The sequence below is a fragment of the Pyrus communis genome, chromosome 9 (genome assembly GCF_041283825.1).
Source record: "Pyrus communis isolate YQ-2024b chromosome 9, ASM4128382v1, whole genome shotgun sequence".
Taxonomy (NCBI): domain Eukaryota; kingdom Viridiplantae; phylum Streptophyta; class Magnoliopsida; order Rosales; family Rosaceae; genus Pyrus; species Pyrus communis.
In genome coordinates this window covers 13,062,562-13,123,546 of record NC_142573.1, presented here as the reverse complement: position 1 = coordinate 13,123,546, position 60,985 = coordinate 13,062,562, and the positions used below count along the sequence as shown (strand labels likewise).

Sequence of the window (60,985 nt, the reverse complement as noted above, 5' to 3'; positions counted from 1 at the left end):
AGATCAAGAAGTCAGCAACGTGCCCAATACCACATCAAGATTAATTTACTTCCCAGCTGAGCTTGGCCAACGAGTTGGCACACCCCGCATTTGAGAGAATGTCGTAGTTAGCTTATTAATTACTAGGCCTGCGCGCCACATAGGCTAAGTAGTTTTTAGGGTCAACAAGATGTTAGGCATACTTGCTTGAATTTGGTTCATAAATTGGTTGAATTTGTGCATAGTATATACATATTTTGTGCATGTTCATTTGATATTGCTGGAAATAATTGATTGAATTGGTTTCATGAATTGGTACATATTTTGTGCATGTGTAGATGTTGGGCATACTTGCTAGAATTTGGTTCATGAATTGGGTGGATTTGAGCATATAATGTGCATATACTATGCATATCATGTGTGCATTGTGGAGCCAAAAATAATCACAAGGCGACATGTGGATTTTTGGTAAAAAGGACAAAGTCACCCATGAGACACACAGGTTGTCCTACTCGCAAGTAGTGGACAATTAGCCAAGAGTGTCCAAAATAGGTAACAATTTCCAAATTATCTCATCCATCCTCATCTTAGGTAATTACTTCATAACCTACAAATTATTCCATATAGATGGAGATTAATTGGCTAATTAATGGATTAATTCATAATTAATCCGTTAATCACCAATTAAATCACCCATTTCACACAAAAAACCTCTAAAGGCCGGCCACCTCCATCCCCTATATATATGACCCTATTTTCTCTAAAAAGCTAGTTCCACACTCTTGCAAAACTCCCAAAAACTCTCAAACACTTTTCTCTCTAAATTCTAACTTTGGCATCGAAGGTTCATCGGCCAAAACCCCCCCTCATTCATCGTGGGTGCGTGAGGCTCTTGACCTTGACCTAAGGTGTTATTTGTTTTGTAGGTGCAATTTTGTCCAAGATCAAGGATGAAGAAATTTGCATCCACAAATTGGTGCTTTCATGGAGAGTTGAAATTCACACTCGTAGAAGACTCTCGCATAAAAAGGTTTTTTTCTCTATTTTCTAGTCCACTTGTATTTTTCGTAGGTTCTTATTATTAGAATCTTTTATTTACAAAGATTCTTTGATAAAACGAAAAAGAGAAATACAATGGCTAGAAATTTAGAAAACTCCATGAGTGAAAATTTCAATATTCAAGAAATGGGACCGCAATGATCCACGAGACTAAATGTGATCCTAGAGAGAGTAGCACCACCACCACAAGATTCCACCATGGGAACCACCACGGTGGCCACCCCCGGCGAGGTCTATGGCACCACAACCACGGCCCGAGCTGTGCCATCCAAAGCTCATGGCACCAAGGCCATGACCTAAGCCATGTCACTCCAAGCCCAACGCGTTGCCAAGCCAAGCCCTAGCCTCGTACCCACGTGTGCCACACGCTGAGCAGCCCATTTCCGTGGCCCAACCTGCTCCTGCTGAGCAGTCTACTTTCATGGCCCAGCATGCTCCCATGGTCTAGCCTGCTCCCACCGAGTAGCTTGCTCATGTGGCCCAGCCTGCTCCCATGGCCTTCCAAGCGGCTCAAATCGGTCCAAGACTAGTTTAACCGTCCCGGCTCCAAATTTCCGGACCGATGATCAAACCGGGAGCATTTTCACCATATTTTTATGCGGATTTGACATTTCCCAACTCAAATCTCACGCCCAGAGTCTACCACAATTCCACTGCTCAAGGAAAAACATTCCTTCCAAGCTCTTCCAATCTAAATGGCGAACAACACTTGTCTCGACAAGTCATAGAGTTAACGAACGCCTTAGCATAGCAGACGACCTTGGTGAACCAGCTCTTGCAGTGCACCAAGATGCAACGTGTTCCCAACAAGGTGTCCCAAAGAAGGACAATGGCAAACGAAGAACCTCTCCAGCAGCGTCCCAACAAGCAGCCACTCGACCAGCCACGAACCGAGTGTTTGGGCAGAGTACACTCCTGATTGGGCCTCCGAGATAGCGTATACTCTCGTCTTAAAGCGTGGAGGAGCATGCATTCTAGACTAGGCCCACAGACGAGCATACACTCACAATTAGGGCTACACTCCGATAATCAACATGAGTAGCCTTCCAAGCGAAGTGTTCATTCGCAGCTAAGCTTGTAAAAAGCATCCTCCACATCACATCAGAGTAGGCAGCACGACGGACGGAGAGAAGCAGTTACTTAATCCAGCTCAAGTTCAACTAGCAGCCTGCAAAATCCCTCGCCTGCTAGGAATCCACCACATGCACCGTTACCGCAGCATAGACGAGCCGAGCATGTAGAAGAGCAGCTTAAACCAGCAGGTCAAGACCGGGGGTAGCCGAGAGCTCCGATACACCAACAAAGGTAAATTCAGGAAGAAGTAGAAAGGCTTCTAAATAAACGATCGCGTGATTTCCAACGCAACGAAGTAGCCGACGAAGCTCTACAACGAGACATGACCAACATAAGCAGGTCACCCTTCACGGACGAGATCAAGCAGGCAGAGCCTCCACGCGAATTCAGCATGCCACATTTCATATCTTTCAAAAGGGATGAAGACCCAGACAGACACTTAACGCACTATTGAAGTGCAATGATCCTCTATCGAAACAACAACGATCTCATGTGCAAGATATTCGCCACCACTCTACATAGCGAGGCGCAAGCTTGGTTCTACACCCTGCCGCCACAATCTATCTGAAGTTTCGACAAACTTTCTTTGGTTTTTACCAAAGAATATTCATCATATCGCTCGATCAAAAAAAAGTCTAACCATTTGTTCAATGTCAAGAAGAACCCAAAAGAGTCGCTTCGTGACTATGTGAAGAGGTTCAAAGCAGAGAAGGCAAGGATAGTCGGATGCAACGACTCGATAGCTAAAGCAGTCTTCCAAAAAGGACTTCCAGCACACCACCCCCTATTCAGAAAATTGATCATGAAATAAGATCTAACTCTAGCAGACTCTTTCGCTCTGGCAGAGAAGCATGCACTTTGGGACGAGGCACACCAATGCATATTCAAGAACTTGAAGAAATACCTAACATCACCTCCCTACTATCCAAACCGGAAGCATAGTAGGACTGATTCACATGTTTGACGGTATCTAAAGTAGCAATAAGCTCTACCATCATACAAGAAGAGTTGGGGGCCCGACTACCTGTATTCCACAATTCAAAAGCTCTCATCAATGCTATCAGAAATTCAAAAGCTAACTTTGGCGATAGTTGTTGTAACCCAAAAGCTTAAGTTTTACCTTTAAACGCACGCAGTCATCCTCATGACGCATTATTCCGCCCAATCCAAATGCATGATGATAAAAGGCGTAGACCCTGACGGATGCAAAGTTTTCTGATTAACGCAACAACTCGGCCCAAAAGACACGCCAAGGGCAAACGAACACTGGAATGACACACTCGGAAGCAAGTTTTGTCCTCGTCGCCCCAAATGATTCTACATAGGAGCAACATGTACCAGCAGTTAAGCACTACCTCCTGCTACGCGTCACACGGCCTTAGCCAACCTTTGCTCCATAATTTAACTCTAGAATGGTCCAATACCGGCAGTTGAGCATCTCCTGCTACATGTAACATGGCCCCAGCTCCGCGTCTCCCTACCATGCACCAAGATGCTAAGAAGTTAGTACAAAAGTGCGACCGCTGTCAGCGCTACAAGCCGATACCAGCACTGCCTGCCAGCGAGCCACACCCATATACGAGTCCTTGTCCGTTCATGTAGTGGGCAATCGACCTAGTAGGACTTATGCTGCCTGCTTCTGGGGGCAGAAGCATGATGATCGTGTCAACCGACTACTTCACCAAATGGATAGAAGTAGAGCCCAAGACGACCACGACTCAAACGGACATAGAGCACATCATATGGAGGAACATCATTTGCCAATTTGCCATCCCACAATCCATCGTCACTGATAACGGCCCACAATTTATGGGCAAATGTATGGCGAAGTTTTTCCAAAAGTATGGCATCAAGCAGCACATGTCGATGCCGAGATATCCTCAAGGCAATAGGCGGGTTGAAGCATTTAACAAGATGATCCTCGACTGCCTCAAGAAATCCTTCACCAACAAGAAGGGAAAATGGCCAGACGAACTCCCCAGATGTTTATGGGCATAGCGCATCACCAAAAGGGTAAGACTCCTTTCTTTTTGGCATTTGGCTCAGAATCAATCATGCATCCTAATGCCATTAAGTCAAGTATCACCGTTCTACTACCAAGCATTAAGCTGAACAGTCAGGAGATGGCCACAAGCTTAGATCTGGCAAAAGAGAAACGCGAGCAGACCATCACCCGCATCGCAACCTAACAGCAACATCTCCTCTCCAGCTACAACAAAAGGGCCAAGATCCAGCAGTTCCAGCCCGAAGATCTAGTCCTAAGAAAAGCCTTCATCATTGCCCACAGAGAAAGCTCCAAAAAGATGGATCTCATATAGGAAGGTCCGTACAAGATCAGCAGAGTAGGCGGCAAGAGTAATTACACCATCTCCACCATGAAACGACAAAAAGATCGAAAAGCAGTGGAGCGCCTACAATCTGAGGAAGTACCATATGTGACCTCCTACTACATCAAAGCTCGAAGACTCAAGCAGCTCGATGGGGACCACCTCATAAGCCGATGACTATCCAGTTGTTATGCAGTTCCTACCTTACAGCTAAGTTCTCGTTCGTTTCACTCGTTTTTCAATGAGGAATTTAGAAGTAATCACAACTTGGCTCAGCTACATGCTTAAAACAACTAGTCATTCCTACACTTCAAAAGAAGATCGCGCCTTTCTTATGGACTTATCGCAGGAATTGGGCCCCCCCCCCGAGGGACCAACCATGCTCTCCAGTGCGAGAGGGTAAACCAATTCTCCAACACCCACATGGGTCAGCTCTTTAAGACGGAAGGATAAACTCTACACTCCGAATATCCAGACGTGGATGAGCCTGGTTGCCTTAGTATAACTAGATGTACGATGGCTTGCACCGGGATTCCTAAAAGTAGCCACAATGGTCTTTTTCAAGGCTTAGCTAACTGAAGGATTTTGGGTCTCTTGGCCGTGGGGAACCGGGACCTAGAAACGAAGGGGGCACATTACGCAGTACATCTGATGGACGACTGCCCTAGAACCCTAAAGTTGCTACCGAGTGCACTAAGGTAGCCTACGGTTTCCAGACGACTGCCTATAGCTTGCCCTTCGAGCAATAAAGCCATGCTAAACTTATACAACCGCACATTCTTGTGAAAGGTTAAACAAGCTAGCATACATATACGAAGCTTTATCCACTGCCAACATGCTACGTAGTCGATAAGCTTTACCTCTGCCAATCGCGGAACAATTTACACCGAGTCCTAAAGTGTTGTGATACTTGCTATGCAACATACGGAATTAGAGAAAGCCAAGGTTAACAGCCTAGTGGTTACGCGGATTTGTCTGCTTCTATAAGTAAGGCATCCAGCTGCTAACCCTATAGCTAACAACTTTGCAAAGTTCTATACCAACATCTACGGCGGCATAGACTACGCGGGCCTGTCTGTTTATAGAAAAGTAGCACGCCTGCCACTGGTCTATATAGTCTAAAGGTTAGGGTATGAACAAAAGAAGCGAAGATGAAGAAAGTGAAGGAAGAATGTTTATAAACAACTTGAAAAGGCCAAAGGAGTTCAAGAAAAACAAAAAAAAACAAAAAAAAAAAAAAAAAAAAAAAAGCTACAAGGAAAAACAAAGAAAATCTTAAAGGCAACCTAAAAGACTACATTCCAGCAGCTTGGACATCCCACGACTACTCAATCAGCAGCAGCGACGCTTTTAACAGCGGCATCATCCAGCGCTTCACCCCCGACTGCCCTAGCCTGGGCACCAACTTCTTCAACTACTTCACCAATAAAAGCCTCAAAAGTAAAAGCAAGCAAGTCTTCCGGAGAAATAGAGAAGGTCTCGAAACCTCGAGCCCATCCTTCTCACCTTTCAGTTGCTTATTCTCCTCGAGTAGACTAACATGGACACGCTGCAGCTCATCCACTTCCTTCTTCAAACTTTCATTGATCTTCAGTACACCTTGAAGTTCCAACACTTGGGGTTCAAGCTTGTCGACGATTCTCTTGAAGTGGATCACTTGATTCTAAGCAGCAATCAACTCTTCATCCTTTGCATAAACAACGAAATGAAGCTCAGAAACTGCAAACTCAAGATCTTGAATCTGAGGTATGTAACATCCAATCTCCTTCTCTGCACTTTCATACTTGACATGGATCGCGTCAAGCTTAGTCTTCAAGACAACGATCTCTTGGCGAGCAGTCTCAAGCTGTAGAGAAGTGGGGGTAGAAATATTAGACTCCTTCAAAGCAACGAGCTCAGAGTCCAACCTCTTGATCTCCTCGGACAAGGAATAAGCTTCAGCTGTCATAGTCTTCACCACCTCCTTGGCAGCCTTGCTATATATGCATCATATGAAGCATAGCAGTCCTTCTATATTGGGTTGTATGCTTCACAAAGGAACTTGGGCAAACAAACATTTCTAACGCCATCAACAAACTTGGCACAAGCGTCCATGTCTTCAAGCAGATCTGGTTTCAAGAGCACACATATCTTAGCAGCCTCCCTAAAAGCAGGCTTAGTGGATTTCTCACAGCTGCCCATGCGAGCAGTCTCCTCCTTCCCAGCAGGCGAATCAGTCTCAGCAGCAGAGGGAGTGGGCCTTAACGCCACTTTAGCAGCAGAGTCCACCTTATCGTTCTTCATAATAGCAAGCATTTCCGAATAAGAACCAGACTTAGCTCCCAACGGACGTCTTGGCATAGACCTCAGCACTAGGGGCATGACAAGACCTCTACATTGAGCAATACTATTAACAATCGAATTAGCCATTCTTGACATAACAGGCGCCACAGGCTCATATCTAGCAGCCTCATTTTTCTTCCCATTAGAATAAGTCATGTCAATCAGAGGCCTCTCGACAGCAGGTGGACCCTTACAAGCAGCGGAGGAAGTTTTCAGTTTTTTCTTAACCAACATCTCTTGAGCAGACGAGGAAGATCTCTTCTTTCCACCTTCATTCACAGTAGGCTCCACGATAGCGATTAAACGAGCCAAAGTATCCGCCTTGATCCTTTTTACCTTCTCGAGAGAGAGCAACCCAAATTTCTCCCAGTGAAGAAAACTAAGCAGCCAACAATATTCATGGTACTCAGCAGGGGAACTCAACCCATACTGGCTTTTACCTTATTTTTTTTCTCTCAGACCATCAAGCAGGAGGCCTGCATGCCCAACATTTCAGCAACCTACGAGGCCCTCGACCTCTTCATCTCTCTCAATCGCCAGCCTGGCCCGTGTCAGGTCCAATAGCCCAAAGGACATGAGCCATACGACTCGCCTAACACTGCGCCCCAGTGCCATAATCCGCGACCACAACCGCACAATATGCCATTTGCTCTAGCCAAGCCGAGCAGCCTAAAGCAGTGGTCCCTGCCACAACACCTTGTCGACCCATGCCAAGCCAACTCCTGGCCCCTACCAGCCGACGTACCGCACCACCCCGACAGCTACCTCACGACAGCACTATCCAAGAAAAAGACAAGAAGAAATTAAGTTTTTATTACATTGGTGCAACGCGGAGAAGACGAAGAAAGCAACGAAAAACGGTCATTTGCACGGGCAAGATGTAGAAGATTGCTAGAGGAGGGGGAACAAATATCCTCTAAGCTCTCTCTCTCTCTTTTGTAGGGTAGAATAAATCACTCTCCAAAGTTGATTTAATAACCCACTTAAGGTGGACTTAAATAGGCTTTGAGAGAAATTTATTTCCCTATCTAGAAGGATCTAATTTCATATTAAAGAGGGAATCTACATCAAAACAAGAAGCAATCCTAAGTTTCCTAGAGCAAGAAGATCTCTACACCTGCTGCCCTTTCCTACAAACAGCCTAGCAGGTGTGGGGGCATTTGTGGAGCCAAAAATAATCACAAGGCGACATGTGGATTTTTGGTGAAAATGACAAAGTCACCCCTGAGACACACCGGTTGTCCTACGCGCAAGTAGTGGACAATCAACCAAAAGTGTCCAAAATAGGTAACAAATTCCAAATTATCTCATCCATCCTCATCTTAGGTAATTACTTCATAACCTACAAATTATTCCATATAGATAGAGATTAATTGGCTAATTAATGGATTAATTCGTAATTAATCCATTAATCACCAATTAAATCACCCATTTTCACACAAAAAACCTCTAAAGCCCGGCCACCTCCATTCCCTATATATATGACCTTATGTTCTCTAAAAAGCTAGTTCCACACTCTTGCAAAACTCCCAAAAACTGTTAAACACTTTTCTCTCTAAATTCTAACTTTGGCATCGGAGGTTCTTCGGCCAAAGCGCCCCCCCCCCCCCCCCCCCCCCCCCAATTCATCATGGGTGCATGAGGCACTTGGCCTTGACCTAAGGTGTTATTTGTTTTGTAGGTGCAATTTTGTCCAAGATCAAGGAGAAAGAAATTTGCATCCACACGCATGTTTATGTTATTAATTTGATGTGCATATAAAACCTTATGTTTGTCATTGTTGAATCAGGTCGAAAGTCAATCTTTTCCTTCATCAAAACTCGTGTGTCTACTAGATGAGGTGTTTCCTGCCACCATTTCTTGTCTATCATACACCTCGGGGTGTATGTGTAATATAAGAGGCCGATTTTCAAAAGATCAACTCAAGAAATTCAAGGATTCATGTTTTGGTCATTTGGTTGACATGGACCGCATTGATTAGTTTGGCTAGCTCAACCACTACGCTATTCTTAGGGCTATTAAGGATAGAGTGATCGACGATTCCATATCCTTCCTGTTTGAAAAAAATGTCGCTAATAAAACTTTTAAAATACCAATAATATTTTTTGTTTTTTATTTTATTTACACAAAACTTCATAATAGCGGTTATATACAAGTTCCATATGTATTCTTCTTTTTAAAATGACACATTTAGAAAATGAAAGGATGAACCCAATATCAAATCAATGCTTTTGATTCTTTGTTAATAATTGTAACTTCAGATTAGAGTGTGGGTCCTTTTTAAGTTTTATCCAATTAAGTTCCGTGTAAAGCTTATTAACACTAACGTACAATACTCATAAGATGACGTGTTAGGAATAGGATGTGACAAAATGGAGGAATGTTACAAACCCACGAAACCGAATCCTCTCCGATCTTCTTTGTAAAGATTTCAGAAATTCGTAAATTATGTTCATTTATCGTACATTATACAAGTACAAATTATTATAAATTTTTTATTTAAAATTAAATACAAACAATATCTAACAAAAATTAACTACATAATTTAAGATGTATAAACACGATTTACGAATTTCTCAATCCTTACAAAAAAAATCAAGAGAGAATCCGGTTGGCAAACCCACATTCCATTTTTCTATCATTAAAAACTACAATAATAGAATATCACTTGTCCACCCTGTAGGGTTATAATAGTCAAATCAAAATCAAATAAATGAAGAATGAAAAATTAAATTAATTCAAAAGTCCTTTTCATGATTTGTTTTTAAAATAATAATGTACTCAGTAACCAGTGAGATGATAAATTTATTATTTACAAAATTTGAATTAATAACTAAATTTTTTGTCTTTCTAGCATTTCAATAAACCGCAAGTTATATTTAAATAAAACAAGATAATACGAATATTTTCCCTTCCTTCTGCATTCACAGGCAAACTCTCTCTCTCTCTCTCTCTCTCTCTCTCTCTCTCTCTCTCTCTCTCTCCCTCTCTCTCTCTGCAAACGCCGATGGCTGAGAGACCCAGATTGCAAATCCGTGACCTTCTATTTCGTATAGATTATTCCGCCTACAGCTTTACGGTACTATTCTCACTCTCTAACTTTTATCCTTCTTTGTTTGTTTGTTTCCCGAGAAAATAATTAGAAAGAAAATTTCACTCAAACGCCAATCTGTGCTGCTTCTGTGAATAATTCAGACGAGTTCGAGCTCGCTGAAGATCGGCGAGACGCTCTGTGCGTTTTGCAGACCACTGATTGGTCTGGTCGAGGCTTTCATCTTCAGCTTAGCTGGTTGCTTCGATTGCCACTGTCAACCTCACCGCCTTTCCTTCACCCACGATGACGTCGTTCGACTCGCCGCCACCTCTCCATGTTTGTACATAGCTTTTCTTCAGTATATAAATTTTCAGAAATGACAATATGTTTTTAAATAAATAAATAATTAATTGCATAATGTTTCTCGCTCTCTCTCTCGTTCTCTTTCTCTCTCTCTCTCTCTCTCTCAGTTAGTGTGAATGAAGTGGAAGCATTGCGCGAACTGTTTAACAAGTTAAGTAGCTCCATTCTCGACGATGGATTACTTCACAAGGTTCATCAACTTATGCACGTCTTCTACAATTTTTTGTTTTTTAATTTTAATTTCTTTGACATGGGTCGTGGAAATTATATCTTTTTCCTTGATTTTTTTTTCATTTATTAGTAGCTGAAATTTTATCTGTTGTTCATGTCCAGGAGGAGCTGAGGTTGGCGCTTTTCAAAACTCTAGCTGGTGAAAATCTTTTTCTTGATAGGGTAAGCTCGCTTATGATACTCTAATTTAATCTAATCCTAACTGCGGGAAGGGAGATTGGATGTCGGATGCATAGGGAGAGCACATCCGCTCTAATTTCTCTTCCAGGTACATATATTAATTAGTTGCTGCCTTTTTTTTTTTCAAGCAAAAAGGAAAGTGTGAAGATTTCATAATCTTTATTCTTTAGTGACATTCTTTAGCTTAATAGCCGCTTTTTCATCCTTCCATGTCAATGCAACATTTTTTTCGACTATGTCATGTGACTCCAAGCGATTTACGTTATCAATCTTGTCTGAACACTGAACCAACATATATATATTGATCTGTTTCCTTTTAATCTGTGATGAAATGGGATGTAGGTGTTTGATGTTTTTGACGAAAAGAAAGATGGAGTGATTGAATTTGAGGAGTTTGTCCACGCACTAAGTGTGTTTCATCCGTATGCTTCTCTTGAGGCCAAGATTGATTGTAAGTACTCAACAACCCAATGTCAGCTGCTTAACAATAAGTTTGGAGGTGTTTCGTGTTAAACGACATTGTCTTCTTCTTTCTCTTTGGTTGCTTGCAGTCGCATTTAGGTTGTATGATTTGAGGCAAACCGGATACATCGGGCGGGAAGAAGTAAGTATCTTGATGTGTTTGAGACTGTGAACAAGTTCTGTCGTTTCGGTTCATCATAGTTTTGTAAACAATTAATTCGTCTGTTGTATTACTTCTACGGTTCTACCTTAACAGCTGCAGTTGCTTTCAGGTCAGGCAAATGGTAGTTGCTACTTTGTTGGAATCCGGCATTCAGATGCCGGATGAAACTCTGGAAGCTATCGTCGATAAGGCAAGAATTGTGGATGTTTTAAACTTGTGTTCTTTACCTTTATTCTGAAGTTTTACACTCTCAAAGCTATGTTTTCTAGCTCAGACGTTTGAGGATGCCGACGTTGACAAGGATGAAAAAATTGGCAAAGACGAATGGAAAGCTTATGCTACTCGGTACCCAACACTCCTAAAGAACATGACCCTTCCATATTTAAAGTACCTTTCCCTTACTGTCATTCCTTCGCGTTCAATTCTTTTTATATTCTTCCCCAATCCATTTCTTCTCCTAAACGTGTTCTAATTATGTTATTGACACGCCAGGGACATCACGACTGTTTTTCCGAGTTTTATTTTCAACACTGGAGTCGAAGACTGAAAATGTTGGTAATGCTCTGCTATGTAGAGTAATCAACGATATCATTCCTATATCTTGGCTTAGTTTAGGAAATAAATTTGTAATTGATTTGTATAGATTTATTTTCCTGTTGTATATCTAGAATGTAGGATAATTTATTTCTCTTTCAAGAGTTCTTCTTTGTATAAATGTCTTGGTATCAATAGAAGAAAATCACTTCCGCAAAATATATTTTTACTCTATTTTACATGGTATCAAGAGCTAGGTCAAAATCCTAGTTCTTGCTGCTGCCCCTTTTTTTGCTATTTTTCAATAGTTTTTTCCGTCGACAGTCATGGCCACTAATGACCGCGGCTGATTCCAAGGCTGATGTTTCAAACCTATTGTTTATCCATCATTCAGATCACCCATCTATGATATTGGTTTCAAAGCCCCTTAATAGGGACAATTACTCTACCTGGTCACGTGCGATGAGGATCTCCCTAAGTGCCAAAAACAAGCTCGGCTTTGTTGATGGTATTGTCACACAGCCTACCGAGAAGATCAAACCGGACGACCATGCTACATGACAGAGAAGCAACAATATGATTGTTGCGTGGATTATCAACTCTATTGATTCAGAAATTTCTGATAGTATCCTCTACATGACTGATGCTCATGCAATTTGGGAGGAATTGCGAGAGCATTATTCACAAAGCAATGCTCCTCATATTTTCCAGTTACAACAGGACATCGCTTCTCTTACTCAAGATCAACTTTCAGTTGCTGCGTACTACACAATGTTGAAGAAATTGTGGGATGAACTAGCGTCTTACAGTGACTCCACTTCCTGCACATGTGGAGCGCATAATGAAAGGAACAAGTTGATGCAGTTTCTTATGGGCCTCAATGAGTCCTATGGTGACATTCGAAGACAAGTCTTATTGATGAATCCTTTACCCACTGTTTGTCAAGCCTATGCTTCAATTTCCCAGGAAGAGAAACAAAGATCTCTTACTGCTTCACGTAGGGTCACTGAGACAACAGCTATGGCTGTTCGACAATCGCAAGCCCCTGCACTGTACTCATTGTGATCATGACTATCACACAATTGATACTTGTTACCAGCTTCATGGATATCCATCGGGGCATCATCTTCACAAAGTCAAGCCTCAAAAAGGAAGCAAGCCTTCTAAAAAGGAAGGCAACTCTTCTTCTTCAGTGAATCAAGTTTCCGAATGTGCCACTTTGGAAGAGATGAAGTCGGTGATGTCCGGGTTATCTAACAACCAATTCCAGCAAATCCTTCACATAATGAATAATAAAGGAGGTGATGCATCCGTTCCTCCAAAAGCTAATGTCGCTGCCATGAAGGCAGGTTTGTCAACATCCCATTTGCCCTTACATCGATGGAAAATCAATAGTGGTGCAACGGATCATATAACCTCCTCATTAGATTTACTCACTAATGGTGTCAAAAATACCCATTTGTCACCAGTTTTATTACCAAGTGGAAAACAAGCTCACATAGTCTCCACTAGGAGTGTCCCTTTGAGTTCTACTTTTTTGTTGCGAGATGTGGTATGTGTGCCCACTTTCAAAGTAGATTTGATGTTTGTGAGTCAAATTACAAGTGGATTACATGTTCCGTAACCTTTTTTCCTTTGTGGTGTATTATGCAGAACTTGATGACGAAGACGGTGATTGGTTTGGGTAAGCAACGCGGAGGGCTCTATTATTTGGTGGCATTGACTCCCACAACATCTGGTAGTCCACGCCGAGTCTGCAACCTTGTTCTCTCCCCTACAAAGTTGTGGCATCAGCGTCTGGGTCACTTATGATCCTCTAGACTAGATTTCATGTCGAAACACCTGTTGCATTTTCCTTTCAAGTCAAATAATGCTTGTGATGTTTGTCCTTTAGTCAAGCAAAGTTGTTTACCTTTTGGTGTCAGTTCCATAACAACTACAAAACTATTTGATTTGATCATTTGCAATATTTGGGGTCCTTATAAAATTGCTTCTACTTCTGGAGCAAAATATTTCTTAACCGTAGTGGATGATTATTCCTGTTTCACATGGATTTTTCTTATGCAATTGTTTGGGCCCAAAATAATTTGTTGGGCCGAGCAGCAGGTTGTGCTCTGCCCAAGGTTGTGTCAAATGCTATGGGCCGAGTGATAAATCCCGGGTCAGTTGGCAGGGTCGGTCGAGTCCTATCCTAAGAAGTAGTCCAGATAAACAGAAAGGGTCGAGGAAGTCCTGGTGCGACCAGGATTCCCGGCCGGCAAAGAATAAAGCCTCGGAAGAGGGGAAAGTTCAAAGTCCTAGTGGGAGTAGGTTTGTTCGAAGTAGAGTTGGAACGGGACAAGGACTCCCAATCCAGATAAGGATGCAATTCGGTCTCAAGGAATGGGGTGCTATAAATACAAGAAATCATGCAACAAAAAATGACCTTCAATTCAGTATACAATTGCCCTGCGCAAAACCTCTCAAATACCTTGAGATTTTTCATTTTCTTTTTCTGCCGACACACCTTCAGTTTGGATAAACAGCACTGTGGAGGCACCCGGCGAACACCTTCAGTTTGGATAAACAACACTGTTACCGCAGAATCAGCCGACCGAGAAGCATCTTCAGTTTGGATAAACAACACTGCGTCGAGGCCGAACGGTTACCTATCTAAGTCTCGGCCGAGAAGGGTTTTCGAACCCTTGTTGGTAGAGGTCACCTTGCTAGCCTTCTCAGCGTAGCCAGGTGTTACGAATTGCGTTACTCGGCGTACTGGACGCCGAGTGATTTTATGATTAGATACTCACAAGTGGGTTTCAGAGTTCGGCATTCCGACGGCCGAACTACATTCACCATCAAGATATACATCACATTTGAGTACCTGTGTCCATATAGTTTAGTCTCGATTCGACGTGCATATACTCTTACGAATATAATCACAGTTACCGAATCAGGCTCCGACGATTTGTGAACTTCGCAAAATTAGTAGCCTTGTCTTCAGGCTCTAGAACCCAGAGACCGAGAGTGTTCCTTCCTCGGTCGCAGTCGCAGGATAAAGAAGTCAACAACGCGCTCAACGCGACATCAAGGAATTTTACTCCTCGGCCGAGCTCAGCCGACGAGTTGGCACGCCCCGCATTCAACTGAAGGACGTAGTTAGCTTATTAGTTACTCGGCCTGCGCACCACGTAGGTTTTTTAATTTTTAGAGTCAACAGCAACACAAATCAGAAACACAACATATCCTCAAAGATTTTTTCTCTTTTGTTCACACTCAGTTTAATACATCCATTCGCCAAATAAAAGTAGACAATGGTGGAGAATTTTTTTTACTTCGTGGTTTCTTTCAAGACCATGGAGTAATTTATCAACACTCTTGTGTCTATACGCCTCAACAAAATGGGGTAGTCAAGTGCAAGCATCGTCACATACTTGAAATTGCTCATGCCTTGCATTTCCAAGCTAATATTCCCCTTCATTTTTTGGGTGAACGTGTGCTAACAGTTGTCCATCTCATTAATCGTCTCCCTACCCTAATCATTTCCCATCAAACGTCTTTTGAACGGCTTTACTCTAAACAACCTTCTTTTTCCCATCTTAAAGTATTTGGTTGTCTTGCTTATGCAACTGATACCCATATATCTCACAAATTTGCCCCCAAGCTCACAGATGTGTCTTCCTAGGGTACCCCGCTAGTCAAAAAGCGTACAAGCTTTACAATCTTACCATTCATAAATTGTTTACTAGCCGAGATTGTTTTTCATTAACATATTTTCCCTTACCATTCTTCTTCATCTTCTACCTCATCCATCACTGCACCAACACCTACATCATCCCCGGTCATCTTCCCTTCCTTACCTGCACCTCCATCATCACTACTTCCAAACCCTACTTTACCGTGCCCTTCTTCACCTCCACCTCCTTCTCCACCAACTGAGTCTAGTGATTCTCCTGCTGCCATTCTTTAGCTCGAGTCTTCTCCAGATTCTCCTGTCTCTACTGAGCCTTCTCCACTTCTTATTGCAACACCTTTAGAGTCCCTTTCTGCACCCTCTGTGCCTCTTGCATCTCCTGCACCGGTGCTTCGTCACTCTAGCCATCACTCATCTCTGCCTCTAAAGTTGCGAGAGTGCGATTGCCCTACTCTTAAGCTTACCCATCTAGCTTCTCCGTCGTCTTCGTCGTCTAGTCACACCACAGGTACATGTTATCCACTTGCTAATTACCTTACTTATCATCGTTTCCCACCCACACAACAATCTTTTCTTGCAACTATTACTCAATAGGTTGAACCCCAAACTTATGTCGAAGTTGTTGCTTCTCCTCATTGGTAGGCTATCATGGCTTCCAAATTACAGGCCAACAATACTTGGACTCTCACCACTCTTCCCATTGGCAAATCTCCCATTGGTTGTCGTTGGGTCTACAAAATCAAGCATTGTTCTGATGGCTCCATTGAATGTTATAAAGCTCATTTGGTTGCCAAGGGTTATACACAGCTTGAAGGTATTAACTTTCATGATACTTTCTCTCCCACCGCTAAAATGATCATTGTTCGCTGCCTCTTAGCTCTTGCTGCTTCCCGTCACTGGTCCCTCCATTAACTTGACGTTAATAATGCGTTTCTTCATGGTGATCTTCATGAAGAAATATATATATGCTTCCTCCTCCAGGTCTTCGGCGACAGGGGGAGAATTTAGTTTGTTGCCTTAACATATCTTTATATGGATTGAAGCAAGCATCTCGTCAATGGTTTGCAAAGTTTTTTGAAGCGATTCAAGGCTGGTTTGGTATTGATGTGCTTTGAAAAAAAGTTGTTTCTGCTGTGCTGTGAGAATAAGCAACTATGAAATAAAGCAGTAGAGTGTTTGGTAAATATTTTTGTAAAAGTGCTTTTTGAAAGAAAAAAAGTAGTATGATAGTGTTTGGTAAACTTTTATGTAAAACAGTTGTGATTGTGTAAAATGACCAAAAAGGGTATAATACTAGATGTGCTATTAATTTAATCTTCTTAACTAATAAAGGTGAATTACTAAATATACTTTATTTTTAAAAGAATAATATTTATAAACTTTATCTTAAATATTAATTAGTATGACAAACTATTTCAATTGAAATATTTTAGACTGAATAGCTAGGATTCATTATTACAATATTGTTAATGTACTTGAAGGTAGTCTAATTAAATGCATTCATTAAACTTGCCGCTATTCTATTTCTTAATGCCTCTATCTCATGTGATCCTTCAACATTATCTTTTTCTTCTTTGATTTCTTATCTTTGTCCTTATCAACCTCCTCAACATCTCCTTCCTCTTCCTTCTTGGTTTCCTCTTCTTCATCGTCGTTGATTTCCTTCTCGGTAGTCTTCTCAGTCCAGAGATAGATTGGATAGCTGATGAACTCAGAGTGCTTCTTCACAAGGTCCTTGATCCTCCTCTCTTCCAAATACTCCAACTGATCACAACCCAACAAAAAATTAGTACCCAATTTTTCTCTTTAATCATATAAAGGAAATACTTAATCAATTAGCTTGGTTCTTTACCTGATCCTCCTTAAGGAAGAGGGTGATCTTGGTGCCTCTACCAAGTTGTTTGCCGTTAACATCCCTTGTGACAGTGAAGGAACCACCAGCCTGTGACTCCCAAATGTATTGCTCATCGTCGTTGTGCTTGGTGGTCACAATAACCTTCTCGGCAGCAAGATAGGCAGAGTAGAAACCAACACCAAACTGCCCAATCATGCTCACATCAGCTCCGGCTTGCAATGCTTCAATGAACTCTTTGGTTCCGAACCTTGCAATTGTACCCAAGTTGTTCACCAAATCTACAGAAACCAATTGCAATTAGCTTCACAGCTTATGAACATAATCATAGACGATTAGTACTTAATTAACATAACACCAAGCATAACTAACCATTCCATTTTCAATGTTTTGATTTCTGAAATTTTAAGCGATTACAAATACAATAGTTTTAACCAGGGGAGTCAGCTTCAATACAAGATGCAATTTTTACTACCCAAAATCTCTACGTGAATCCATTTTGTAGGATTTTCTCGGAAGCCAAGTAGATCAATAAGTGAACTAAAAGAAGTGAAATTTACTAAAATATTTACCTGCTTTGGTCATGCCAATTCCACTGTCGATGATGGAGAGGGTTTTGTTAACCTTGTCAGGCACAATCCTGATGAAAAGCTCCGGCTAAGCATCGAGCTTGCTTTTCTAAGGCTCTCAAGTCATATTTTATCCAAAGCCTACATAGATCAAACCAAATTCCATCATTTCCAAAATCCTACAAATTCCTGGTCATGCACTATCGCAGAAACAGATTTCAATAGAAACAAGATCATTGAACACAAATTGGTATACATTTATTTGATTACTTAATGCTAAGTTAATGTTTAGGTGGGAAGAATCAAGCAGAAACGTGGCTTTAAGGATCCATGGCCATATAATATCATAATATACACAGACGAGTCTGGAAAAAACAAAGGCAACGCAAGTTTAGCCTATGAAGATCCCTCTGCTGCACATTTAGCTGGTGGATTTTACAATGGTAACTCTTTTGCTTTTATTCTTCAATAAGATGATGTTTAAGCAGTCCTATTCTAACTGGGTATTGTGCTTACAGATTAAAGTCGTCCTATTCTAACTGGGTATTGTACTAGTGAAAGCCTTCACATTAGAAGTCTAGAATTAGAAAAGTTGAAGCATCTCTATATCAAGTTTCAATCAATGACCTAATCATTTCTTCTTCCCTTTTTTTTTTTTAATTAGAGGTTAGTTTATTAATCCATTATAAGAATGTAACCCTTAACACACCACCTTACAGCACAACCTGATGACAACCATGCACTACATGCATCCATGTTCATGAAGGCATTCATCTTGTAGTTGAATATTCGTTCAAGATTTGTTATTTAAGAACCCATCATTCATGTTAATTAATCTAAAAATCCACTTTGACTAATTGCCAATATCCAATACATGACATATATAATATGACAGATAATAAGAAAATCAAACCAAAAATAACCATCCAAAACACCATTGAAGAAAAATACAAAGCAAGAACTCACCAGTAAGCAGGATGTGATTCAAAATCTTTCAATTTCCAAACTTTCCCAGTAAGTGGCTCCGGAATCTGAATCCAATTCCCAAACAATCAAGAAAATGCATATAATATTCTTTGAAATGCAGCAATGCAAGAAAATGCAATCAGAAGTGTCCTTAAATTATAGTAAATTATAGAACCAATATATTAATGAAACCCATAGATATATGAACCCCAGATTCGAACAGATCTAAAAAAAATTGAAACAGGAAAAACTTAAAAGAGAGACTCTGGAATAGAGCTTCATGCTTAACAAACAAAGCAACAAAACCCATAAATTAAATGTCTAAAACAAGCTCTTTAAACCCAGAAAAAGCTATTAACCCAAAAAAAATAACCCAGAAAAGTTAACACATTTTCCATAAAAAAGCAAAGAACCCAGAAATTTATAAAAAAACAATAGAACCCAGAAAAGATAACGAGAGAGATCGACCTGGAGGACGACAGAGATCGCTGGGAGGAAGGAAGTTTCAAGTTGGAGATTGGGTCTTGGGGTGACGAGTTGGGAGTTAGGAGTTGGGAAGTGAATGAGTGGACGAGAGGGAGTGAAGTGAACGGGAAGGAGTGAAGTGAGATGCCAGAGCAAGGAAGAAAAGTGAGAAGTGAGACGCGAGAGGGTAGGATGGTCATTTGAAAATTTTCATTAAATGGTATTGTTCACCCATGTTTTCATAATAAAAAGCTGTTTTTTGAAAGCAACAAATAGTTGCTTCCATTTTTCAGCTGTTTCTGCCAGCAACTTTAAAAATAAGTGCTTTTTTTTCTGGGTTACCAAACACAATTCAAACAGCAACTTTTTTTCATCCCAACTTTTAAAAAAATTTAAGCTATCATAAACGCAACATCAATCTACTGGTTATGTCCAATCAAAGGCTGATTATTCTTTGTTCACACAACAGCAAGGCAAGTCTTTTACAGCACTCTTAATTTATGTTGATGATATTTTGATCACTGGCAATGGCCCTAATGCAATTGAGGCTCTCAAAACATTCCTTAATAGTCGTTTCAAGATCAAGGACCTTGGTGACTTGAAATACTCTCTGGGCATTGAAGTGTCATGTTCGAAGAATGGGGTTTTCATTTCCCAACATAAGTATGCTTTAGAGATTTTGAAGGATGGTGGTCTTTTAGGAGCTCACCCGGTTGAGTTTCCCATGGAACAAAACCTTAAGCTTTCAGACAATGGTGAGTTGCTTAAAGATTCGGTACAGTATAGGAGGTTGGTGGGCCGATTGATCTATTTAATGATTACTAGGCCTGACATAACATATTCAATGCATGTGTTAAGTAGATTTATGCATGAACCTCACCGTCCACACATGGAAGCAGCTTTCTGAGTTTTGAAATATATAAAGAATACTCCTGGACAAGGTTTGTTTTTCTCTTCTAAAAATGACTTGACCTTGACTGCATATTGTGATTCAGATTGGGCAGGATGCCCTACGACATGGAGATCAACTACAGGGTATTGTGTTTTTTTGGGCTCTTCATTGATCTGTTGGAGATCAAAGAGACAAAAGACCATATCTTTGTCATCAGCTGAGGCCCAATATAGAGCCATAACCGGAACCTGTTGTGAACTATCGTGGCTTCGATATCTTCTAAGGGACTTGGGTTTGTTGCATCCAAAACCGGCCTTATTGCATTGTGACAACAAAGCAGCCCTTCATATTGCTGCTAATCCAATTTTCCATAAACGTACTAGACATATAGGGATGGATTGCCACTTTATTCGAGATAAGATACAAGATGGTTCCGTTGTCACATGATTTGTTCCCTCTTCACACCAACTTGCAGATGTGTTCATGAAAGCATTGGAGAATGACACTTTCTCGACTATTATACACAAGTTGAGAGTTCTTGACATCCACTCTCCAACATGAGGAGGAGTGTAGAGAAGTCAACGATATCATTCCTGATATCTTGGTTTCGTTTAGGAAATAAAGTTGTAATTGATTTGTATAGATTTATTTTCCTATTGTATACCTAGAATGTAGGATAGTTTACTTCTCTGTTAAGAGTTCTTCTTTGTATAAATGTCTTGGTATCAATAAAAGAAAATCACTTCAGCAAAATATATTTTTACTCTATTTTACATGCTACATTAAGGAGGAAAATCAGAATCAGAAAATGTACTGCGTTTTAGGATTGCTTTGACCAACAAAACGGAGCTGTGTTGATATGATTTTTACTCCTTAAAGGTTCCCCTACTTCAACTGGCACAAGCATTTCTGGGATTGACCTTATAAAATCCAACCGCAACCTTATCCACAACTTTGTTCGCCAGTGGCAACATCCTATGAGAAGATCATATCATCACTGGTTCCAACATGAGAAGATCATATGCGCATAATCTCTTTTATACTTGTAGACATGGAAATTTTGGTGAAATAAATGTCACCAACAACTTAAATTTTGACTCACTAAGACCATCTTCAATCCAAGGGAAATCTCAAATTCTAATTGAAATGTCATTTAATCAAATTTAAAGGTAGGAATAAACTCCAACCAGTATGTCAATCCTATGTGGATTGACATATGAACTTTCATGAGAAAATGTGATGTCAATTTTTTTTTGGGTAAATTACATTTTCCCCCCTCAAGTTTGTGTGCAATTACAACTTCTTACATCGTTTTTAAAACATTTCAACCTCATACATTTGTATTTCTTTCATTTCAATTTCAAACATCTGTTAAAAAATCTATGAAGTTAACTGTTAAGTGATGAATCAACAAATATGAGGTCATCATTTATGCTGACGTGGCTGCAAACTTATGCCATATGGCTAAACAATTAATTAAAATAATTAAAATAATAAAATAATAAATTTTTTTTTTAAATTCCCAAATCTTCTTCTTCTTCTTCCCCCCCCCCCCCCCCCCCCCGAGCCACCCCTTCTCTTACCACCACCCCCTTCCCTACCCAAGCCGCCCTTCTCCCATCACCACCACCCCCATCCCTCATCACTTCCGCACCAACAAGCTTCTTCCTCCAACACCACCACCATCAATTTTGCCCCACCTTCCTCTTCTGCAAAGCCCAAAGCAACCTAGAAAACCCCAAGTCATGCCCTCCACCCCACCTCATTCAAGCCTGACCCAGCCATTCACCATGACATTGCGCTTATGGACGACGACGTTTTGGAGATCGAGGATGAGCTCGACTTGAGCTCCGGGCATCTCTAAAGATGACTAGGGCCTGATGGTTTTTCTGAGACCCATCATTCAATTGAATTACTTGGATTTGGGATCTAGGGTTTCAAACATAAATGTGGAATTCGGACAAAATTAGATGCAAAAATGAGGAATTTGGGATTTTTAAGTTAGAGAATAAGGTGCGAAAGTGATGGGAGATGGGGGTGATGATAGGAGAAGGGCGGTTCGAGTAAGGCAGTTGGTGGTGGTAGGAGAAGGGGTAGCTCGGGGGGAAGAAGAAGATGAAGATTTGGGATTATTTTACTTTTAAATTTATTATTTTAATATTTTAATATCCAAATTAAATTTTAATTTTTTTTTATTAATTGTTTAGCTACATGGCACAACTTTGCAACCACGTCTGCATAAATGATGACCTCATATTTGTTATGTCATCACTTAATGGTTAACTAAACAGATTTTTTAACGGAAGTATGAAATTGAAATGAAATAAATATTAAATGTATGAAGCTGAAATGTTCTAAGAGGGGGAAATGTAATTTACCCTTTCTGTTTTTTTTGAAACAAAGACGATATCATTAAACTGTGAAAGCTTACACTGGCTCTTAGATGAGAAGGTCTCGAATAACAGTTGGAGGCTCCTCAATCCTGATAGTTTTGAACGCTAGACAATGCTACCCTTGCCAAATGGTGGGCAATTCCATTATTATTCATAGAAACAAAATTAAATTTTGAGGCATTAAATATAGCTGCACTATGAAGTACGCCCCCCCCCCCTAACAAAGTCGTGGAAGCAAAATCCACACTAGTGTTGATGATGGATATGGCTTGGGAGGAGTCACTCTCAATTCGTACCTTTTGGAACCCCAAATGTGATACCAATTCTGCCCCATGAAGGATGGCGTGCATCTCTGATGAAATGGCGACGAGATTGCACGCAAAAACCATGCCCTCGTTGCCACAAAATTCTCCTGTGCATCCTACAAGACAGCACCTACCCCACCTACGTTGCCCTGCAAATTTGTCGCCCCATCCACACTAAGCCATACCCAACCCTCTTCCAACACCCCCTTCTTCTATCCTATGGCTGCCCTTATGCGGATTGGGCAGCCTCGTTGTTGTGCAACAAACCCGAGAGCCGCAGCAGCCTGAAATTCCTGCCACCATGCCATGGCGCGTTGCGCCACCACCTCTCTCGACCCATGCTTTCCGCTCCAAATCCGTTCATTCATTTCCTGCCAAAGATGCCACTTCACCATACAAGCAAAATCGAAAGCAGGATTTCTGCGTTCTAGTAAAGTTAAAAACTACTCTTTGACGGTATGGCGGGGTATTGAATCAACCAAGAAAATGAATGGGACCGCAAACCATGTGGCTCTAGCGAAATGACACTCTTTTAGAACATGTACCTCTGCCTCAGGACCCCCATTACAGAAGACACAAGTCATATTTGTCGATACTCTTTTCCTAGATAAATTTGACTTTGTTGGGAGAATGTTCTGGCAAGTTCTCCGCACCAAGTTCCTCACTTTCAGCAAGACTTTAGCCCTCCATATAACTTTCCATAATGGAGAGAAAGGGCTACCACTAGTGTCTAAAGAAGAAGCACTCACCGATGGGGTGTAACGTAATCCCATGCGACCCAATAGGCATTCTTCACGATGAATATTACACGATCACTATAATGGCAAATTATTTTATTGTGTGCGTCACATTAATGCACCAATTATAGATCTCGAAAATGATTTTTTTAAATGATTTTTTTTTTAAATGGATTCTACAAATATCATTTACAAAAAACAAAAAACAAAAAAAAAACGTATAGGTTAAAGGAAGAAAAAATATGACATTGTCATGTCAACCATCAAATTAACATTTGACATTTATCTTTGGAAAATTGACAACAATGGACCATTTTCTTAATTTTGGGACCAAAATAGGATTTTTAGGATATGCATAGAACATGCACATGACATACATAAGAATGTGACAGAAATAGGATTTTCTTAAAACTTGAAATGACGAAATTGCCTCCCATATAAATGGTTATTTCGTCTAACCCACTCAACATTTACTCATGGTCTGAAAATTTCTCTCGCTTGACCCCCAGCTCAAAGAACCCTAAGCCCCAAACAGCGAGACCTAAATCCTCTCCAATTTTCCGACCGACACCCAGTTTCTAATCTTTTATATAAGTTTCGCGGCCAAGGCGAGTTTGGTATCCATCGATTCAAACAATTGTAATGGCAAAATAAAAAAAAAAGGTATGTTTTGAATTGAATTTTCATTATTTGAACTTAGGTTTTCCCAATTTGGGAACTCAGGGTTTTGGGTGCAATTGACTCTTTTGTACAGTTAATTTGGGGAAAATTAACGGATTAGGCTTTAGGGTTATGTAATTACATGAAAGTTATCTATTTTTTGTCCATGTGAGTCGCAACCTAAGCCAGTGCCTAGGTCGGTTTGGGTAGGCTAGGCGGGTGCCTCGTCAGATCTAGGCGACCTTTCTTAATTTTCAAACGCCTAGGCATTAATCAGGGCGGTGGCCAGCTGCCCCACCTAGGAGACGCTAGGCGGGGATTTCTAGAACAGTGGTGCATACTATGTACGTATTTTGTGCATGTGCTTTGATATTGTTGGAAATTAATTGATTAAGTTGTACTTTGGTTATACAGTGTAAATGGTGGGCACACTTGCTTGAATTTGATTCATGACTTGGTTGAATTTGTGCATAGTATATACATATATTGTGCATGTACTTTTGATATTGCTGGAAATAATTGATTGAATTTGGTTCATAAATTGGTACATATTATGTGCATATGTACATGTTGGGTATACTTGCTTGAATTTGGTTCAAGAATTGGTTGAATTTGAGCACATAATGTGCATATACTATGCATATCTTGAGTGCATGTTATATGTTATTAATTTGATGTGCATATAGAACCTTATGTTTGTCATTGTTGGATTCAAAGGCTCTGTTAAAAATCTTCCAGGTTGAAAGTCAAATCTTCTCCACCTTCAGAACTCGTGTGTCCACCGGATGAGGTGTTTCCTACCACCATTTCCTGTGTATCATACACATTGGGGTGTGTGTAATATAAGAAGCCAATTTTCAAAACAGCTCAAGAAAATCAAGGATTCTTGTTTCGGTCATTTGGTTGACGTGGACCGCATCAATTGGTTTGGCCAATCACTACGCTATCCTTAAGGCTATTAAGGATAGAGTGATTGACGATTCCATATTCCTTCTATTTGGGAAAGATGTCGCTAATAAAAAATTTAAAGTGTCAATAATAATTTTTTGTTTTTATTTTATTTTCTCGAAACGTCATAATAACAGTATATATATGTTCCATATAAATTCTCCAATGTCAAATTTTGATTCTTCGTTAATAATTGTAACTTCATATTAGTGTGTGGGTCTTTTAAGTTTTATCCAACGAAGTTCCATGTAAAGCAATTTTTTTTTTTTTCCGGAGAAAAGTTCCCTGTAAAGCTTATTAACACTAACTTACAATAATCATAAGATGATGTGTTAGCATGCGACAAAATGGAGAAATGCTACAAACCCACATTCCATTTTTCTATCATTAAAAAACTACAATAATTAGCATATCACGTGTCTACTCTGCAGGGTTATAATAGTTAATCAAAATCAAATAAATGAAAGCTGAAAAATTAAATTAATTCAAATAATAATATTATAATGTAGTGATATGTTTTTTTTATTTATAAGTAAGAAGTTTTATATTCAATTCTTGTTAAAAATAGATTTGAATTGTATTATTACTAATCTTTGTGAGACTAGGTTCATCAATTTATGCACATCTTTTACAATTTTTAATTTTTAATTATTAATTTCTTTGACATGGGTCATGGAAATTATATCTTTTTCTTTGATTTTTTTTTCATTTGTTAGTAGCTGAAAATTTATTTGTTGTTCATGTCCAGGAGGAGCTGAGGTTGGCGCTTTTCAAAACTCCGGCTGGTGAAAATCTTTTTCTGGATAGAGTAAGCTTACTTGTGATATTCTATTTTAAACTAATTCTAACTGCGGGAAGGGAGATTGGATGTCGGATGCAGAGAACACATCCGCTCTAATTTCTTCTAATTTCTTTGCCGGGTACATATATTAGTCGCTGCTTCTGTTTTTCGAGGAGGAAAGAAAGTGTGAAGCCTTCATGATCTCTATTCTGTAGTGATATTCTTTAGCGTATAATAGCAGATTTTTCATCCTTCATGTCAATGCAACATTTTTCCAACCATGTAATGTGACGAAATGGGATGTACGTGTTTGATGCCAATGCAATATTGTTTGAACTCTGAACCAATATATTGATCTGTTTCCCTTTAAACTGTGATGAAATGGGATGTAGGTGTTTGATGTTTTTGACGAAAAGCAAAACGGGGTGATTGAATTTGAGGGGTTTGTCCACGCGCTAAGTGTATTTCATCCGTATGCTCCTCTTGAGGCCAAGATTGATTGTAAGTAGTCAACCAACTTCAGCTGCTTAACATTATGTTTGGAGGCCCTTCGTGTTAAATGTTTTCTTTGGTCTTTGGTTGCTTGCAGTCGCGTTTCGGTGGTTTGATTTGACACAAACAGGATATATCGAGCGGGAAGAAGTAAGTATCTTGATGTGTTTGAGACTGAACAAGTTCTGTCGTTTTGATTTATCATAATTCTGTCGACGATTAATTTGTCTGTTGTATTACTTCTACGGCTCTACCTAACAGCTGCAGTTGCTTTCAGGTCAGGCAAATGGTAGTTGCTACTTTGTCGGAATCCGGCATTCAGATGCCGGATGAAACTCTGGAAGCTGTCGTCGATAAGGCAAGAATTTTGGATGTTTAAAACTTATGTTTCTTTACCTTTACTCTGAAGTTTCACACTCTCAAAGTTATGTTTTCTTGCTCAGACATTTGAGGATGCCGACGCTGACAGATGTTTCAAACTTCTGTTTCTTTCCTCCTCGAAAACAATTGAAAAAGAAGAGATGCGATCCATCATTTTTCCAGTTTTATTCTATACAAATCCTAAAACTTCAGAACTGTGAACGAGAATGCGACCGGACGAGAGACGCCCCGATTCAATCTCCGATTCGACGAGTGAAAGTGAGACGGAGGGCAAAATCCGTGTTTACACGCTCCAACAAGAGACATGATTCCTCCATCTGACCATGTCGAAAAATCAGTTGTATGACACTTTTCTTTGTCAAAACATCGAGTTGCCTAGCAAGTGTATCTGGACTCGAGTAAAGGAGATGGGAAGCAGGCACTCAATAGCAGAAATGACAGCCTGCACGATGCATCCTTACACCTTCGAGTCTTCGACAACATTAATAATCACCAATTTCAACAACTGGGGTAAGAGATTTGCGTCCATCATTCATCAATCTTTAAGTCAAACCAACCTCTAGTATGAATCACTTTTACTTCTATTCTCCTCCAGAACAGCAGGTTACTCAATATTTATTTAACGCATTCGAATACGTGCCTTCCATCTGCAGCAAAAGGAGGTGAAAATATTAGATGAACATACAGCTAACTTGTGCAACAATATGATAAGTAGGTAAAACCATCAATTAAAGACAACTCATCACAACGTTATGCAGGCAAAACTTCCGTGAAAACTATGACAAGCATGCAGAATCAACTGATCATAATTCACCGCATAGGCGAGGTTATAGCAGTATATGGAAGGCAATCAACAAATCAGCAAATCAATAACAATTTCAAAAGAAGTTACGGAATTCGGTCAAATCTATCTTAGTTACTAGCAGACCATACAAGAAACACACTCAGCTAAAACTTCTCAATCAAAATGTTCTTTAATCTAAATCTTCAACAAAACACTCCACCCGAGCTGGCCCACTGGGTCTGTCTGTATTCAGAAAGCAATTTCTTTCACTTCCAATGGTGATCAGACTGTTGGGCAATAACCACCTAAAGATTTTCCTCATTTGAGAATAAAGACTACACTCATGCGGCTACGTTTAGGAATAAAATTATCAAAGCTTTTCCTATGTTAGCTGTCCAGTTACAAGCTCCAAGACCAATCATCATTGCAGTATATACTATAGCTTTTCATCATTAAATTCTGTAGCCAGCAGTCGTATCTCCAGAGGACTTAATGCCATTGTCTGATAAGTTCACAAACATCAATTCCTACAATTACAAGAGAACAATGAAGACCGTCTAATGGAATAACAAAAGAACGGCCCTATACTACTCCAATCAAGATAGATCCCATCTCCAGACTCAAACTAAAATTTTCAGTATAAGAGGTGGACCCATAGGCTGCTTCATTCGACCAAGAAAAATACTCCCATTTCCCATCTGACCAGATCTCACTCTTATCATTCTTTATACAAAATTCTATACCTGGTAAGTGGTAACAAGTCCATTCAAGAGAGTAGAAGCACGACCTCACCTCATTCTTTATTTGTCTCATCAGCTTTTCCTATGCAAGTTCTTCCAGTAAATCAAACTGAGATATTAACATGACCTGCTAAAGGTATTCTCTAAAAGAAGCAACCAACTAGAGACGTCTCTCTATAGCTAGTCTGAAACTAATCTCCTATAAGCCCTAATAAAGCAAGATAGGGAACAACGCTCCGCATTACAATGAAACAATAATTCCCTAGAAAGTTTACGGTAAATCAGTTGAAGGTAGTTGTCAAATCTAGGAGAAAGAAACAATTAGTTCTAAATAAAAGCAATACAACCAGTAGTCAAGGATATAAAAGCGGCAACATAGAAGGACAAAACCTACTATGTCTAGCTAGGGAAGAAGATGAAGATTCCATAACCATGAAACCCATAAAAATAAGACAGAATACTTGCCTATAAGTTCAGATAAGCAGCTCGCCTATGGCAGGCCACCATCCTTCCTTGAGGGATAGTCCAGCGCCATCTCATCACATGGAGCTACTTGCCATATTGTGGGGGTGGCTAGAAATATCTTGATGATGGAAGTTGCAGATCCACATCTCAAAATCAGGAACAAGAAACTTGGCAACAAGACATGAGAAGTAGCAAGATGGCATCACCGACCAAGCTCCCGAATTTTAAACTATGCTGGATAGATGCAAGAATATTCCTAATCCATGAATCTTCATCTACTTGTAACTGAATATAATTTATTGATCTCCACTCTGCCACCCACGTCCACCGTAAAGAAAAATCGTACGAATCCACATATTGGAAAGAAGAACACACTGTACATCTCAGTTTCAATAACCAAGTTCAAAGTAGGAATATAAAGCTTCAACATCCAGCCCTTTTATTTGGACACAATTCCACCTCTGTATAAAACATGTCCTCTGGCTTAAGAATTACAACTCCCAATTATCCTACTGAACCATAAACCTTAAATTGGACTCTAGATAATTGCCGGAGAAGTCTAACTTGGCTATTTAGAGCATAAATAGGAACACTAGAGAGTGGTCTACAGTACCTTCACAATATAAATCACTTCAACCAAGCCCTAGAAAACTTGAACCTCTACGAACAAGCCTTTGGTACACCCTCCTCTGTTAGAACATCATATCAGGGTGCCCATGCACCGCAGATAAATATTGAGAACAATACACCAGATACGACTGTGCTGCAGAACTACTGCAACGAGGGCCTAAGCTGGCCACATTTCCAAAATCCATTATTCCAATACCAGCCAAAAGATATGGGTACTACCAGGAACTTCTCAATAGTGCATAAATTTCATCCATGTTTGAACAGAAAAATCTAGTGCTTATCCAAAGACCACTAATCCAGAGCAGCCACATATATACGATGCTGTGACAGAGTTGCAGATGTTAACCTGGCAAATAAACCATATGGAATTCTGGGGTCCTAGTCAAAATATAACCTACAAATGGACAAATGGAAAAGCCTGAACCTTACTTCCAGAGCATTACAACTTCTTAGGCCCTAGCTACCCACCTAAAAGAGATCACGACTCCCATTTAATTTATGAATACTTTCATGTATGCAATTTTCTAAACCCAATAACTTCATATAATGGGAAGCTCCACTTACATCCTAAAAAATATTCAAGAAAGATTATTTGTTAGCAAGTCATCACACGATAGAACTCAGAAGTCACATCCAGTACATTTCATCTGATCACGCAGCAACTGGAAATGTTGTAATTTTTGTGATGCAAAATTGCCAGCGTAGCTCCTAATCTCCAAATAAGTATATACTCCACACCCAGATAAATTGATGCATAAGAAGTAGCTTTATGTCCAACTCCAACACCAAAACCAGCAAGAAGGAATTTCCAAGAAATAAACCCACATCCCAGCAAATTGAACACCATATATGTTATGTTCATAAATTATGAAACGACACAACTCAAATCCAACAATTGCATCATCTACAGAAATGCAGGTTGCATTACTTTCATGCAATACAATGATCACATAGCTTCCCTTCAATTGCATTTCAGACATGCTCCTGCCTCCACACAACTTAGGGAAATTAGGGTTAAATTGGACAGAAGTAGAAAAAACGTCAAGTTCACAAAAGATATACTAAAGTATAGCACCATTCTAATGTTTGATTCTACCCACCATGAAGAGAATGGAAGAAATCTAATCTAAAGAACATTGCTAGATAGAAAACAATCCTTAATAAGTTACATGGTCAAATGACCAATATAAGATATAACTGATGCAAATTAAGACAGGAAATCACAAACATTATATTACTATCACAGACATGGTAATTAACGTCTAGCTATCAAGCAAAGAGATATTAAAACCCTGTCTACATCAGTTTGAGATGACTAACAATGTATTGAGAAAAATAAAGGGCTGCTGATCTGGCGTGCACATATAGATGCTAAAGCTTCTTGACCACTTATGCTCAGATGACGAGCAACCAAAGGTGGGATGTACAACTCTGTAATTGAAACAATAATCACCCAGATTTCAACGACGAGTCATGCGAGGCTTTTCAGATCCTCCCCACGAAGCTGGACCCCGGCCATACATAGGCCCTTTGTCAGCAGCACCCTAACAGATAAGCATAGAGACAACTTTAGAGAGAAGTGTAAACCTGAAAGATACACCATTAGACATTTCTGAGAAAAGAGAACACCAACACAAAAAGCTACTGGATACGAAAAAATAATTGGAATCCCAATCATACAAGCAAGCATACCATGTGCATCCCATATCCATCTCCATATGCAGCGGGAAAAGCCCCTTCTGGGCTGGTGAAATTCATACCATCTTGTCCACCTTCAAAGAAAGAAAAGGGTGAGATATGAATTAAGAGATTGAAAGCAAGATGTCACACCATAATCCCAAATGCACAAGAAACTCTTTTGTGCTCCACGATATGACCATTGGGAAAACAATTTCAAATATCGCCCATGCAAAGAAATAAAAATAGTTCATTTTTGTAATAGATTATAAGAAATACGAGATCTCAACCCAACTCCCAAGTGGTTGTGGAAGATGAAATTCATTCCTCTATTCAACAACCAGACAGAGCTCAACGAATCAATAAACATGAAATTAAGTATTTACATTAAAAAGAGGAATATAAGAACCGAATGTGATGAAATTTTTTTATGTTGGTAAGAAAAATACGATTGTTTCATCAATGTGTGAGTTTGTCTTCAAGTATACTTGTGTGTTTCTGGCTGTGGGCCTGAATGGGTCCAATGCACGCGTGTGTGTGTGTGTGTGTGTGAGAGAGAGAGAGAGAGAGAGAGAGAGAGAGAGAGAGAAAGAGGGGTTACCATTCTCATACGTATGTTACATGACATCTCATCTCTTCAGAAGCCAATTTTACCATATTAAGTGAAGGTTCAAGAAATGTGCAAGAAGCAGGAAATAAATGCCTCCAGAATATGGTAAGACAACTAAGTAATACCTGCACCCCATGGTCTACCATCAGCCCTAGAAAGTTCTGCACGTAGTTTCTCAACTTCATGTGCCATAGAAACTAGGTTCTTCTCCATTGCCTGTCTTTGCTTCATAAGCTCAATATTTGCCTTCTTTTCATAATCGATTGCATGTCTACAAAACAAAACTTCTAAGTTAATATACAAGCAGTCAATCTAATACACTCTCGATAAGATATGTACAATGAAAAGGAGCTCTAAGATAAGAAAATGAAAACAAATACAATAGAAGCAGGTCCATACCTGGCATGCATAAGCTCCTGATGCAGACCATCAATCTCAGTCCTTAGCATAGGAATCTGCTTATTGTTGGACTGCAACCTCGCAAGGTCCTGCGTGAGGGTCTGAACTTGTGTGGTAAGTTCCTTCCTAACACTAGTCAGCTTCTGAACTTCAGAGCGAAGTTGCTTAGCCTCATTTTTGAAGGGCTCAGTTGCCCGTAGATCAGCCTCCAATTTCCAATTTCCTACTTTTCGCATAGAGCTCCCTTGATTTCATTTCTTCTTCAGCACAAATATCTGACAAGGCTACAGTCATCCGATGAATTTCTTCCTTGGCAGCACCAAGCTCAAGCTGAATCGTCATCCGGTCTTCAACCAGTCTCCGGTTATCAGCCAAAAGTCTTCGAATTTCAGCACGCTGCATTTCAAGTTCTTCCTCCAACATTGCAGGATGGGGAAGTGGCCACATAGGAGGGCCTTGGCCATAAGGTCCTTCAATAGGATAGCCACGCCAGTCCTTCATCGCTTCGCGCGGAACACGATGTCTCCCTGCCATTGTAAGTTATCCTGAAACCCACAAATTTGTAGGAAATATCATCCTAAAGAAGGGAAGGAATGAACATGTCAGTGACTGCTAAATCATTCTCCAAACTAACATATCCATAGAAGTCAGGATATCGTTTGTAATAAAAAGATTAAACAGTATAGCATTTGCAAAAGCTGAAATTTAATCAATTACACAATTTGACAGTCAATGTGAAGCATATACCAACTACATTTTATCCAACTAATTAATCCACTCATATCTGATTAATCCATATGGGTTAGTTTGGATTCCGAGAAACTGAAGGAAATTAAACAAAACTATTTTCTGAAAATTCCAAATTTCTCATCACTTCAGACAAAATGCATATATATAGACACACACACAAGCACATAATCCTGTATATAATCGTAATGCAACTTCTCAGGGCAAAAAGAAACGTACTTTTCTCAGTTGGGCACCGTTCAGACAGTAATTGATCACGGTTTCAATTCCATTAATACACAATTAAAATAACTGAGAATCCAAATTTCAATTTCTTTTGTATACCAAAAAGTTAATAATCAAACTGGAATCCGAACCTTTTGTTGCATCGAATTTCTGAACGAATGAGAGGTCCTGAGCTGTTTGTTTTCTGGGCAAGCGAGCAATTTCTCAAATTTGTTTTTGCGTACCAGGCTATTGAATGCTGCTTCCAGTGACGTCGTTTTGTCCTATTGGGCCATCAGATTGTAGAAACTGTCGACCGCATTTCTTACGACTTTGGAGGGATTCTAATTTTTTTTTATAAATTTAGGGGTATTTCATTAAAATTTTAAGTGATTCTCTGAAAGTTTATGTGTATTTAATTAGGACTTTGAGAGAGTTTTTTTTTTTTTTTTTTTTTTTGGAAGGAAAGTACGATATTTATTGGAAAAAAAAATGAATACGTACATTAGAGAGGATAGTATGCATAATCGGCCGTGATAAAAACCTTGTTGAGAATTTCAACCCGGTCAAAGAAAAAAAAAGTTTCATACACAAACGACTTGGAAATTTGCTATCCTCAACGATACAATGAAGAAATAAAACAAACTAAAGTGAGTTATCTTCCAACAAAACGTCAGAGATGAAGCAAGTTGGTTCCACAAATTTTCAATCTTGAGAGAGTTTACTAAACTCAATAGAAATCTTGGTGTAAGAGTTTATAACTTTCTAGATGTATTCAATTAAGAATGGATTTTAAAGGATTTTAAAAAGTTAGAGAATTTGAAAAAACCCACCTCTTGTAGTGAGAATTTGAAAAAAATTTACATGAAATCAGTTAAACTCGACCAAAATTCGTGAATTAGAGGCTCATTAACGAATTAATTGGGCTTTTTTTAGCCTAAGATAGAAATTTAAAAATAAATGCTAACCACACGTCTGAATGATATATATTTGTGTTAAGTTTGATGTGAGATTCCATCTCCAATGACGGAAGATGTAGTAAGTTCGTATTTACACTTCCGGTTGTTTTCCATCAGTCCCTACACCATCAAAATTATCGGTAATTAGGGAAACTTTGTCTATACAAGTATTAAGCAAACCTTAGACATTGCAATCATGCTAAGCCCTAGTTAGCTAAGTTTCTCTTTTTGTTCAAATTATTTTAGGAATTTGAATTTGAATTTGAAACTTTTGACAATATTGGAAAGAGAATGATCACAAAAATTTGATGTGCTCGAATTACGATTTAGAACTATTTAGAAATACCTTTAACATTTTGGGATAGTCAAAATGCCGCTGCTCATGTTGTAGCATCATACGTTATCTCGTATGAAGGTGTTCTCCGTTAGGATGCTATGGGTCTGGAGTTTCTATTTAATATTCTTGTTGAAGATGTAAACGTTTCTATTAGAATTTAATAAATGTTATTCTTCGGAAAAAAAAAAAAAAGGATATTAATGTACATCAAACAAGCGTATATAAATTTAGTTGTAGTAAAAAAATAATAGATTTGATTGGATTTCATAAAATTGTGAATTTTGGTGTATTCTAGGATACATATATGTCAAAGGATTTAAACAATGTCATCCTTCCACCAAAGATTTCATTAAATTCTGCTCCCCTCCGTACGCAACCTTACCAGCGGCTATTTGGCCATTACCAGACTCACACCCACTACTCACCCCTCCTCCGAGCACTACCACCACCTCTTTCCAGTCTCCCTTCAAAATTTTGTACTTGGTTTTTATAAATTTGAAGGTTATTCATATATACATACATATACATACATACATACATACATATATATATATATATAACATACCATTATATTGATTGGAAAGTATTACATTAATTTAAGGCAGGTGAAAGTTTCGAACCCCAGACTAGTGATGGGCATCAATACAAGGGGAAGGAATGTGGGTAAGTGATGGGGATTGGTGATGGCATGCATGTGGGTAAGCGGTTGGGAAGGAATTAATTCATTGGTCTTCATGAGGTTGAGATCTTGAAGGACTTTGAAGGATGTCCATGATTCATGTGGTACAGTGGTAGGGATTGAAGCTTTGAAGCTGATGTACAGGATACGAGTTTGTGATCTGGTTCGCAGGGATGGTGGCAGGCTGCCAGCCGCCGTTAGGGCTGGAATTTGTCCCCAAATCTCAGAAAAACCAAAAACCATAAACTGATGAACTGTTCCGTAGTCGATACCAAAAAAATACCGATTATTCAGTACAAGATAAGCAATGTCCATCGCACACTATTTATATATTAGAGATAAGATTCGCATGTGTTAATCGATTTTATTTCTATTAAAAAAATAATACAAATAAATAATTAATATAAATAGATAATAAACGTAGCACTACCTAAAGAAGTTTTAATTAAGGACCCACGACGAAGACTATATATTTGTACTGTCTTTTGTCTATATGTGCAAATAAAGAGTATCAAATAGGACAAAAAGAGCGAACTTTGTGATATCTGCCGACTCAAACCACACGTGTGCAACTGGAGACGCAACCCAGCACACTCCTTTTCTTTTCCCTGTCTTTTCAGGTCTGGCTGTTTTGTATCATTGCTTGTGTACAAATTTGTATCATTGCTTGTGTACAAAATTGTGGATCAAGATTCTCTCTCCTCATAATCCTTCTGATCAAGTTCATTGGATCGTTAAAATTTTATTCAACAATTACAAACGGAAGATCTTTTTAAAATTTATAATAATTATAATTATTGGATAAAATTTCAAAGACCTAATGATTTTAATAAGGAAGATCCTCACATTTTACTCAGGAGAGGATCTGATCCCAATCTAGTGGGATCCACCAACTTTCCTTTTGACCCTGATCGGCATCCTCCGCTTCATTCTTACTGTGGGGAAGTTCACAATTGTGTCCTCCTCAGCCGCCCACCTGCATTTGATCATTTCAAACCAATTTGTAATTTTCAAAAAATGTTATGTGTAATTAAACTATTTAATTATTTATTAGTTATACCAAAAAAAAAAATATTAGATCCAAAAACGACATCACAACAGAGAACAGACCTTCATATTAAAAAGTTGTTGTAAAATATTTGTGTGGGAAGAAGAAAAAGATTTAGTCAAAGTTAGACCTAGAGATCAAATGGTATTTTTTAATTTTTACCACTTTCTATTTTTTAATATTTGATGGTAATATGCAAGCAACGCTATCGCAAGGCTAAGAAACCCTCCTTGATTCTGAGTGGTTTTGTATTAAAAGAAGATCCAGAAAACCGTGATTTGTCTGTCTACTGTGTAGCCTCCTTATTTATCCATTTGTTTATTGTCCACTTTCATGATTGTTGATTTAGTCCTCCCACAGTACTGAACTAGTGGCTACTCTACTTATTACTACCTACTTTGACTGCTTTTGGGAGTGCTTTCCTAAGAAATACGCGCAAGTGCTTTTAGTAGAGGAGGGAGATTCTCTGCCCTTTCTTCCGATGCTTTTCTATTCATGTAATTACAATTAAGCAACGTTAATATTTTATATTATTATTTTTTTATTTTATTATTTTTAATATAAAAAAATATAAAATATTAACATAACTTAATCATGATCATATAAAACAGAAGAGCACGAAAAATGAAAGGAAGAGAATCTGCCTCCTTTAGCATAAGCTCTTTACATGCACATATAAACTTAAGTGCTTTCTTGAAGAAAAAAAAAAGCACTTTAAACTAGTGTTGAGCACTAGATACATGGTGTAGAAAATTGTCGATGAAGGTGTCGAAAAATAACTAGACAAATTCCATGCAAGCATGAGCTCAAGGCACTAACATGCATACAAAACATTGGTTTAGAACTATACTATTATTGTAATTTATCTTCAATAATTTAGGGTTAGTCCGGAAAATGAATGACAAAATTTGACTGTAAGATTGAATCTTAAAGATCGAATAGTAAAAATTATTTAAAAGATCGGACTATAGTAAATTGCATTACTAAAGATAAACCATATTATTAATGAATTAATAAGTTATATGCATGAAAAGTTGAGTCATTCAAGATCAATCGAGTCTGGTGAATCACATGTGGACTAATGGTTGAGTTAGGTCCAGGGAAGAGAACATAGTCTGTTACTCTCAAGAGCTCGGGTATCTGCCACTCTATCTGTTATGATGTTACTATATTACCAAATCATGTGTATTATGGGCTTCTCATGGAGTCTTTAGATTTTTTTGGAAACCCATGTGGAAACCCATGTGGGTAAATTGGTGGTTGATAGCAAAGGAGGGTTGGAACATTCTCAAGTGACTAATTATCTGTATATAGGGTGTGACTTAGATGTTATGTAGTACTGAGTGTGCAATGCTACGAGGGTTTTGTTTTTTTAATTCAAACTTAAGTACGTAGAACGTAAAACACAATGCTCAAGCCCATTTAACTAAAGTCAGGTTTTCATAAATATAGCAATTTACCCTAGCAGTAAAAGAGCATGGTTGAAAGCAAATATGAAAAGGTGCATGTCAAAGACAAGCTACTGATAGTGGAAGTGCCAGAAAGTTTGATGTATGCAATATTGTCTTTTGCTCAAATGGTAACAAATGTGGAAGAAATGCAGGACTACTTTTAACAGACAACTTTGTTCAATATCTCCCAAAAAGCATAAAGTTTGCATCTGGTTGAAGAAATCCCAAAAAGTATACATGCCATGTATATTCTTTCATTTTCCCTCGAGTTTTTGTGTTTGACAAAACAATATACCATACTACTCTAATCTACAGGAAGTAATATTCAGGTATAAAATGACCGATATAGTATTCTGATCAACTGACCTAATTCACATCTGTTCATTTTCTTTCATAGTTTTGAAAAACGCACGATATTGTGCAATATAACGTTCTATATCGCTTCATGGAAGAATAAGCTATGCAAGTCTTGAATAGCTTACACAAAACTGCTGCATAACGCGACATTGCATAGCAAAACCTCCCACGCGATATGATTTCAAACTATGCTTTTCACTTAAGTTAATCCCTTAATATTATCTATTCAGTGAACTTAGACTTCATTTTCCACCAAACTCTCCCCACATAGACCTATGAATTAATTAACAAAAGCCTATAATTAAGGAAGAGGGATGCTCATTCTGTCATTCATATCTAATTACCTGAATCGAGTGACAAAGTGGTGTAAGAAAATGGAGGCTTCAAGCCTTGCTAAGTCAAGTCCAGGACACAGCCTTTGTCCTCCTCCAAAAGGAGTGAAGTTGCAGCTGCTCATATCTTTGTCCTGCAGAGATTATACAGCTCCAATCCGTTACTTAAAAACAAGAGTCCAAATTAATGTACTAACTGGTTAGCGTTTTAACGCTATTGCATGCGTATATATGTAGTCATTCTTACTTGCCACCTCCATGGATTGAAGTGATAAGGCCAATCATAGTTATTCTGATCAAGATGAACTGATCTGAAATATGTGAAGACACACCATCCCTTTGGTATTAAATACCCTTTTATCTCCACATCTTTCATGGCCTTCCGCATCACCCCAGTTATGATGTTTCCCATCCTTAGGGTTTCTGTGATCACCTGTGTAATTACAATAATTAAATTAAAAAGTTTAAAAAATGCATAGTGTTCTGGTGAGTTACTGCTGTGAACTTTTAAATTACTGTGGTATTCACTTACATTTTGTGTAAATGGTAAGGACAAGTAATCACTCCAACAAAGTGGCTCTCCAAGCTCATCTTTCAGAGCTTTTAACTTCATGTTCTCCTCCTGAGTTCATCATCAAGAATTCAATTTTAAAAGAACAAAACAACAATGGATTTTTTTTTGTAAATTTCCTATTCCTTCACAGACAATAACAGATATGTTGTTTCTTTGGGAAATTTGCATACAGTACTACTGGTAAGAGAGATTTTATATTCGAACAACAAAAATAATGGGTTCACAACTAATTTATTCATTTATCTCTCAATGTAAATGTATCGTTATATTAAGAAAATACAACTAATTTACAATATACTGTTCTTGTAATGTGCTCCCGAATACCATGTGTTTATACGTCTTAGAATTCCACTTGCCCCATAAACTGTATTGCTTAGACAGCCACACGCGAAAAGAGCAAAATCACCAAAACGACAAGGAAAATGAAAAATGGCACATATAAAGTAGTCAAAGAGTTGGACTTGAGTGTCACAAAGTTCCAAAAAAAGAGATCAATCTTAGAAAAAAGATGGTGTGACGTTTATTAATAGTAACTGTGCGACGAGTAACAAGAGAATCTTACATGCAAATTAAATATATATATTTTTTTCACTATTCATGAGCAAAGGTGGGATTGTGTAATTAATAGTATCCGTGCAGCAAGCAACAAGAAAATCTTGCATACAGCTAGAAGTATATTCCTTCTTCCTATCTTCATCACGCTTATTAAGTTAGTATGACGAGGGCAATGAAAAATGGATGTATTACTAGGATGAATCATTGCAGTAAAGAGAATTTGCTATTTACCAAAATGAAAGCAAAAAAATGAAAGAGATCTTTGCATACAGTTAATTGTTGGAGAGCAGTGGGGGAGTCTGAGAGGTATTTGATTGCAAGAGTCATGAGAAGTGGCACTGAATCCTCCCCTGGTATCATCATATCAATCATGTTATCTGCTATCAGATCCCCTGTTAACTGCTCACTTGTGTCTCTCAGCAGAACATCTACCACATCTTTGGGAACCTTGTTGGAGATTATATCACTCTCTTTTTTTTTAGCTTGTATGATTTCCTGTACTAGCTTGACCATTTTCTTCTTTGCCTGAAATTAATTAGGACTCAAAATATCATTACGAGAATATGATTTAAAAAACAACGGTAAACTACTTATATTATCAGATTGTGAATTCAGATCACATATTAAGACAAACCCAACTTAACCTAACTTTTGAAATCACGGTCCAGCAACATAAGACTCTCTGACAAATGAACTTTTCATTAAAAATTGATAATTAACTTGCCTGTAATGATCTGTAAAGTCTACTTCCAGGAATGTTTATGGGTATAGACATGAGGCCTGCAATGAATTCTTGGAACTGTTTCTTTAGGAACTCCATGTTTTCACCAGGATCCAAACTAATCAATGCTTTGACAAGTACTTGGAAAGCAATCTGCAGATAAAAAGGACAATTTCTTGGTAAATTTTATTAAGGACTGCAAAGAGACTTAATAATTATGAATCTATTTCCACAGACAATATCATTCATGTAGAATTATTATGAATCCCATTTGGCATTTCATAACTCGAAAAGGAGTAGGATTCTCTTCTTTCTAAACTTTTTCTATTTTCCTCTTCTTTTCTCACATTTTGTTCTCTGTCTTTCTCTCTATAAAAACTCAATATAAAATATCGACGCGATTTAATCGTAATCGTTCAAATAAAATAAGAGAGAAATAGAGAAATTTAGAAGAAAAAGAATGTTACTCTACTGGAAAATGCTTTTTTGCACTCCATTTTTATCCTCTTGCACTACCCCTCTTGTTTCTAGTCATATAATTAAATAAATAACGGCGAATTAAAAAGACGGAAACAAGCATCGGAGTGTAGGACACCACAAAATTATAAAAATCATTTCCCTTTACAACTAGGTTCATTTCTTTATGGAAGATCATAAATTCTGCCACTTAACCTAAGTAGAAGCCACATATAAAAATTCAAATATCAATGATTTATTATTTGGTCACGAGAGAGAGATTTGTTTAACCCAAGTGCTTAATGGAGCATTTATTGAAGAAAGATAAGGTTTTACCGAACAACCAATTGAGATTATAAACATATGCAAGGTTCCTTATCATGAACAACGTTGAGTTTTTATCATAAAATTAATTGGTAATATAGAAAATAATCCAATTACTTATAAACACATGCAAAATCTCTTCTTTTCTCGACGTGAGATTCATAATCTCAACACTTACTTTATTATAAAAACATTTTAATAGAAGAGAAAAATCCACCAGTAGATCTAAAGAGAGATGGCATCTTTTGTTTTGTCTTCTGTCCATTGAAACTCTTCTCGAAGACCAAACAATCTCAAACTTCAAACTTAGAGAGAGAGAGAGAGAGAGAGAGCTAACATGTTTGGTTTCATCTTGTATGTAAATGGGATGGTCGTCTGTCCAATTTGCCATGGATTGTTGGACATAGTTTTGCATGTCTGTGGTGATTTGAGCTTTGAGGTGTGGGGACTTTAAAAAGGCTCCAATGAGTCCATGGATTCTTCTCTGCAGGGCTCCGTTGATGAGCAAAATAGAGGACTTCCCCATCAACTCGGTGAGAGATTTTGGGTAAGATGGCACAAAAGATTTTGCATCACTCTGCAGAACAATTTTACTCACTTCTGCATCTGTTGATACAATTGTTGGACTTCCAAATATGTGTGACTTGAACACCTTCCCATACCTACAAATTAAACACCCCCAAAAGATTCAAATACGATTGGGATTTTCAAGTTTTCGACTTTCGAAACTAATGAAATGAATCAGCTGAATTAGAACTGAAAAGTTCTTATTGGGAATTTCAAGTTTTCAACTTTGGAAATTATCATGTAAAGTTAAATCAGCTGAAACAAGAAGCTGAATCATCAGAACTGAAAAGTGCTTATTGGGTTCTGTATCTGTAATGCAAAACACAAACCCAATGAAGCATATTCATTAACACAAGCTTAATCAAAAGTTAAGCATTGCACATTAATATTACAAAAAAAAAAAAAAAGCGTTTATATGAAAGTAATACAAGTTATTTGGGTACTAATTAATATCTGTTTTTACTAATTACGTTTTAATGTACTTACAAGTGGCGGCGCTTGTCCATGAAGCTCTCAGGGCAGTCGGAGTAAGCACAAGTCACAAACTCAATGGTTTCACCAAGAAAAGGAAGCCCAAGAGTTCCCAAAGGAAGTTGGGTTCTTCTGTGTTTTGATCCGATGAGTGAAGTAGTAGCAGAAGCAGTAAACAACCTCAGAAAGTTGGAGTTGGTGGTGTTGTTTCTGTAGAGGAATTTTATGGACAAGATCGACACGATTGCTGTTGCTGTTGCTGCTGCTGCTGATATTAGTACAATCAGTGAATTTTCCATTTTTTGAAAAGTTGCCGCACGAACAATGCAGTACGCTCCCCTAAAAATAAGCTTATGCTTTGCCTTTTGCTTTACCTCTCTGCTCCCTCTTAAATAATAATATTATCAATCATGGTTGCAATGAGGACATTTTTGTGACTGAAAAATAAATGTGCATGTGTGCAGTGCCCGCGTGTGGGAAGAGAGAGAGAATGTTTGTTTTGGTCAAAGAGAGAGAGAATGTTTAATTAAGGGAATATATTTGTATTGGGAGATGGATGAGAATTCGTTTTTTTTTTTTGTGGCAGTTTTTTTAAGGTTTAAATGTAGAAGGTTAGTGTGGTGCCTTGAGATTTATAGCCAAGCATGAGAGCCAAAATAATTCTTGAAATTTATATAACTCTTTACTTTAGTTCTTAAGATTTGAAATCAATAAAATTGGTTTTTGAGATTGTCCACCATCAATCACGGTCATTCCATGAAAAATCTCTATTAAACAAGAATAAAATGACAAAAATACCTTCAATTTTTGTCAAATCATTTTGGCCTACTATTTATTAAATTGAGGGTATTTTTGTCATTTAGATCCTTATTTAACATAATATTGAAAGGACCAAAATGATTGATGGTGAAGAATCTCATTGACCAATTCTATTGATTTGAAATCTCGGAGACCAAAGTGATAAGTTATGCAAATCTCATAAACCATTTTGGCTAAAAAGCCGCTAGTTTTAGGAGTTTTTTTTTTTGTTAATATTCATTTTATACGAACGATATTGTGAAAAGAAGAAATTGAACCATGATCTCGTATATAGAAGTTTATAATGCTATTGACAAGTCTAGTTATAAACTCTCTTGATTATGCATTGACAATGAAATATACGATCACTAATTCGTCGATTTAAAATTCAGTGATTAACAAAAAAATGTGGAAGATCCCGAGTTTGATGCTCCGAACTGGTGAGTTGCTTGACTGTGGCTATGAGCAGGGTTCCCTATAGCCTTTATGGGCCCTGAATGAGTGGATAACCATAGCTTACCACCAGCTGTCCACCTTTTTTATTTATATATAAAAATAAATAAAAAACAAGGAACATCAATCAAGTATTTGATACATTGTATTTCATGAGAAGCCAACTTTATGAGTTGGATTGACTAATGAGTCAACACTATGGCTATTAAGCACAAAGGTAATCTGTTTATAGCAGAAGTTATATGTTTATAGCTTTAGTGGAATGACTAATTAGATAAGTGTTCGAGAAAGTAAATCAAACTGACAAATTTAATAACATAAAACGTCGGAAGATATATGCGTAATACAACATGCATATGTTTATAGCACAAGGTATATGTTTATAGCTTTGGTGAATTAACTAAGTAAATAAGTGTTTAAGTAAATTAAATCTACAAATCTAATAACATAATATGTCAAATGATCTACTCATAACAAGACTTATATATGGCATGGGAATATGATAAGAAACAACTTTCTCTTTTGCTCTTTTTCTTTTGATGCAAAAGTAGCAGAAAGAACTTAAAATTCTTTCATGATTAAGTTGGTTGGGATATAATACAGATATATCTATAAATTGAGAGACAAGTCCCACAAGTTGATGATTGATCGTCTTGCGTGTAATGTGTACTGAGGCGGCCCCCCATTGGCACAGGCTCAGCTGCGCGGCCTCGTGCATTCATGTGAGACCTTGATTTATCCAGCCACACTTCATCATCATTCCGTTACCCTTACCCTTACCCCCTTTTCTAGGAGAAATTTTTAATTTGCCGAAAAACACGGTTCAGTATACTCTTGTGTCATAATATTGGTTGGAGATTTTTTTTTTTTTTTTTTCTGCAAGTTTCTAAATAATTATATTATTACATTTAATGTATCAGTTTGTGTTTCCTGTCATTTGGTACTATGATCAGTGGCGGACCCACAAAAGAACTTAGGAGGTCCCAAGACCCCTCGAAGACCCTTAAATCGTTGCTTGAAATTTTTTAGAGACCCCTCGTACGCGAATGAAGGATGTGCAGTTGCAGCAATGGCGTCCTCACAGGGAAGACGAACGTGTGGAGGAAGAAAGAAAATTTTGCCTTTTTCAACTTTGGCTCAAAATGCACATTTTAGCCAACTGATTAAAACCTTTTGAAAAAAAAAAAAAAAAAATTAGACAATGTCATAACGCTACCATTAGCTTCCTTTTTGTTTTAAGTCTCCAAGACCCCGTCACTCTTCCCGAATCTCCATACCTTACTCCTCCCTTCGCTCATCCAAAACCTAAAACCCCCCATTTTCACATATCCAATCCTCAATTTCCCAATTCTCAGAACCCTAAAATCCTAAAATCCCACCCAAACTAATATTTTAATTTTACTCGAATATCATATCTCAATTTGTTTCAAATATCCACACCACCACCATTTGGTTCAAGATTTAAATAAGATTTTTTGGTATTCTAATCTCAACTAAATTATATTATTTATTGATGGAGATTTATAATCTATTATTGATATGATTATAAATATGTTTTATGTTTGTGTACTCATTTAATTATTGGAATTTTGTTTATTGATTAATTGGTATATGTTTTTTGTGTTTTTTTTTTTTTTTTTGGTTAATGTGTAGTGTGACATCCCGTCCCGGGATTGTTAAACGCACGTGTGAAATTACCTTTTTGCCCTTAGGTTGTTTTGTCACGTTGTGGGTTGTTTTGTGTGGTGTGGCATGTGTTGGACCACACACACACACACTCACACACACAGACACTCTTCCCCTCCCTCTGTCTCTCTCCCCCGTGCCTCTCTCTTCCTTCCCGTTATCACCATACGTACGGACAAACACCAAAACCACCCAAACCATCACGGATCGAGGAAACCAAGGACACCATTCAACTCGTGAGGACAAGGGGAGCACGACCATAGCATTTTCAGGTAAGAACTTCGACGTTTTCACGTCGATATCGCGAGGTCCGTTTTGAGCACTGTTCATGCAACATTAATTTACTTAGTTTTTGGACATTTGAAGCTTGTAGGTGTGTTGGTGAGGTCCTAAGGAGCGTCGGAGTAGCTCGTTGGACGAATTTGGACGTCGGGAAGGCCTAGTTCGAAGTTGGCCGGTTTTTGAGTTTTGAGACAGGTATGATCGCGTAACTTTTAGCCTTTAAAAGTGGTCCAACGTGATTCTACTAGTTTAGGGCTTTCTTTTGGTCCAAGAATCATAGAAAACGGTTGAGAAACGAAGGAGAATAGTTAGTTTAAAGTTTTTCCCAGTTTCCGGCGACCGGAGTCCGGCGAGGGTAGGCCGGAGAAGAAAGGGGAATATTCCGTCAAGTTTGACGGAATATTCCTAACGGCAGTGACGGTATCCGGTTAGATTTGACGGAATATTCCGTCAGTTTAACGGAATATTCCTGACGGCGTCTGTTGACACCGTCAGTGTGCCTGGCACGTGGCCGCGCGTGGGGGGCACGTAGGTCCGTGCCTGTGCTGGCGCGTGGGGGCGCGTGCGGGGTCCAAAAAATTTTTCTAAAAATATGGTTGTGACCCTGAGGTTGTGTAGAGCACGTGGGTATATTCATTTGTCCATTTTGAGCAATGTATGAGAAGTTATTACGAGAAACGGGTTATGTGCTTTAAAGTTAACGTTTTTATAGTTGTTTCGCATTTAGGTGACACGTACCCAGAGGACGAGCGTGCACACGCGAGGCAGGGGGGCTACGACCCTTCTACATACCAGTGAGTGGGCTTTTGTTTTCCGTATATACCTATATACACTTATATTCCCAGAAATTGATTTAAAAAGGGTTATTTGCCATATGCCATGCATATTATTATTATCGTTTATGCATCATCACATTTATTAGTAGTGGCATGCATATACATATTTATATGTGGGTGCTGTGGAGGCATAGGTAAGTGCCAGGTAAGCGTTAATTAACGATTGCATTAATTAGTGGTTAGAGATGCTTAGAGAGCTCATAACCTGCACCCCCGGTGTTAGTGCTCCCGCCCAGAGTAGGGCACAGTCCTTCACGTGTTGTTCACCTCCCGCACCATACGCTCAGCTTGGATCCAAGCTAGGTGCATAGGCCTGTCGTACAGACCACAATAGGTGGTTCCGACTCGTAGGTGACCCGCGATTATTCGCACAGCCTTCACGTGATCGTAGCACTAGAGCGTATATATATGTTACACCCAGGCTTGTCGTACAGACCACTTTAGGTGGTTCCGACTCGTGGGCAGGTTTAGATATTGAGATTGAGATTTGAGCTCTAGATGCAGCCGTACAGGTCACGTTAGGTGACTCCGGCTGCCAGATTACATGATATTGATATGGTTATACCTGGGCACTTGCATATCACTTTGAGATTGTGGCATGGCATATTTTGAGCATGATTGGTATACCCTTGAGCATGTTTTGCATGTTTACACATACTTATATATGTTTATTTTCTGGGAAGTATACAGGTTTTACGGCGAGGGGTTAGAAAGTATTTTGTAAATGGTTTTAGAAAGAATTGTTTTTGCCCACTCACGCTTTTGTTTTGCGCCCCTCCAGGTTCTAGTTGCTTAGCCGTTGCGGTGGTTTCCCTTGTGAGCTTTTCGGCGTTCTGACAGACACTCCACATCGTAGGGTCGCCTTCGGGCGTACTATTGTTGTCGTTTTATTTGGACTGCTATAGACCTGCTCTGAATTTGTATCGCACTAACTAGCACTCATTTTAGTACTTGTATGCTAGTTTTTAGTTATTCGTACTTTTATATTACTACTTACTAGCTTCCGCACGTGCACATGGCTACGTCACCTTTGAGTGACGGCCAGCACGCTCCGATCTCGGTCGGGGTGTGTCAGTTTGGTATCAGAGCCTAGGTTTGGCAGTCCTGTGTCCTTGTGAGTATTCTAATAATTTTGGTGTCTTCTGTCAGAACTATGCCGCCACGTCGGGAACCCCGTCGCTCTTCTGAGCCTATGTTCCCCGATATTACTCAGTTGGGGGAAGCTTTTGCTACAGCCCTTCAGGCAGTGATGCGCCCTCCCCAGAGGACTCCTCTGGAGACCATGTACAATCTGAAGTTGGATAAGTTTAAGGGCAGTGAGGGACCCGAGAGCGCAGAGCGCTGGCTAGAACACATAGAGAAGACTTTCCGGGTGCTACATAATCAGGGGAACTTGCCTATGGAGAGGTGGGTCGAGACGACCGCTTGGTTTCTGGATACGGAGTCGGCAGCTTGGTGGGAGCAGGAGCTTCGTAGGTTGACTCCGGATCAGAGGATTGACTGGAACGTGTTTACGGGGTTGTTTAGGAGAAGATATGTACCCCCTGAGTACATTGACCGCAAGAAGCAGGAGTTTTCCGAACTGAAACAGCGGAAGATGTCAGCGAATGAGTACTACCGTAAGTTTACGGACTTGTCCCGTTATCACCCTGATGTCGCTGGTAATCCGGCGGAGATGCTCCGTCTTTTCCGTCTGGGCACCAGGAAGAAGTGGCGTTCTATGGCGTCTACGGTCCACAGCGAGACTTATCGGGACTTCTATGAGATACTGTTGAGGATCGAGGATTCCGAGAATATGTCGAGCGATACTGATGAAGAGAAGGACGGCAACCAGAAGAAAGATGACAAAGGCAAAGGTCAGGCATCGCTCGGGGCCCGTCAGACTCAGAGTTTCAAGAGAGGTGGAGCTAGTTCTAGTTCTTCGAGTGGTGGCTTCAGTGCCACTGGGCAGGGTCGTGGGGGTAGATTTTCTGGTGGCGCTAGAGGCCAGAGGCAGGGCGATGGTGGGCGAGGCAGAGCCCCTATTTGCCGCAGGTGTAACAACCGACATTTCGGTGAGTGTAGACGTGGTAGCAACGGTTGTTTCACATGTGGACAGGTGGGACATAGAGCGGCAAATTGTCCCCAGGGTCAGCAGCAGCAGAAACCACAGCAGACCTTTATGCCACCGCCTGCACCACTCCAGCAGATCCAGGGTCCTAGTAGTTACAGCCAGACGGGTCGAGGTGGTGCTTACCACTATCAGGGTGATGCTGTCCCTTATGCTCCGGGGCAGTATCAGTACCCTCAAGATCCCTATTCCCAGGGTGGCTATCCCCAGTATTCGGGCGGCTATGTGCCGTATCCTCCAGCCCCAGCGGGTGGTTCACAGTGGTATCACGAAGGACAGTATCAGCAGGGGGAGATTGCCACTAGCAGTGCAGGATCTTCGAGACAGTCGGGCCAGCCCAGTCAGGGGCGTGGTGCTCAGGGACGCGGTGTTCAGGCGAGCCGAGGCCGCGGTGGGCGTCAGCAGGGACAGGGGCGTCTTCACAATATCTCTCTGCAGGACGCTCAGAATAACCCAGACTTGATTATGGGTACGTTGAACATCCTTGGTTGTTTTGCTAGAGTCTTAATTGATTGTGGAGCTACACATTCCGTAATTTCTCGTACATTTGCTCAAGCGACGCAACCTCGCCCCACACCCCTAGGGTATGATTTAGAGTTGGTTATGCCTAGGGGAGAGAGTTGCGTTGTAGATTGTGTGTACCCGGGGTGTCCAGTAATCGTAGAGGGTGTTGCTTTGTCAGCCGATCTTATCCCGTTAGATATTGTGGACTTTGATGTGATTCTGGGCACGGATTGGTTGCACTTCTATCGTGCCAACATTGACTGTTATGGAAAAGTGGTTACGTTTCACCGACCTGGACTACCTGTGGTTACCTTCGCGGGTGAGCAGAGTGGGGTGAAATATGGCGTTATTTCGGCGCTACGAGCGAAAAAGTTGTTAACTAAGGGTTGTCAGGGGTATCTGGCTCATGTGGTGCTGGATGAGGTTGTTACTAGCAGAATAGAGGATGTGAGAGTGGTCAGACACTTCCCTGATGTATTTCCTGAGGATTTACCTGGGTTACCCCCAGATCGAGACGTCGAGTTCACCATTGAGTTGATTCCAGGTACCAATCCTATTTCTTTAACTCCTTATCGTATGGCTCCTGCGGAGTTAAGGGAATTGAAAGTTCAGCTGCAAGAGTTAGTAGATAAAGGATTTATCCAGCCTAGTACTTCGCCTTGGGGTGCTCCAGTGTTGTTTGTGAGAAAGAAGGATGGAACTTTGAGACTGTGCATCGACTACAGGCAACTCAATCGGGTGACGATTAAAAACCGTTATCCATTGCCTCGTATCGATGATTTGTTCGATCAGCTGAGAGGTGCTTGCGTGTTCTCTAAGATAGACTTGAGGTCTGGTTACTATCAGCTGAAGATCAGTAGGGATGATGTCCCTAAGACGGCGTTCAGGACTCGTTACGGTCATTACGAGTTTCTGGTTATGCCATTTGGGTTGATGAATGCACCAGCCGCCTTTATGGATTTGATGAACCGAGTATTCCAGCCTTACTTGGATAGATTCGTCATTGTCTTCATTGACGATATTCTGGTGTATTCTAAGTCGAAATCGGAGCATGTTCGACATCTTACTTTGGTGTTGAAAAGGTTGAGGGAACACCAGTTATATGCTAAGTTTAGCAAGTGCCAGTTCTGGTTAGACCAAGTTGCGTTCTTGGGGCACGTCATTTCTGCTCAGGGTATTTTGGTTGACCCTCAGAAGGTTGCAGCGGTAGAGAGTTGGGAGCAACCGAGAACCGTCACCGAGGTGAGAAGTTTCCTTGGTTTGGCAGGGTATTATCGGAGATTCGTTAAGGATTTTTCGGTGATTGCCTTACCACTGACGAGGTTAACGAGGAAGGATGTCAAATTTGAGTGGGATGATAAGTGTGAGCAGAGTTTCCAACGGTTGAAGCATTGTCTCACTCATGCACCTGTTTTGGCACTCCCAGACGATAGTGGTGATTTCGAGGTTTACAGCGATGCTTCCTTGAATGGTTTGGGATGCGTATTGATGCAGCATGGTAGGGTGATTGCTTATGCTTCGCGGCAGTTGAAACCTCATGAGAGGAATTACCCTACACATGATTTGGAGTTGGCTGCTATCATTTTTGCGTTAAAGTTGTGGAGGCACTATCTTTACGGAGAAAAGTGCAGGATCTTTACGGATCACAAGAGTCTCCAGTATCTCTTTACTCAGAAGGAACTCAATCTTCGTCAGCGGAGGTGGTTGGAGTTGCTCAGCGATTACGATTGCACGATTGATTATCATCCTGGTCGTGCGAACGTAGTGGCTGATGCACTTAGCAGGAAGTCACAGGGCCGTATTAATGCGTTGTACGCTAGTCGTGCTCCTCTTTTGGTGGACCTGCGTACTACGGGGGTAAGGCTAGAAGCCGAAGATCGAGATGTGGCATTACTTGCTAATTTCCAAGTTAGGCCGATACTTGTTGATCGGGTGCTTAAAGCCCAAGTAACTGATCAGGAGACTCAAGAACTTATTCAAGCTCGAGAGCAAGGAAGGAGGCGAGACCTCAGAGTTCGGGATTCGGATGGCATGTTGATGCTAGAAGGTAGAATGTTCGTGCCTAAGAGTGTGGAGTTGAAGAAAGAAATTCTCGATGAAGCACATATCTCGGCTTATGCCATGCACCCAGGAGCTACTAAAATGTATCATACCATTCGACCGTTTTATTATTGGCCGGGTATGAAGAGGGAGATAGCCGAGTATGTGAGCAGGTGTGCTGTTTGTCAGCAAGTTAAAGCAGAAAGGAAGAAGCCGTTTGGGTTGTTGCAGCCGCTTCCCGTTCCAGAGTGGAAATGGGAAAATATCACCATGGATTTTGTGTACAAGCTCCCGCGTACACATAATGGCTTTGACGGCATTTGGGTGATCGTCGATCGACTCACTAAGTCGGCTCATTTTATTCCTGTGAGAGAGAAGTATTCTCTGAGCCGTTTAGCGGAGTTGTTCATTTCGAAGGTTGTAAAGTACCACGGTGTCCCAGTGAGTATTGTCTCGGATCGTGATCCACGATTCACATCGAAGTTTTGGGTAGCTTTCCAGGAAGCTTTGGGCACGAGATTACTTTATAGTACGGCATATCATCCACAGACCGACGGGCAGTCAGAGAGAACTATTCAGACCTTGGAGGATATGCTGCGAGCTTCGGTGTTGCAGTTTGGTGACGCTTGGCACCAAAGATTGGATTTGATGGAATTTGCTTACAACAACAGTTTTCATTCGAGCATTGGCATGGCGCCATTTGAGGCCTTGTATGGCAGAGCTTGTCGCACACCGTTGTGTTGGTCAGAGGTTGGCGAAAGAGTTTTAGTGGGTCCAGAGATTGTCGAGGAGACTACTCAGAATGTTCAGGTGATTAAGTCTAACCTGAAAGCAGCTCAGGACAGGCAGAAGAGTCTAGCGGATCGGCGTGCTACGGACAGAACATATGAGATCGGAGATTGGGTATTTCTGAAGCTTTCACCGTGGAGAGGTGTTGTGCGGTTCGGAAAGAAAGGGAAGTTGAGTCCCAGGTACATCGGACCATACGTGGTCACAGAACGAGTTGGCGAGGTAGCTTACAGGTTGGAGTTGCCCCCGGAGTTGGCTAGAGTGCATAATGTTTTTCACGTGTCTATGCTCCGACACTATGTTGCTGATCCATCTCACGTGATACCTCCTCAACCGCTTGAGATTAACCCAGATTTGACGTACGATGAGGAACCGGTGACGATCATTGATTGGAAAGAGAAGGTTTTGAGGAACAAGACAGTGACTTTGGTGAAGGTTTTGTGGAGGAACCATTCAGTCGAAGAAGCTACGTGGGAGACAGAGAATCGGATGAGGGATTTGTACCCTCGATTGTTCTTTGACTGCTAGGGGGTTGCTGCGTTGTTGTTTTGAATTTCGGGACGAAATTCTTTTAAGGTGGGAAGGTTGTGACATCCCGTCCCGGGATTGTTAAACGCACGTGTGAAATTACCTTTTTGCCCTTAGGTTGTTTTGTCACGTTGTGGGTTGTTTTGTGTGGTGTGGCATGTGTTGGACCACACACACACACACTCACACACACAGACACTCTTCCCCTCCCTCTGTCTCTCTCCCCCGTGCCTCTCTCTTCCTTCCCGTTATCACCATACGTACGGACAAACACCAAAACCACCCAAACCATCACGGATCGAGGAAACCAAGGACACCATTCAACTCGTGAGGACAAGGGGAGCACGACCATAGCATTTTCAGGTAAGAACTTCGACGTTTTCACGTCGATATCGCGAGGTCCGTTTTGAGCACTGTTCATGCAACATTAATTTACTTAGTTTTTGGACATTTGAAGCTTGTAGGTGTGTTGGTGAGGTCCTAAGGAGCGTCGGAGTAGCTCGTTGGACGAATTTGGACGTCGGGAAGGCCTAGTTCGAAGTTGGCCGGTTTTTGAGTTTTGAGATAGGTATGATCGCGTAACTTTTAGCCTTTAAAAGTGGTCCAACGTGATTCTACTAGTTTAGGGCTTTCTTTTGGTCCAAGAATCATAGAAAACGGTTGAGAAACGAAGGAGAATAGTTAGTTTAAAGTTTTTCCCAGTTTCCGGCGACCGGAGTCCGGCGAGGGTAGGCCGGAGAAGAAAGGGGAATATTCCGTCAAGTTTGACGGAATATTCCTAACGGCAGTGACGGTATCCGGTTAGATTTGACGGAATATTCCGTCAGTTTAACGGAATATTCCTGACGGCGTCTGTTGACACCGTCAGTGTGCCTGGCACGTGGCCGCGCGTGGGGGGCGCGTAGGTCCGTGCCTGTGCTGGCGCGTGGGGGCGCGTGCGGGGTCCAAAAAATTTTTCTAAAAATATGGTTGTGACCCTGAGGTTGTGTAGAGCACGTGGGTATATTCATTTGTCCATTTTGAGCAATGTATGAGAAGTTATTACGAGAAACGGGTTATGTGCTTTAAAGTTAACGTTTTTATAGTTGTTTCGCATTTAGGTGACACGTACCCAGAGGACGAGCGTGCACACGCGAGGCAGGGGGGCTACGACCCTTCTACATACCAGTGAGTGGGCTTTTGTTTTCCGTATATACCTATATACACTTATATTCCCAGAAATTGATTTAAAAAGGGTTATTTGCCATATGCCATGCATATTATTATTATCGTTTATGCATCATCACATTTATTAGTAGTGGCATGCATATACATATTTATATGTGGGTGCTGTGGAGGCATAGGTAAGTGCCAGGTAAGCGTTAATTAACGATTGCATTAATTAGTGGTTAGAGATGCTTAGAGAGCTCATAACCTGCACCCCCGGTGTTAGTGCTCCCGCCCAGAGTAGGGCACAGTCCTTCACGTGTTGTTCACCTCCCGCACCATACGCTCAGCTTGGATCCAAGCTAGGTGCATAGGCCTGTCGTACAGACCACAATAGGTGGTTCCGACTCGTAGGTGACCCGCGATTATTCGCACAGCCTTCACGTGATCGTAGCACTAGAGCGTATATATATGTTACACCCAGGCTTGTCGTACAGACCACTTTAGGTGGTTCCGACTCGTGGGCAGGTTTAGATATTGAGATTGAGATTTGAGCTCTAGATGCAGCCGTACAGGTCACGTTAGGTGACTCCGGCTGCCAGATTACATGATATTGATATGGTTATACCTGGGCACTTGCATATCACTTTGAGATTGTGGCATGGCATATTTTGAGCATGATTGGTATACCCTTGAGCATGTTTTGCATGTTTACACATACTTATATATGTTTATTTTCTGGGAAGTATACAGGTTTTACGGCGAGGGGTTAGAAAGTATTTTGTAAATGGTTTTAGAAAGAATTGTTTTTGCCCACTCACGCTTTTGTTTTGCGCCCCTCCAGGTTCTAGTTGCTTAGCCGTTGCGGTGGTTTCCCTTGTGAGCTTTTCGGCGTTCTGACAGACACTCCACATCGTAGGGTCGCCTTCGGGCGTACTATTGTTGTCGTTTTATTTGGACTGCTATAGACCTGCTCTGAATTTGTATCGCACTAACTAGCACTCATTTTAGTACTTGTATGCTAGTTTTTAGTTATTCGTACTTTTATATTACTACTTACTAGCTTCCGCACGTGCACATGGCTACGTCACCTTTGAGTGACGGCCAGCACGCTCCGATCTCGGTCGGGGTGTGTCATGTAGGGTGGAGATAAGAAATATGGAAAGGTTTTCAAGCCAAAGAGCATATTTGTAAATGGAACATTTTCAAACTATGAACATCATCGTAGACACTTGAATTAGAATTTTATAGTTTGTAATGTTGTTTGCGTATGATTCATGAATGAAATGTATTATAATTTAACTTTTCAAGTTATTTTTATCTATATATTTTTTTTACCTTTATTATTGGGATCCTCCAAATGTAAAATTATGGATCCGCCACTGACTACGGTTTAGTGGTATATTCCTTTTCACTTGTAAGTGAGAGGTCTTAAATTCGATTATCGCCAAAGCCGAATTTGAACCACATTATGTTAGCCCATTGTGAGGCTTAACCCACTCTCTCCCCTTAGTGTAGATAAATATCGTTTGTTCAAAAAAAAATCAAGTTGTATTCCTAACACACTGAAATATCTCTCCTCCCTCCCCCTGAACTTTTGTCCTCTCTCTAAATCTCTATCTTTCTCTCCTCAACATCTACAAGCTTAGGCCAATAATTGTCAAGCAATTGGGCAATAAGCAATTATTGCCTTAATGAAAGTAATTACCCAAGTGCATATGCACCTTGTAAATGAATAGTCTGGGCAATTAGCTTTAAAGTTTTATTTTTAAAAAAATAATAAAAGATAATAATATGTTTGTGCAACAAAAAATAATCTCAAAATTCATAAAATGACACGTGGATTTTTTTTTTTTTCAAAGAAGACGAGATTGCCCTCATTAGTTGGGCAGGGCAAACAAATGCTCCCATGCGCAGTTCAATACTAAAGGCTCAAGCAGCTGCCTATGACATCACCAAACTCCCTGCTCATGGCATGGAAAAGTTAAAGACATTAAAGATAAGATTAATCACCAAATCCTATCTTTAATACATTCCTAATTAAAGATCAACTCAAACAAGTAAGGAATCTTCATCATAATCAATCAAGGATGCCTATTAATCCCAAATATTTTCTCCTAATTAATAGCTTGGGATAATTTTTTCCTCATTCATCCTACGGATAACACAACCTGATCAATTGGAAGCCGACATGCGTAGGGCAAAACCCTAACCCCATGGTTGGCCATCTCCTTATTAATACTTCATCTACATCATTTTCTAATAAGTTCTGGCTACGCATACAAACCGTAAAAACTCACTCTTCTAAGAGATACTGACTTAGGTATCGGTGATCCATTATCCAACCCCTCCCCCCTCCCCACCGGCAACCTGGTGGATGCGTGCGGCTTTGGTCTTTGATCAAAGATGTTGATTGTTTTGTTGGTACAAATTTGTCAAGACTGAAAACAACGGATTTTTAACACCACAATGTTAATTTCGGAAAGGATTTTTAACTAATCCTATCACGCCATGTGTTATTATCCGAAATTACAATTTTTGTGGAAAAGTATGGCTGGGTATTTTGTGGAAAATATATAATAATAAAAAAATTAAATGTTTAACATTATTTTCTAACCAAATTAATGTGGACCTCAAGATACAATTTTTTTTTTTTTTTTTTTTTTTTTTTTTGCAATTCAATAGGCCAGGTTGTGCCAAGTGGGGCCAAAATATTTTTCCTTTTTTTTTTCCTCATATTTTTATCCCTGAATTAAGGACAAATTAAGATGAATCTTTGGATAATAAGATAGTTATAAATTCAATGATCCACGTCGGTTGGCGGGCCTAACGCAAAATAATAATAATAATGTAGTTGACGTCAGTCAAAATGTCAAATGGACTCAGGCACACACACGGGCGAGGATTGTCCGGTGCCTTGGTCCGGAAACCTTCGACCCACAATTTTCCCGACTTTATGAGGGAATTGGATTGCTCAATTCTCTTCGCAGTTGGGTAGAGCTGGGGTTGCTCTATCAAGACAAGAAAATGCAAATTTAATCTCTTGTAAATAACTCTTGGGCCGAGGATGTTGCAGAAGCGAAACACTTTTCCTTCAACTTTTTAAATTTCTTTGTTACGGTGGACGAAATAAAATTTAAACTTATTGTAATCTTAATTAATTACTTTATCATCCTTAATCACTTAACTAGTAACTAGTTTCCCAATTATACAATTCCAAATCTATATCCAAATAGATTAATGGACCATTTGTTACTGCCCATGTCCTTTATGATGCAGCATTGCTTTATTTCCTTGTCCAAACTTCAAACTAACCTAACTTGTGATTTTCTTAAACATAATATAATACTTTAATTAGATGATCTCATCATTTTATAGGTAAACTAATTAATACTTTAGTCACACAAATCATCATTTCAACAAATAATTCGGCTCTTAATCGGCCCCATTTGTTGACTTTCCACTAAATCTTCAGAATCCAATATAATATTTTGGATATATTTGTTGGAATTGGATCCCATCCAGATCCATTTTGTAGGGATCCTAGGGAACCTCACATCTTAGTCATTTATCATATATCGTGCGATCAGAAATTATTTGAACATAAATAGTATCTGATGAAAACTGGCCACACAATATACGATGAACAGTTAGAATGTGGAAATCCTTAAGATCCCAACAAAGTGGATCCGGAGAGGATCCTCTTCCATATTTGTTTATCCTCTCCAAACCATGGGGTTTTGGGATCTTTGGAGCATATATTATATTTTTTGCACTAGTCTAGGTTGTGTGTATACCAATTTCTATTTGTTAATGCCCATATTCTTTCTAGTAAGTGTGCATATGCTGTCAGAGAAGACGACTCGAATTTAGGACCGCTCTCAACAGCGAAAAAAGACATATTATTAGACTAATTACTAGTAGGTGGTGCACGAGCTTTCTTAGGGCGATTAAAAAGACAGTGCACTTACACGTTGTGCAGAACACAAATGAAAATTAAACTTTATTTTCTCCCTCTGGAAATGCTACTCAGCAGAAAGAGGCCAGAGACAAACAGATATGACAGGGAAAGAGTCATGGGGTTTGTCACCATTCCTAAATTTCACAATTAGAAGAAGGGAGGGCAAAACATAATTATATAAGCATAATCACCAGAAAAGCTTGCTTGATTCTTGATCTACGGTTCTCTTTTTAAATATCGGCATAGTTAGGTTGCGTTAGGATTTTTTGTCGTGTACAGAGTTTGCATTAAGATTTAGCAAACTCATTAAGATACTAAATTTCGTATCAATCTTATAAAATAATTTTGTATAAAAACTGTATCGTATTTCAAAAAAAATTTCTGAATTTCTAACTTAATAAGTCAATATATAAAATAAAAATCACCATCTCCATAGAGAAATAGTGGAAAGGCTTCTGCCGTTTTAACTCCCGAACTATCACGTGATTGTCAATTTACTCAAATAAAGGGTAAAATGGCTGAGAAAGTAATCTATGAAGTAAATTAACAATTACGTGATAGTTCAGAGGCATAAACGACAGTTTGCTAAAATAAAAATCACCATCTTCACAAACGGAAAGGTTTATTTATTGTCCTTTCCTGTTTCAGATTATGTGAAAGTTTTGTCGAGTCTGTTGGGCCACGTTTGCACCAGCAAACCTGAGTCCCAGCCGGACCTCACACTGCTGTGTAAAAATCGACAAGAGCAACCAAGATTTATTCCAGGTCCAAAAGCACCACATATTCACTGATTCAAAAGAACAATATTCCTTGTATTACACAAAGCAACAACGACGAATTTTAGAACTTTTTTCAATTGACAATGACACAAATTTATGCAGACACGATCCACTCCCGAACAATCCAAAAGGAAATGTGGTAAACCAGTCAATCAGGAGAAATGGCTATTTCTGTTGGTAGCAGTTAGATTTTTGGAAGGGATTTTGCCCGGATAAACTGTTTAAGAATGGCTTTCTCCTCATCAAGGCGCTTCTTCTCTTCAGGATCTTTTGGTTTAACCTTTCTTTTCTCTTCCAGCATCCACTTGAAAAGTTGGCGTTGTTGATCCTCCGGGATTGGTTCCAGCAATTTCACAGGCTCTGTGACGGTTGGTGAAGGTAGGGGTTTCTCGGTAGTAGGAGTTGTTTGAGCTGTTGTTGGAACGGTAGTAGTCACGTCTTCCTCTATGTCTTTCTTCTTTGTTCTCATAAACAGGTAAGCTACAAAAGTAATTCCAAACATCAGTCTCCAAATAGAAGTGCAGTAAGATCCATAATTATGCAACAAAGAAGCAAATAAGGTATTGAAGCAATCATATTCCTAGTGAGGTATTTTCCATTCTACCATGCATCCCATGTCCATACACGCAAAGTGTAAATAAATCACGGGCAGATAGAACAAAGGAAAGCCAGCTTTACAGTTTCAGAACGATTCATAAAACTTCTTCCCTAATCTGTTGCAAATAGAAGCAGATAATGCCAGACTGTAAATAGCTGGTTCAAGTTAACAGGGATTACGATCTAGCAAGAAGACATTCTATGCTGATACAGTTAAAAAGATGGCTGCATTGGGTATATCATCAGGTCTTTCACCAATAAATAAAGTCTTTAAACTGAACCACTTCTAAAACAAAAAAGTGAACTGCAACCTACGCTCAATGGCAACTTCCATGATTTAGTTTACTCATCAGCATCCCTAGTTACAGTATTGACCATGTTATTGTAAGTAACAAAAAAAGTTGAACTACAGTAGCAAATCACAAAAACATCCTTCATATGTGCCGTGTCCGCATGGGCAACCATCAGTTTTCTCAAATTTCCACCTTGACCCTTTACCAGCATGCACAGTCCCATTTGAGCATTACTAAAATCATACCGAATGGAATGTACAGAGTTCAACATATAAAACTTACACCGAAAAGTAATTACCAGTAGCTTATACCAAGTAAATACAGACTACCCTTCATCACTACATCTTGTCATGTAGTACAACATCTGAGGGTAGTGTTCAAGAAGAAGTTGGTTAAAGCTTAAAAGTCACCCAAGTAATTTTAAGTCCATGCTGGTACAATTTCCATCACATACAATTCACAAGCAACTACCAACAACTGTAGAGAATCTAGAGATCTTCTCTTGAAGGCTGATACAGCCTAGAATCCCATCTTATTACAATAATTGTGATTGTTACAGGAAGTAGGATGCTGGGAAAATAAAATTCAATCTGTCTAATCAACTATATTTAATTAGCATAATAGCTTTTGATTGTAATTTAGCAATCACATGTTTTGGGATTTGTAATTGTTTACCCGCATCACACACAGCAAAATTTAGACATCCAAACTTCTTTTAAAAGGACTTTTGAACTATCATTACCCTTCCCCATAGATATACGTTAACATACAACCAATCAGCCCGACTTGTGAACGACTTCAGCATATAGAAGCAACTCAGGCCTAACTACCTACTCAGTATGCACACTTAACGCCCCTTAAGGAGAATTTCAAAATGAAATTCATTCTTTCAAAGTCAAACTTGGATCAGAAAAAACGTTCAAGGGTTTTTCCCTCTAGATGATATGATAATTAAATTTAAAATTTTAAACAGAACACAGCGGCCCCAGAGGGTAGAGGGCAGAACTTACCCCTACACAACTGACTGACAAGAGAAAAAAAAAATTGCCAAAGAATTCATACCCTGCACCAAAATACCCTACTCTTTCGAGACGTCCTCATTCGTATTCAGTCACAGATTCACAACACAAATCATACATAATACCCAAGGCACTCTAATCCTCTAGCCTACAGGCCACACGGTGGAAACTACTCTGATGCCAAATTCAATGAACCCACAAGTCGAAATTCTCCCCCTAAAAGCAACTTAAAACAAGAGCTCAAGAGCTCATAAACTAACCCACTATGTTTTTCTTCTCTTCTTTTATGTGGAACAATTGGGTTTGGGTTCTGACCAAACAAATAAAATCAGAGTCAATCATTAGCAGTTAATCAACAACTTATCGAACAAAACCGCCATCAAGAAAAGCATGAAGAGGTACTAAAATCCATTTCCAATCCACCATTATCTCATACTTTCTTTCACAAACAGATACCATGATTGCAAAAAGCTGGCAGAAACAAAAAAACCAACAATTTATTCAATCAACTTAAAAGGAAAGAGAAAGGGAAATATACCTCCAACGCCCAGATTGACAGTCAAGAGCAGAGGCCAGAGAAACTTGTAACGCCGAGCAAACGACTCCTTCGGGGGCGGAGGTGGCGGCGGAGACGAAGACTGAGCCGACGTCATTGTCGATGACGATGGCGGAGACGAAGACTGATCCTGAAACTGTTTCAGCTGCGCTGTTTATTCGAAAACACAGAAAGCGATCAAATAAGATTCCAAAACCCCAATTACTGAAAAGCAAACAAGATTCTGATTTCAACAGCGGTTGAGAAAAAGCTGCTTCTGATTAAGAAAAAAGCAGAAATGATTGGCAGGGAAGTTGGGCTTCTACCTTTCTTGGGTTTGTTGGCGTAGAGCTTGGGACCATCTTCTATCATTGTTGCTGGAACGTCTGAAATTCCGTCCTTTCTTCTCTCCAAACTTCCAAAGTCCTTTTCCTTGCTTCCTCTACAATCTACACTATCGTTTGGTTTTCCAACTTTTGCAGTCAGGTCGTCATTGGGCCGGGCCGGGCCCCGTTGATGACGGTCCGATCCAGTCCGGTTTAGACCGGACCTCTGGCTGATGAAGGGTTCGAGTTTCCCGAGCTTCGATTCCAGCCCAAAATCAAACATGAAATCTCAGCCCCGGTGTTGAATTTGGGTTGAAATTCAAATGTTATGCACTCAAAATTCTTTATGGCTTGTCTATGATCTATATCGTTGC

The 60,985-nt window shown here is 39.7% G+C and overlaps 4 protein-coding genes, 1 long non-coding RNA gene and 2 pseudogenes across 8 annotated transcripts; 3 read left to right on the top strand and 4 right to left on the bottom strand.

Annotated features, from left to right (window-relative positions):
* The first annotated feature begins 9,677 nt into the window (after positions 1–9,677).
* On the top strand, positions 9,678–11,947 carry LOC137739811 (calcineurin B-like protein 10). 2 transcript variants are annotated; one of them, XM_068479387.2, is made up of 9 exons: positions 9,678–9,840; positions 9,957–10,131; positions 10,266–10,348; positions 10,492–10,551; positions 10,912–11,020; positions 11,121–11,173; positions 11,304–11,384; positions 11,469–11,539; positions 11,687–11,947. In XM_068479387.2, the coding sequence occupies exons 1-9, from the start codon at positions 9,769–9,771 to the stop codon at positions 11,739–11,741; spliced, it is 759 nt and encodes a 252-aa protein (XP_068335488.2). In that variant the 5' UTR covers positions 9,678–9,768; the 3' UTR covers positions 11,742–11,947. The 2 variants fall into 2 exon arrangements, with proteins under 2 accessions (XP_068335488.2, XP_068335628.2); XM_068479527.2 differs by having other exon boundaries at positions 11,469–11,581.
* On the top strand, positions 11,687–13,749 carry LOC148694282 (uncharacterized; annotated as a pseudogene). Its single transcript, XR_015966925.1, has 3 exons — positions 11,687–11,749; positions 12,123–13,077; positions 13,382–13,749. The product of XR_015966925.1 is annotated as an uncharacterized LOC148694282 (transcript).
* Positions 13,750–16,849: 3,100 nt separating this feature from the next.
* Positions 16,850–17,949, bottom strand: LOC137741178 (heat shock protein 83). Its single transcript, XM_068480986.2, has 3 exons — positions 17,826–17,949; positions 17,254–17,534; positions 16,850–17,165 (listed from the first exon to the last, which is right to left on the bottom strand). Exons 1-3 carry the CDS (start codon positions 17,836–17,838, stop codon positions 16,938–16,940), a joined length of 522 nt encoding a protein of 173 aa, XP_068337087.2. The 5' UTR covers positions 17,839–17,949; the 3' UTR covers positions 16,850–16,937.
* An 8,610-nt stretch (positions 17,950–26,559) lies between these two features.
* Positions 26,560–29,805, top strand: LOC148694281 (uncharacterized). The gene is made up of 2 exons (XR_015967012.1): positions 26,560–26,611; positions 26,739–29,805. It is a non-coding gene; the product is annotated as an uncharacterized LOC148694281 (long non-coding RNA).
* A 461-nt stretch (positions 29,806–30,266) lies between these two features.
* On the bottom strand, positions 30,267–33,396 carry LOC137741142 (protein FLX-like 3; annotated as a pseudogene). Its single transcript, XR_015967011.1, has 5 exons — positions 33,251–33,396; positions 32,148–32,692; positions 31,874–32,019; positions 31,154–31,233; positions 30,267–31,005 (listed from the first exon to the last, which is right to left on the bottom strand). The product of XR_015967011.1 is annotated as a protein FLX-like 3 (transcript).
* Positions 33,397–35,752: 2,356 nt separating this feature from the next.
* Positions 35,753–42,342, bottom strand: CYP90D1 (cytochrome P450, family 90, subfamily D, polypeptide 1). Its single transcript, XM_068480813.2, has 8 exons — positions 41,945–42,342; positions 41,229–41,553; positions 40,115–40,264; positions 39,661–39,915; positions 38,794–38,883; positions 38,509–38,694; positions 38,274–38,395; positions 35,753–36,049 (listed from the first exon to the last, which is right to left on the bottom strand). The coding sequence occupies exons 1-8, from the start codon at positions 42,226–42,228 to the stop codon at positions 35,950–35,952; spliced, it is 1,512 nt and encodes a 503-aa protein (XP_068336914.2). The 5' UTR covers positions 42,229–42,342; the 3' UTR covers positions 35,753–35,949.
* A 15,462-nt stretch (positions 42,343–57,804) lies between these two features.
* On the bottom strand, positions 57,805–60,769 carry LOC137740126 (WAS/WASL-interacting family protein). Its single transcript, XM_068479935.2, has 3 exons — positions 60,612–60,769; positions 60,289–60,456; positions 57,805–58,321 (listed from the first exon to the last, which is right to left on the bottom strand). Exons 1-3 carry the CDS (start codon positions 60,655–60,657, stop codon positions 58,026–58,028), a joined length of 510 nt encoding a protein of 169 aa, XP_068336036.2. The 5' UTR covers positions 60,658–60,769; the 3' UTR covers positions 57,805–58,025.
* Positions 60,770–60,985: the final 216 nt, after the last annotated feature.

Bases quoted from the DNA above. Each gene is read 5' to 3' on its own strand.
- LOC137739811 (XM_068479527.2), top strand. From the start codon at position 9,769: ATGGCTGAGAGACCCAGATTGCAAATCCGTGACCTTCTATTTCGTATA. The intron at 11,174-11,303 runs GTAAGTATCTTG...AGTTGCTTTCAG, and splicing joins GATACATCGGGCGGGAAGAA to GTCAGGCAAATGGTAGTTGC. The intron at 11,582-11,686 runs GTACCTTTCCCT...TTGACACGCCAG, and splicing joins ATGACCCTTCCATATTTAAA to GGACATCACGACTGTTTTTC.
- LOC137741178 (XM_068480986.2), bottom strand. The intron at 17,166-17,253 runs GTAAAGAACCAA...GGTTGTGATCAG, and splicing joins TCTTCCTTAAGGAGGATCAG to TTGGAGTATTTGGAAGAGAG.
- CYP90D1 (XM_068480813.2), bottom strand. From the start codon at position 42,228: ATGGAAAATTCACTGATTGTACTAATATCAGCAGCAGCAGCAACAGCA. The intron at 38,884-39,660 runs GTATGCAAAGAT...TGATGAACTCAG, and splicing joins CTGCTCTCCAACAATTAACT to GAGGAGAACATGAAGTTAAA. The intron at 38,396-38,508 runs GTAAGAATGACT...TAATCTCTGCAG, and splicing joins TCAATCCATGGAGGTGGCAA to GACAAAGATATGAGCAGCTG.
- LOC137740126 (XM_068479935.2), bottom strand. From the start codon at position 60,657: ATGATAGAAGATGGTCCCAAGCTCTACGCCAACAAACCCAAGAAAG. The intron at 60,457-60,611 runs GTAGAAGCCCAA...TCGAATAAACAG, and splicing joins CGCCAACAAACCCAAGAAAG to CGCAGCTGAAACAGTTTCAG. The intron at 58,322-60,288 runs GTATATTTCCCT...TTACTTTTGTAG, and splicing joins TGTCAATCTGGGCGTTGGAG to CTTACCTGTTTATGAGAACA.